Raw genomic sequence first — 72089 nt, 5'->3', positions numbered from 1 at the left:
CTATGCAAATACCGTAGTCGAGACATCAAACGTCGACAATGTAGATTCTCCAATTCTCTGCATACTCCCTGATGAAGTGATATCTTGCTGCAATATGTTTGCTATGATCATGGAACACAGGGTTCTTGCTAGGCTATGGTAGATTCACTACACCAGGTCATGTCATCTCTGACAGGCCCATACTGTCACCTTTGATGGGTTTGGCCCTCATTAGAGATTAGTAGTCAGTGATAACTTCACCTCATCTCTGACGGGTGGTGGCCAATCATAGGTGAGGTTGACCTCTATGACCAAGTGGGCTGTAAAGGTTGCGTTGATCTGGCATAGTGATTTGTTGTTGATCAAGAGCTTAAATTGGTTGGGAAGCTCGCTCTTCAGCTCCACCAGCAGGTGTGCCAGCCATATCCCCTAGCACACTGCTATTGTTGTCGTCACATACTCCGTCTCACATGAAGAGAGAGAGAAAGAGAGAGACAGAGAGAGAGAGAGAGAGATGATCGTTTGATTGTACGGTTGCCAATTCACCAGGTTGGCACCAAGGTTGAAGAGGACTCTGCTTGTGCTCTTGTGGATGTCGACATCCTCTACCATGTCCAAGTCTTTGTAGCCGATCAGAAATGATGGCATCGACCCCCTTTTGTAGCTGTAGCAAAAAGGGATCATACCAACCGAATCCGCTCCACTACTGCTAGATGTTTGACCGTCAATGATGACTCCATAAAGTGAATTACATACCCAACTGCAAAGTTGTGGTCGGGCCACATGTGCACCAAGTAGTGTAGGCTACCCACAATGCTACGATACTAGGTGGCATCTATCGGCGTTGTTGTGCTTGTCTTGTTAAGCATGAGGCAAGGCTCCATCAGAGTGGGAGCTCAGCTTGAACTCGCCCATTCCAGCTTTGTCTAGTAGGCGCGGTGCTGTAAGATCAAGGAGGCTGACTGGGGGGGGGGTGAATAAGCGTTTTAAAACTTTTGGCTAAAACAGAGTTTTGTGTATGGAAGCATAAATCAACACGGTTTTGCACAATTCAAAACCTAAATCAACTAGTCACAAGTAAGTGCACAAAGAAGCTAGACTATGTTGAGGTTTGCAAGCTAGGGTGATAATAGCACAAATAAACTCTAGTATGTAAACTTGCTCAAAGTAAATTTGCACAGAGTAAAGGAGACAAGTGACAAAGGATTTTTCTACCCGATGTTCGGAAGCTTGCCAACTTCCTACATTACCGTTGAGGCGAGTCCAACTTCATCGCTCAAACCATGAAGCCACCGCAAGCCCCATTCGTCAAAGGGTGGGCAAGATGGGAGCCGGCCCACAAAGTGGTCTCCCAAGCCTCTATCACTATGGTTATTCTGCCTCCATTCCAGAGATGGCGAACACCGAGCCACTCACAATCAAAATCGGGCCTCCTCCACAACCTTCTTGGAGAGGTCACCGGACAACTCCTCCAAACCGTCTAGGAGGTGTCAACCTCCAAGAGTAACAAGTCTAGGATGCTTGCTGAGGATGATCAAGTGCCACACTAGCTCTAACAATGAAGCAATGCACTTGGATTGGCTTAACTCACTCTCCAACACCTCACTAGATAAACTAAGTGCACAAGGGTGCGAGAGCTCTTGCAAGGCTTCAAGATAATGTAATGGAGTGCCAAAACCTTACCCTTGCTGCTGGGGAGTGGGTATATATACCCCCAACCACCAAAACTAGCTGTTGCAGGGTAAAACACTTTTAGGACATGCTTGCCAGTCTGACCGTGCTAATAAACCTGGTCAGACCGGCCCTCGGTCCAACGGTCAAAAAACTAGCCGTTGGGGGGCTTTCTGACCGCTAGCTAATTTTCAGCACAACCCACCGACAGTAAAACGAAACGACGATATCTCTTAACTCGGGTCTCGGAATTTGACGTTCTTGGACTCTATGGAAAGATAATTCAAAGGGCTATCCAACCCATGAATAATACATCCAAGAAACACAACTTTTGTTAAGGATAAAGGGCTCACACTCCAAAGGATATCCACCGGACGTACCTACAAAATGTCACTCACTCCTATTGGACATGCCCACATCTCTCTTTGTTTGGGACTTGAGAAAACTCATCACACTTGGCTAGACAGTCCCACCAAATGCACCCACATGCATATGAACTAATATGGCACAAGATCATCCACGTGCTCGCTTCATAGACCCCTCTTGATAGTACGACGCATATCTAGCAAATCTGGTCTACACCAAATACCAAGATCGGGGAAAGACTAAGAAAACATTCTTAGTTGCATTATACCTTTGCCTTGCGCCATCTAACTTGTGGTCAATGGTTGAGCCAAGATCAACACTTGTGACCATTCGGTTGAACCATGTTTAAGCCGAGGTCTTTGACCATCCTTTGTCAAGACTTTCTTCACATCACAATCTTGACTTCATTCTTATCAACATGGCGAAGTTTTTGGCTTGGTGACCATCAACCCATGGTGTCATCCATTAGCCTCATCACGGTGTGACCTATTCCTTTGCACAATTCACAAGAGAACATTAGTCCCAACAAATCGGTTGTCATCCTCCACTTGGTAACCAACCGATTGCATTTGAAAGATATGGATATGTTTGTTGAGAATTCATTAGCATCACAAGTGTCATATACTTGTATGCAAGCTCAAATGCAAAGATCCAATATAAATAATAGGTGAACAACATGGATCTAGAACATGCACAATAAATATATAGGATTTGCTCCCCCTAAATATATGCATACAAATACATATACAATAGAGGAAAGTGTATGCATAAGTAATGAAGAACCAATGGGGTTTATCCTATACATTTGGAGAAGGCATGTAGCAATGATAAAGATAAACAAAAACAAATACCTTCATGATCTCCATGTTCTCAATGTAAAGAAGACTAAATAAGATAAGACTCAAGTAAACATTTAGTCTCACACTTATATAACAATAACATGGAAATCATATATATGAACCTATCAAAAAGTAGGAGATAATAAATGGTACATATCACTTTATCTCCATGAATGTCATCCTTGTCATGATTAAGGTCCATCACCAAAGAATGCATATCTACCGCATCTCATTATTGGGAATTAACCTAGTTGACAACTTATGTAAAAGAGAAGTTAATCCCATAACCATCACTTTATCATCTATCACCAAAGCAATAATTACACAAATTGTTTAATCCAAGATCTTTCAATCTTCTCTCTTTTGTGACAGATAATAACCCGATATAAAGGACAGATAATAACCCGATATAAACAATACAGAGAGATGAGATAAAAGATAATTTCAAATCAAGATAGAAATCTTATAATAAACAAAATATAGAATAAGCTCTCCCTCAAGATGTGCATACATATGGATATAAAGGAACGCATATGCACATAATCAATCAAGATCAATGAGGGAGCTCACGCTATATTTTGGATCCACAAGAGAGAACAAGTTAGAATATATGAAGTTTAATACATACCTCTTATCATTTTTATTTTCATATTCAAATGAGATTAGTCAAAGAAAAGCTCATAAAAAAGTTAGTCTCATATAATTAGATTTATCATTAATCACCAAAATCAAAATAAGGCACCTAAACTTACATGTGCGTATGTGGACTAGTTTTGTAAGATGCCAGTGGTGCTTTGACAAACCTTGATCCTAAGGTAGAAGATGAGTGGCCTAGGTCACTCATCTTGAAGATGACCTCCATCTCTTCTTTTAACTGCTTGATCTTGAGTCCCATGCTACCAGTGATGATGAGGTCATCGACTCTCAAAACTGACCTAGGTTGTGTGCGGTCTGTCGCCACACTCGCACCTCTTACTTCAGTGCGATTTCATGTAGCATGCTTTGTCTAGGTTGCCGAGTTATAAGCCAACTTAGATGAGAGGCCAAAGCTCAGTTGGCCTAGGCTCGAGTGGAGTAACTAGGTGTCAAACTGCCGACTAATAGTTCTAGGCTGGAAAGGAATGGATAAAGTAAGAAAGGACTGGTGTATTTTTGGCAATTTCACAATTTTATTGAACATTTTTGCATAAAGTGTTTCGAGTTATCCTAAACATTGTTAGTCCAATTTGTCTTTGAGAAATAACAAAAGCTATTAAAAGAAACAGACTTGACTATATGAATGTCCAAAGCTATTGAAAGAACCAACATCTACCTGAAATCATCCATGGTAATTAGTTAGGGCATGCTTTAGTTTGAGAGTTCGCAAGTAAAGAAATATACTTGGTTTAGTCCTTGTGTTCTATTATCAATTCCTGTGCGTTCTTTTTTAGATAATGGATAGAAATACGGCCTCTATATCCATAAAGGATATACACAACCATATGTTACAGGAATACTTAGATCCCAAGACTCATAATTGAGAAACAACAAGTACAAAAACGGAAAAGACTAGAAGACTAGCTTCAATCTTTTGCTGCCTAACGAGCCCTGCTACATCAAAACCATATTGAGATGATCTTGAAATGTAGTCCAAACTCCTACAGCCAGCATCCATGTTCCATACACCTTTGATTTGGGGGGCGTTCGGTTTCCTCGATTAAATTGGGTCGGTTTCTTCGGTTTTCTCATAGATCGGTTTCTCTAAATCACAAGCCGAGAAAAGATAAGAAAGAATAAAACCGACGAAAAGAAACAGAAGAAAATCGGTTTCGGTTCGACTTCAGAATATCTCTATCTTTGAAGAAACGGACAAGACCACAAGTTCTGCTCAAACTTAATTGGATTGCCGATTAGTTACCAAGATGGTAGGTTGATCTTTTGACTTGGTCTGGACAAGCGACCCTAGTTCAGTTTGTCCTGACCTAGATGCTTGTCTATCTTATTATGGTTATTCATCTTCCAACTTGACCTATAAAGGTCATCAATAAAAATCGTCGTGGCCTTCTTTGGAGGGGATAGAAAAGACACCAAAGGTGATCATTGTCTTGTTGCTTAGGAAAAGGTGCAACGACCCCATGACCTTGGTGGTCTTGGCGTTTCAGATCCCAAAATGCTTGGGTGGGCACTCAAGATGCGGTGGTTGTGGTTGCAAAAGATTTTGGGCTTTTCTAGTCAATTCAAGTGCATGACTGTGTAAGAACTTTTATATGGCGGTTGAAACTGAGATTGGTTATAGGCTTGTGCAGCCTGTTTTGGAAAGATAGTGTTGGCAACTTTTTTGACAAGTTGACAAGCACGATCGCAGCACCTTAAGTCTTGCGGTGATCCTAGAATTGCCAACTACCTCGATCTAGCAAAGAGCTAAACATAGATGGGTTTTGATAACTAAACCGGCTAGCAGAGCCGATTTCTAGATACCTACCCGTCTCGTGGGCAAAACGGAAGGTTTTCAGAACAAACCTATAAAGAGATGTCGCACTCTCGCAGCGGCGGCGGACGGTTTACGGCGCAAACAGACAAAGATGGACAAACTAAGAGAAAACTAAAAGCAGTATGAAAAAACGATTCGATTGATTGATTGTAGATTTTTTTTTACAATGAACCGGCTATGTCCCTTATATAGGGGTTGGTCTTACCCTCTACAGGCCCTTCTCCACGTCCAACTCGGGGTAGAAACTAAAGGAAACCCGAAACATTCCTTCCAGAGCCAGGAAACCTCGAAACCCGACGAAACATAGTCGGACTCGGACCTCCCGGTCAGACCGGCCACACACCGCCGGTCTGACCGGCCCTCAACCGGCGGTCTGACGGCCCAACACACGGCGGTCAGACCGGCCCACTCGGAGGAAACCAGTAGACTTCCAAATTTTGGCAATCTTTCCTAGTTTAATCCTAGGTGCCAAATTTGGGTGTAAACACATGCCCCCCTTCCTTTTTGATGAACAACGTGAATCTAAAAGCATAGAACATGTTTTGGTTTTAGGACGATAATCCAATTACCGGCCATAGCACCTCCTAAGCGTCTTGCCAAACGCTCGGGAAGTATTTCTTCAAGTATTTCCCATTAATTACTTGCTGAAAACGCTCCCCTTGAAGTGTATCCAAAAAGTATGCGTTCCCTCGAACAATGCCGCACACTCGATAAGGACCTTCCCAACTAGCAGACTACTTACCGAACTCCTTGGATCGAGTACCCAAAGGCAAAATTATCTTCCAAACTAAGTCTCCAACTTGAAACAACTTTGCTTTCACCCTTTTGTTGTACGCCTTGGCCACCCTCTTCTTCTTGTCGATGACTTCATCAAGGTTGTCTCCCATCAACGTCTTGTAATCTTCACTTGACAAATCATCTTGCTTGATATAACGAAGAGAACCAAGATTTACCTCCACCAGTAAAACGGCTTCTTGACCATAAACCAACTCAAAAGGAGTGACTTTAGTGGCACCATGTTTAGATATCCTATGCGCCCACAATGCTTCGGAAAGCACCTCATGCCACCTCTTTGGGTGTTCCTCAATCTTCTTTTTCACTAACTTCAACAATGTCTTATTACTCGACTCGGCTTGTCCATTAGCTTGAGCATAGTAAGGAGAAGAACTCAACAATTTAATACCATAAGATTCGGTAAAACTCTTCACTTCCTTAGACATGAAAGAAGCATCTTGGTCCGTAGTTAATGTTTGTGGAATACCGAATCTATGAATAATATGCTTCAAAATAAAGTCAATTACCTCCGTATGAGTCATATTCTTCAAAGGCACGGCTTTGGCCCACTTGGTGAAGTAATCCGTAGCAACTAGTACGAACCTATGCCCCTTTGATGACGAAGGATAAATTTGACCAATGAAATCCAAAGCCCATCCTCGGAACGGCCATGGTTTGATTATGGGGTTCAACACGGCGGCGGGCGCCAATTGAGCATTGCCGAACCATTGACAAGCCTCGCATCCTCTATAATATTTGAAGCAATCATCAACCATATTCGGCCAATAGAACCCCGCTCTCCTAAGTAACCAATTCATCTTGTGAGCCGATTGATGAGTTTCACAAATTCCTTCATGCACTTCTCCCATAGCTACTTTAGATTGATCTTCATCTAAACACTTCAACAAGACACAATCTATATTTCGGTGATATAAATCCTCATCAAGCAATGTCTATTTGAACGCTTGCCGCCGAATTTTCCGATCAACCTTAAGCGTGGGATCTTTTAAATATCGAATCAAAGGAATTCTCCAATCTTCTTTTGCTTCCTGGGCACAAATGTCCGAATTCACAATTAATTCGGCCTCTAAATTGATTGAAACGTGCCCCCAGCGCTCTGCCGGTCACCGTTCAGACCGGCCGTGTAATGCCGGTTAGACCGCCCCTGGTTTCCAGTTTTGCCAATTTCGCACAAAGATTTAAAATCAAGCACCGGCTCTTCTAATATAAGAAATAATCCCTCTTCACATTATAGCCAGATGCTTGTTGTGCCAAGTCATTTGCTCGAGAATTATCACGCCTAGCAACATGTCTAATAGCAAAATTATCAAAATTGGCAATAATATCCAAACATGAATCGAGGTACCTATTTAGTGATATGTCTAAGCATTTGTAGACTCCGGCGACTTGTTGCACCACCAATTCCGAATCACCAAAAGCCTCCACGTACTTAGCTCTAACCATCTCCATAACTTGTAAGCCGAACAATAAAGCATTGTAATCGGCTTGATTATTTGTACAATAATACTCCAAACGAACCGATGCTTCATAACACATGCCATTAGGTGAAAAGAAAACTACCCCTATGCCTTGACCTTCTTTGCAAGAAGAACCATCAAAATAAATCTTCCAAGGTATAACTTCAACTAAGCAAACCTCTCCCTCATAAGCAATATCTACATGATGGTCCACTATAAAATCACATACAATTTGGCCTTTCATATATTTCAATGGTTCATAAGCCAAATCATATTCTATCAAAGCATATGCCCACTTGCCAATTCTCCCACTTAGAATTTGCCTTTGCAACATGTGTCTAATAATATCGGCTTGACAAGCAACTATGCATGTACTAGATAACAAGTAATGTCTCAATTTGGTACAAGCATAGTATAAGCATAGACAAAGTCTCTCTATAAAGACATACCTCGTTTCGGCATCCAAAAGATGGCGGCTCAAATATGTAATGATATATTCCTTGCCATCTTCCTCTTGCGTCAAAACGGCACCAATGACTTTGTCTTCGGAGGCAATGTATAACCGAAAAGGCTTTCCGGCTTTAGGCGCTCGCACAACGGGTGGAGTAGACAAATATCTCTTCAACTCATCAAACGCCTCTTGTTGTTTTGCCCCCCAGGTAAAATCGGCTTCCTTTTTCAAGTGAAGTATAGGAACAAAAGCATCGATTTTACCCGCTAGGTTAGAAATAAACCTTCTCAAATAATTCACCTTACCTAGCAACTTCTGAACCTCCTTCTTGCATGTCGGCGCTTTGAAATCACGAATCTTTTCTATCTTCTTAGGATCAATCTCAACTCCTCTCTCATGCACCATGAATCCTAAGAACTTCTCCGCCGACACACCAAAAGCACATTTAAGTAGGTTCATCTTCAAACCATACTGGCGCATCCTCTCAAAAGCTAACCTCAAATCGGCTATGTGTCCTTCCATACCATCCGATTTGACAACAATATCATCAATGTAGATCTCTAAGACAATACCTAACAAATCATGAAAGATCAAATTCATTGCCCTTTGATATGTTGCACCGGTATTTTTCAACCCAAAAGTCATGACAACCCACTCAAACAAACCAACAAATCCCGGGCATCTAAAAGCCGTCTTGTACATATCCTCTTCCGCCATAAAGATTTGATTGTAGCCGCCATTACCATCTAAAAAGCTAATCACCTTATAACCCGAGGCATCATTAATCATCATGTCGGCTATAGGCATAGGATACTCATCTTTGGGAGTTGCTTTATTTAAATCTCTAAAATCTATGCAAACTCTAATCTTACCACTCCTCTTCTTCTCCACCGGGACTATGCTAGAAACCCACTCCGCATAACGACATGGCCTAATAAACCCCGCCTTCAACAACCGATCAATCTCCTCTTTGACTCGGTCATATAGCAAAGGATTAAAACGACGAGGTGGTTGCTTATAAGGCCTAAAACCCGGTTTAATTGGAAGCCGATGCTCAACAAGCTCACGGCTCAGACCCGGCATCTCATGATATTCCCATGCAAAGCAATCAACATACTCCTTAAGTAGCTCGATTATCTTAACCTTATAATCGGCTCTCATATTTTTGTTTACAAAAGTCGGCCTTGGTTTAGTTCCATCACCTATGTCTACTTCTTCCAAAGGATCGGCCGATGTAAACCCTTTCCCAAGCTTCTCTACTTCATCAAAATCTTCAACGGTTTCACCAATATCGTTCTTTGTAGACCGATATTCTTGCACCCTCTTTTGTAACCACTCTAAATTAGCCTCCTTACTCATTATACAAATTTATATGGCTTAGCCGTGCTACACTAGCCGGCTTTACAGAGATAGGTACAAATTTGCCATCGGAGATACTAATAAAATCATAGCTAGAAAGATCCCTCCTCGATAAGCATTGGATATTCCCATGACGCCACTCAAAAGTAGCATCGGCCATTGCAACCTCGGCCGATGTATCCGCTTGAACAATTTCAACATCATTGCCGTCCCATTGAATTAAACATTGATGGAAGGTAGAAGGCACACAACAATTGGCATGAATCCAACAACGACCCAAAATAACATTGTAGTTACCTTCCACATCGATGATGAAAAAAGCGGTTGGTAGCGTCTTGTTTCCCACGGTGAGCTCCACCGAAAAGATACCCTTTGCCTCCGTTGGTTCACCATTGAAGCCATTGAGAATCATGTTAGTCTTCTTCAACTCATCATCCTCACGCCCCAATTTCTTAAATAATGAATACGGCATCAAGTTCATGGCGGCACCTCCATCCACTAACATCGTAGAGACTGGCTTCCCATCAATATGGCCTTTGAGATAGAGAGGCTTCATGTGATGGTTTGACTCATCAGGCTTCTCAAAAACCGCGTCTTTAGGACCTAATGAGAATTGAGCAACCTCGGCTTCATCCATAGCACAAAACTCCATAGGCAACATACATAGCATGTTGATATCCATGTCTTCTTTTGGAGATGATTCACCTTTATCAACCGATTGTTCCTCCTCCTCTACAATAACCGATTTTCCTTCTCTACGGACTTATGCCTCCATACCAGTGGTGGTCGCAACTCATTAAACCTCTTATCCCTTTGCTCTTCTGCCTTTTTTTCTCTCATCTCTTGAGCCCGAAGAAGATGCAACCTTCTTTTTTGAGTAGCCGTCAAATCCTTAGGCATCCATATAGGATTTGGCTCTGTCCCAGGAGGTAAATAATGTCCTCTATTAACCTTTCTTAAAGACGATGAAGCCCTCACATCGCCCTTTGCAAACCTCCCATCAAACCGGCGCTGGAGCCCGGTCAGACCGGACGTAGACCACCTGTCAGACCAGCCAGATGCGCCGGTCAGACCGACATTTGGCGCACGGTCAGACCGGCCTGAGGCATCGGTCGGACCGCTGTCGGGTCGGCGGTCAGACCGGCCTGATGGCCTGGTCAGACCGGCCGTATGGCTACGGTCAGACCGGCCAGAAGGCCTGGTCAGACCGGCCGACTGCGATGAGCTGATACCGGCTTCGGATTTTTTGCTTGAAGACTCTCCAACTTCATCTCCAGAAGGTATTGGCACATCATGAGACCCCACTTTGATGGTAATTACTTCCGAAGTCCTTGCCTCCACCTTGATGTGCTTTCCTACCCTCTTTTCTTCATTAGCCCGATTCTTACCATAAAACCAGCCGTTGTTTGGTGAAAACAAACGCTCATGAATTGGCCTCCTCGGTCCTCCCCACCCTTGGTTGAATTGCATTGGAGGCATATGGTTGTACATTGGCGGGCGGTGTCGCCCCCCATGGTATGTAATAAGGATAAGGATAACCCGGCGGCGGCATTGGATAAGAACCCCATGACATGTCTTGTGGATGATGATATGGAGGTGAATGCGACCGTCTTGGTGAATGACCAAATTGCTCCCTAGGAGGTGATCTTGGTCTTTTTCCTTTGTTGTGAGCCGTCTCACCACCTTGCTTCTCATATTTCTCCAAAAGCATATCAAAAGTTACTTTGGTCTTCCTAGGGGCTTTAGAAGTTGAAGCTTCACTCTTATTCTCCTTCCAAACGCCAACCTCCGGCTTCTTTGGCACTATCATCTTAGGTCTTGGTTCGCCAATGACTACTCCTTTTCCTTTAGTAGATTCGGCTTGCTCCGGCCGAATCAACACCTTCTTATTATTGAAATTAATCGTATTCACCAGAAAAGGATCATGATCAAGCTTCATCTTTGAGCCATCGGTGAACTTCAATCGTCCTTCATCTGTGGCCGATTGAACCTGTCGTCGAAACACGTTGCAATTATTAGTAGAATGAGAATGAGAATCATGCCATTTACAATAAGCTCGACGTTTCAATTCTTCTTGAGATGGTATGACATGGCCTTTAGGTAATCTAATTTGTTTCTCTTGTAAAAGATAATCAAAAATCTTGTCACACTTGGCCACATCAAAACTATATTTAACCTCACTTTGCCGATCTTTGTGAGGAGTCGGCATTAGGTTGGAGCAAACAAAAGGCTTGTTTTTGTTAGTCCATGACCATTCAGCAACATATATATCATGATCACCCTCCTCCTCACTATCACTAGCCTCGGGGTAATCAATTACATTAACATTAGGTTTTTTGTCATATGATCTAACAAGTTTTTTATTATCCTTAACCCGGCTTTCTTGAGCCAGAGCCCTTTGCATAAGTTGACTAACATCAAGAAATTGTTGACCATCCAGTCTTTCTCTAAGAGGAGCAAATAAACCATTAAAAGCAAGACCAGCCAAATCTCTATCAGCTATATTCAAGCTATAACATCGGTTTCTAACATCCCTAAATCTCTTAATATAATCAATGACAGGCTCATTATACTTTTTCTTAACTAATGTTAAATCACATAACCTAAGCTCAGTTTCTCCTGTATAGAAATAGTCATGAAATTTTTCTTCTAATTGAGCCCAAGTATGAATAGAATTTGCCGGTAAGAAAGTAAACCATGTAAAAGCATTACTAGACAAAGATAAAGAAAACAAGTGCAATTTAAAAGTATCACTATTAGCCTCACCACATTGCGCCAAAAATTGACCTACATGCTCCCATGTGGTCTTACCATCTTCACCACTAAACTTGGTAAATTCGGGAACTCTATAATTACGGGGAAACGACACATTATCATAATAATCAGGATACGGCTTTTTGTAAACCCTAGCACGATTCCTAGTTTCAATCCCGAATCTATTCCTAATAATCTCACCAATTATATCCTCCATATTATTAGGCCCATGTTGATTTGGCGGTGGATTTGGTGGCCTAATAGGTTGTGTTTGTGGCACAATATGATTATATTGGCCTTGTCTAGTATCGGGAGGATACCCCCTAGCAACGTCATTATAAGCATTAGGAACATGTGGGGGAACTTGGAGATTATTTGCAGCAGTAGATACAGGAGGATCAAATGTTCTAAGATGATACAAATAACTAGCATTAGTCATCGGATCTATCCCCTGTATCGGTATTATCGCGCCGGTCTGACCGGCCCAGGGCTCGGTCTGTCCGGCATCCAGAGGCGCGGTCGGACCGGCCTGAGTACCGGTCTGACCGCCGGGGTAATACCCGGTCTGACCGGCCGTTTGGCCGGTCAGACTGACGGCTAGGTCGCGGTCTGACCGGCCGTCAGGCCCGGTCAGACCGGCCGTGTGCGCCGCTCCATCGGTTTTACTACCCGTTTGATCTATAGAAGGTTGGTTAGCAGTGGTGGAGGCCTTATCCTTTGACATGTAATCGGCCATGAGAGGGCCGAATTTAACTCTTAAAAACTCATCAAATTTACCCTCAAAAGTTGCATCTAACTTATCTTTAAAAGCAATCATAGATGAATCTATTGTAGATGCTACTTGTTGTTGGATAGATTGTGTTACCTCATCATTGCTTACCAGATCGGGGGCGAGCTTAGGACGTGGCCCGGGCTTGATGATCACGCCTTGACGAGTCCTAGTGCTTGCCCTCATCAACGCCTCCCGTGTGAGTTCGTTGATGTACTCCTCCATAGCTTTGCGTTCTTCTCCTTCGAAATCATCCAATGTGACCGGTATCGTATTGGATGGCTCCACCGCCGTCTTGGATGGCGGCTTCGTCATGGCGAAGTCGAAGTTGAGTTGACAATGAACGGATCTCCTCCCCAGCGGAGTCGCCAAAAATCGTGTTGGCAACTTTTTTGACAAGTTGACAAGCACGATCGTAGCTCCTTAAGTCTTGCGGTGATCCTAGAGTCGCCAACCACCTCGATCTAGCAAAGAGCTAAACCTAGATGGGTTTTGATAACTAAACCGGCTAGCAGAGCCGATTTCTAGATAACTACCCGTCTCGTGGGCAAAACGGAAGGTTTTCAGGACAAACCTACAAAGAGATGTCGCACTCTCGCAGCGGCGGTGGACGGTTTACGGCGCAAACCGACAAAGATGGACAAACTAAGAGAAAACTAAAAGCAATATGAAAAAACGATTCGATTGATTGATTGTAGATTTTTTTTTTACAATGAACCGGCCATGTCCCTTATATAGGGGTTGGTCTTGCCCTCTACAGGCCCTCCTCCACGTCCAACTCGGGGTATAAACTAAAGAAAACCCGAAACATGCCTTCTCGAGCAAGGAAACCTCGAAACCCGATGAAACACAGTCGGACTCGGACCTGCCGGTCAGTCCGGCCACACACCGCCGGTCTGACCGGCCCTCAACTGGCGGTCTGACCGCCCAACACACGGCTGTCAGACCGGCCCACTAGGAGGAAACTAGTAGACTTCAAATTTTGGCAATCTTTCCTATTTTAATCCTAGGTGCCAAATTTGGGTGTAAACAAATAGATTGTTACATGGGCAACATATCGTGGACTTGGCACCCCATATTTTTGCCATGGTCCCCTATTAGAGGGGCCACAAAAAGAATGTTCTAGGAAGCGCTAATGAATCATAGTTGGATCTAGGACATTTAGGGGGTTCTCTCTATTAAAGTCATAGCTGATTTTCTCAATCTATGGATTTGCTTTCTGAGGTAGTTCTACAGCCCCTCGAAGACATTCACACTGGTGGTTCTCAACTTCAGCATAATATTCAACTAAACCTGTGTATGATTCCTTCTTCCAAGGTGTCACTTTGTTCAGGTTGTGGTAATGCACTTGGAAGACTTGGGTGCCTGGAAAGTGTCACTTTTCATGTAGCTTTTGTGCATAATTGCTGTTGGACACAGATGCCATTCTGTTTAGGCTGTGGGAACACATTTCAAAGACCTAAGTGCCTAGAAAGTGCCACTTTTCATGTAGCATTTTGTGCATAATCGCTACTGGACACATGTGCCATTCTATTCAGGCTGTGGGAATGCATTTTGAAGACTTGGGTGCCTAGAAAGTGCCACTTTCATGTATCATTTTGTGCATAATCGCTACTGGAGAACATATCGTCTTGCCCGACGAGGTCTGCCACACCCGAACCTTTGCCTTCACTGCAACCAAGAGGATGAAGCAATCGATCATTTGCTCATAGGTTTGGCCTAAATTATTTGCCCCCCTTGAATGATGATCAATATTTTGAGTAATGGGGAAACAGACCAATGAGGCAATTAATGGCTTGGTGCAACATGGCTTCAATTCTATAGTTTTTCTTGGTGCTTGGATGCTTTTTAAGCATCGAAACCATTGTGTTTTTTTATAGTGTTGCCCCTAACTTTGGCAAATGTTCTTTTGGTCGCTAAAGAAGGAAGGATGTGGTGTCTGGTTAGGGTTCAAGGGCTATCCCTTTTTCTTGCTCAAGAGTTAGGCAGATAGTCTCAAGTTGTGGTCGGGGTTAGGGTCGTGGTCGTTTGTTTTGTTTATGGTAGTGCTAAATTTGTGGCATGTAAGGTTACTAGAACCTAGTGCTACTCGCGGTTTTTCCTTCCCTTTCTTCTTTTTAATACAATGATACACAGAAAGGCATGATGAAGTTTCTTTGAGTTTTTGTTGACAATATATCTGGGTCTTACTAGAAACTCAGCGCGCCGTTGGCGCGCTCATGTTATAGCATGTGCATATTGGTTTTTTTATGTTATTAAGAAATAGAAATCCTATATATTTTATAACTAGTTTTATTTTTGTTAGATTTTGAAAATCTTTTGAATTTTATATATTTCCGTTAATATTTAGGGTTCTTTTGTTGTGTAAAATTAAAATTGAATTTTTTATTAAATGATAAAATAGGTGATTGTATTTTTAAAGGTGTTATAGGTTTTGTTTGCAAATATATAGAAATCTTGCTATAAACAAGTTGCTTTGCACTCTGTTAAAAATAGTTTTAAAGCCCATCGATCCTTCTAGGTTGGAAATCCTCATTTTTTTTATGGAAAACCCCATTGTTAATTTGCACTTCTCTCCCCTTTGTATACGATAGACCATTGGGGCTCCTTTCTTTTTTGTTTCTTTTTTTTGGACGGATTTTTTTTCTTGATGAATCTTTTTCTTTCTCCACAAAGCCGAGCGTGGGAATCTGAAGATGGTTTGGCAAAATGATCATGTCTTGGCGTCGTTTTTTCCCTCAAATAATATAGACTTATTTGCTAAGGGAAAGGCACCACGTGGCCCGATCAAAGCTTGCAAGCAATGTTGGCATTAGAATATAAGATAGGTGCACCAGTTGACGCGTCTGCTACTGGTGGTTTTATAAACCGTGAAATATCCATTTTATGTGAACCTGTAGTATTTGTTTCTTTCTATGCTACAAACTCAATCAATTGCCAAGTAATATATCTTGATTGTTAATTTCAGGTATTATACCATCCATCATTACCTATCTGGCTATCTTATGTATCTCTATCGTCAAAGTGAACCGAATAAAGTTGGTCGGTTAAATTCTAAGCTACTGAAAAAACAAATTTATCATGTAGGCATGTCAAACAATCAACTGGCAAATGTTTTTCCTCATTTACTGATTAGGACACACACTGAACATGTCACGAAGGTCACATAGGAGATACTCTTATCTTGCAGTCACAAGAGTTATATGGTCTCAACCCCGATATCCCGTATTTAATCTCCAACACGCTTATAATCCCTTCAAATCTTATGTTTTTTTTTACAGAAGGCACCATGCTTTGAAATTAGGTCGGGAGGACTTCAAATGGAATTCTTAAATACTATTATATTGTGATATAAGTGAATTTGCTGCTTCTTATTGGTAGAGTGGGAAATCCATATGCATTTCAGAAGAAGGCTAAGCGTGTGATGATAGGGAATCAACAGTTGAAAGCTTGCTTATTTATGTTCAGAAATTTCACATGCTTCTCCTTCCCTGATGTATAAAATTACTGCTATAGCCAAGCCAAAAAAGAAAAAAAGCCTTGCGCAGTCAAAATTTTTATTGGGGCTTACGGGCATGTATGGCTGCTTGCAGCCTTGGACCATTGGGCTACACGCCGAGACCAAGGAGCAGATGCCGCGAAAATTATGGCACGTGGCTAACCTTGAAATTTCACGCGCAAGGTTTACATCCTCGAACCGCGCCGCGCCACGTGGCAGGGCCGTTCACCTTTTGTTATACACTAAACTGCAGTGTGGCGGTAGGGTCTAGCCATTTTGCTCTTGTTAGTTTGTGGAGTATTGCACTAGTGTTATAAGATTGTCTCTTCTAGATAATGATTATTGTAAGAATGGTACAGCTTAAGACTTTTGCTCCACAAGGGCTTTGCCCTTTTGATTGAAGAAAATATCACCCACAGTATCCCAGCCAAAAGAAGTTACAACACAAATTCCCGATCACATGAATGTTAAAGCAATACAAATAATCAGACCGAACTATTTATATGTATATATATTGAAATTAAACTGGAAACCAATGAAAGAATCCAATAAATCCTACAACTATTCACATACATAACTTCAAAGGCATTTAATGAGTGTATCTCTAGTCATAAATTTTCACATCTATCTCAAGTCAATCAAAGAACCAAAATAATATACATAGGCATAATGTTCAGATCAGAATTAAATTCCCAAGATACACAACAAATCAACCTATATCAGTCTATATCTACTCATAAATGTGCAGAAATAAATTCGAAAGATATACACAAATCATATCCATTAATTATTGAAGATAAATATGTTGGTAAAGAACTATAAATAGGACAAGAACCAAGTTCATCAGACACAAAGCTTCCCCTTGCATACAACCTTTGACACATTCGTCATGGATATGCACACTCTCCTATTGTCTTTCCTCTTTGTTTCCATCCTTCATATTCACACAACTAGTTCCACCGGTACTGAAAATTTCGATGCATCTAGGCTAGACACATATATAGTGCGTGTGCGTCCACCACCAAACTTCTCAATTGACATGAGCAACATCAAGCTTGAGAAGTGGTACAGATCATTTCTCCCACCAAGGATGACTTCATCAAATACTCGTCAGGCGTTCATCTACACCTACAAGACAACCATTTTCGGCTTTGCGGTGAACATCACCGAAGCTGAAAAAGATTATGTCATGAAGAATAACGGCGTCCTTAAGGTATACAAAGACAGCCTCCTCCCTCTCTTGACAACGCACACACCAGATTTCCTAGGGCTGCGTCTCAGGGAAGGATCCTGGAAAAAAACTAGCATGGGTGAGGGTGTGATCATAGGTGTCCTTGACACAGGGATAGATTTCACTCATACCTCATTTGATGATGATGGCATGCAGGAGCCACCCACTAAATGGCGCGGCTCCTGCAAGTCATCTCTGATGAAATGCAACAAGAAACTCATTGGGGGTAGCTCATTCATTCGGGGTCAGAAATCAGCACCTCCAACGGATGATAGTGGCCATGGGACACATACCGCAAGCACGGCAGCTGGCGGTTTTGTAGATGGTGCAAGCGTGTTTGGCAATGGAAATGGCACAGCAGCTGGCATGGCTCCTCGTGCACACCTTGCTATCTACAAGGTGTGCAGCGATAAAGGTTGCCGTGTATCTGACATACTTGCTGGCATGGAGGCGGCTATTGCTGATGGTGTTGACATCATGTCTATGTCTCTTGGTGGTCCAGCGAAACCATTTTACAATGATATAATAGCCACTGCATCTTTTTCTGCCATGAGGAAAGGGATCTTTGTAAGTCTTGCTGCAGGAAATTCTGGTCCATCTTCCAGCACTCTAAGCAACGAGGCACCATGGGTTCTGACTGTTGGTGCCAGCACGATAGATAGACAAATGGAAGCCCTTGTCAAGCTAGGTGATGGAGACTTATTTGTTGGCGAATCTGCTTATCAACCACATAATCTTGATCCCTTAGAGTTAGTGTACCCACAGACTTCCGGTCAAAATTATTGCTTCTTTCTGAAAGATGTTGCAGGAAAGATTGTTGCCTGTGAGCACACAACCTCATCAGACATTATTGGACGCTTCGTCAAGGATGCTGGTGCATCTGGGTTGATCTTGCTAGGTCAGGAGGATAGTGGCCACATAACATTTGCTGACCCAAATGTCCTACCGGTGTCCTATGTGGATTTCCCAGATGCAACAGTAATCAGACAGTACATTAATTCAAGTAACAGTCCAACTGCCTCAATCATCTTCAATGGTACCTCATTGGGGAAAACTCAAGCTCCTGTAGTTGCATTTTTCTCATCTCGTGGCCCTAGTACTGCGAGCCCAGGTATTCTTAAACCTGACATCATTGGTCCTGGAGTAAACGTCATTGCTGCCTGGCCGTTCATGGAAGGGCAAGACGCAAACAATGATAAACACAGGACATTCAACTGCTTATCTGGAACATCAATGTCAACTCCTCACCTTAGTGGCATTGCTGCTCTCATCAAGGGAACACACCCAGATTGGTCATCCGCAGCGATCAAGTCCGCAATCATGACAACAGCTTATGTTGTTGATAACCAGAAGAAGGCAATCCTGGATGAAAGATACAATATTGCAGGGCATTTCGCAGTTGGTGCTGGACATGTTAGTCCTTCTGAAGCCATTGACCCCGGTCTGATCTATGACATTGATGATGCACAATACATTTCATATCTCTGTGGCCTGGGTTACACAGATGTTCAAGTTGAGATAATTGCAAATCAGAAAGATGCCTGCAAAGGAAGCAAAATAACTGAAGCTGAACTTAACTATCCATCAGTAGCAGTAAGGGCAAGTGCTGGCAAGCTTGTGGTGAACCGGACTGTTACTAATGTGGGAGAAGCAAATTCAAGCTACACCGTGGAAATTGATATGCCTAGGGAGGTGATGACAAGTGTGTCACCAACAAAGCTAGAATTCACCAAGATGAAGGAGAAGAAAACATTTTCATTAAGCTTAAGTTGGGATATTAGCAAAACTAACCATGCCGAGGGAAGCTTCAAGTGGGTATCTGAGAAGCATGTTGTGAGGAGCCCCATTGCAATTTTTTAGTGTTACTTTGTAAACACAGGGTGTTCCTATGATATGAGTGTGCTACTATTCATATGAATGAAATAATAAATTTCCAGACAATACCATTATACTCTTGTGTTACAGGTATTGTAAAGATTCAAGACATAACTATGGGCCATGGAAATGTCATTCAATAACAGAAACCTAATGTAGTTATCTTATTAAGAATTTATGGCAGCAGTTATCAAGACAACCTTATCTTACTCTGGTTTCATGTTATTCAAATGTGTGTTGTCTTATTTCGTGAAAGATCATTGGTTCAGAAATTATTTGGTTTCCAAAAGGCAACAGCTGTGTTTTTAGAGACATGTAGAAGGTTCGGAAGGAACCTGACAAAAAATTCGGCAAACAAAGTTTCTGATTGGTTACAACATATTTGATTGTTTTGGGGGTTTTAACCTCTTGTAATTTTTGGGTTTTCTTCTCTGTAAATAATATTCTTTTCTATTTATAAAAGGTACACTACTGGGCAAATGCCTGGTAGTATTCATTTAAAAAAAGAAATACCGGAGATTCGAACATGTATGTGGGCCATTGATACAAGGTCAAGAAATTCTATAATTGACTGCTATGTTGTTTCAACTTTCTCAAATATCCTTGGTTTATTAACACGACATATACCTTTGACCTGAAAAATTATATCACTTTGTATTAGTCCATTCTTAGTTGTTACAAGAATTAATGGTGACTAGTGTAATGCTTTTTATCAAATTAAGTTGTCGGAAGAGGATGCATGGAAGCGTGGAAAAAGAGCAGATACAACTAGAATGAGTTGAACACAGTAGTCAGTGCGTCAGTGGCTTATCTGATTTTCACTAGTAAAAGAATATCAAGCATAAACCATATTTGTCCAAAATATTCAAAGAAAATTATACAAATGTTCACCATGATTGTTCTTTTTTTTTCCTTGTTCTATTAGTAGAGGTATATTGCATTTGAAAAGGACACTCTGCTAGTTTGATCAAAAGAGGTAGTAAGGAAGTTCTAAAAATTACAATATTTGTGGTGATGTAAGAACTACTGGGCCTATCTTCTTCCTTTTCCAGCTCGCTTGCTCTGTATGGAAAGTCAAATGTGTTAAGTTTACTGAGACACCAAAAAAAGTGAAGCTTTGCTCACTCTTTTGATCTATATCTTTCAGAAAATGAGAATAATTTGATTCTTATAAGATATCCACCATAATGTGGACCTTATGGAAAACAAGAAACACTGCATGTTATAGAAATATTTTTTTCTAAATAACTCTTCGACATTAATCTTTATCGCCTGGTAGGTAGTTGCTGAAAAGCCAGAGCTGCAGAACAAGGAACGCGACAGGGTCAGGGGATGTTGCAGTAGATACCTTCAGATACTACTTGAAAATGGTTTTATACTTTTATTTGCCACAATATAAATTGCTCAGTTAGTATCAAAATCATGGCAACAGTTATATATTGCCACAATTTTGAAATGTTTATTATGGCAACAGTTCTATGGCATATGAATGATGATTTTTGTATTCTCCAGCGTGCATGGTTGCAAGGACAACAAAGTTCAACTGCCGGACAAGCTGCTACTAAGCAGGATACTTGGGACTGTAAATTAAAATATCGATATTAACTTGGGACTGTTTCTTTCATACTAGCGTATAGTGGTTTGCAGATCAATGCAAAATAGGAGTCAGGAACTTCAGTTTTCCTTGAGAAAACATAATTATTTATTTATTTATGATCTAGTGAGATAATGTATTGAGCTTAGGCCTGACCACGGTCAAAGATGGTTGAAGCAAAACACCTCTCCAGAGAATTAATCGGTCATCATCACTGGATTCGAGCATCCGATTGATTTGTTAGCAAAATTTGATGTTGAACTAAAAAAGAACGGAGCAAAAGGGCTGCTATGACTATGAGCGTCCTATTTGAGATGCTACGCCTGTGATTTGTTGTTACCGTCCATCTCAGAATTATAGTACTAATGGAATTGTGGCATTCTCAGCAGAAGAGATAGTTGCTACACAAAGGAACCAAAAGCATTCTAGAGAGACTAAGCAAAGATTATTACTTTCTTATATCTCCTAATAATACAAAATTGTAGCATAACAAGAAATAAATTGTATATCTATTTAAAAGACTCTAGTTGTGTGGTGGCAGCACCCTACTCTATTACTTTTACAGTTTTTATATTTTCTAATATTATGGAATAGTCAAACATTTGGTTTCAACAAATAAATATCCGATAAGCAAATAAGCAAACAAGTGATACAAGATATTTGATAAAAAATATATATTTTTTGATACAACATATTATGTTGTTTTTTCTTCTGCCCATAACAAAGCTTGGGCATTTTGCTAGTGATACAATAATAAGCTACTAATACTCCTAACTGAGAACTGCTATAACGAAATAAGTAAATTGGATGGCCCAGAAAGCACGGTCAGAACGCATCTGCCTTTTTATGATTTTTGGAGTGCCAAATATGAAACAAATATCGAGCGGAGAAATTAATTGAAGCAATACCTCGATCAGATCGGTGGCATGGAGCCTGCAGCCGGGTGGTGATTGAGAGATCACTGGTGATGAGTGATGAGGAAGGGAAGTACGGAAAAATATCGGACGCCGGGAAAAAAGGATGTGCGGTCGAGACTGGAGTCGAGACTGAGGGGGAAGTGCCACGCCGCGGCCGGCTGTGGGGACGAGGCGGCGCTAGGCTGCTGAGTGGCGGCGACCATGGAGGACCCGAGGAAGATGAAGATGGCCCACTTGGAGGTTCTGAACTTTTGATAGCCCAAAGCCCATAGGTGGCCCAGTTCCATCCCCATTCCTGATTGGAATAAGTCCACTTGGACTCCCTTAATTAGTGGCCAAATCTAATTCGTACCCCCTCAACCACAATACCAGATATGTTGGCCCCCAGAGTACGTGGCGCTTTGACTCGATCTAACCGGCTAACTCAGTATGTGGGACCCACATAAATCAGTGTCACATTTTTTTATTCCTTCTCCTTTATTCTCATTCTTTCTCCCCTCTCCTTTCTGCTACCACGGTGGCTGCGGCGGCTTCGAGAGGAGACAGAGGTGCGGCCGCGAAGGTGGCAGAGAAGCTAGCGCCCAGCGTGGCACAAGGCTGAGCGGCGGCTGTGCGACCCCAATGTGGCCTCACCGAACTCTCGCCACCGCTTGGGACCTCTACCTACTCTACTCGGATTTCTCAGCCTCACTCATCCTCGGGGGAATCTTCCTCAGCTGCGGCAGCAACCTCCAGTTGCAGCTTTGCACAAGTGGCTCTCTTCGTGGAGGCAGCAACGGCGGCAGTTGCGTCAGTATCATGAGAGGACTGCGGCCTCCCGACACCCCTTATGCCGCCCTTGGTCGTTGGAAGCTTCGAGCTCCTCGCGCGCATGGCAGCGGAGATGGGGGGAGAGAGGGCTAGCTTGGGATGACAAGGTGAGCGCCTTCTCGACCTCTCGTGCAGTTGCGACCTCCATCCCCAGTCCATTGACCTCTTATGCCATGGCGACCTCCCGAAGCCCCTTGGCTCGCTGCTGGGAGCTTCAAGCTCGCATGCGCAGTGGAGGAGATGGGGGAAAGATGGTCAGCTTAGGGATGGTGTGATGAGTGCCTCATCGAGCTCCTATGTCATTGCGGCCTCCATCCCCGGTGTGTCGATCTCCCACAGCGTGGCAGCCTCTCGGAGCTATGGGGACGATGGTGGATGGGTGGCCATGCTTGAAGGGACTACTTGGCCACGTGCGACTCTGCGACATTGCTGTCGTCGATGGCCTCCAATCTGACTGCGCGCGCCAGTCTTGGTGGCGATATGGAGGTACCCTGCCGACTTGTCGGCTGCCTCGCACTGCTAGGCTAGAAAGAGGTGAAATGGAGAGAAGAAAGGGGAAGGAATAACAAAAATGTGACACTGACATCTGGGTCCCACATGCTAAGTTAGCCGGTTGGATCAAATCAAAGCGCCATGTCAGCGAAACCGCCATCCAAAACCGTTGAAGAAGTCAAATTGCACTGGTTTTGATAGTTGTGGGGCCAACATATCTTGTATTGTGGTTGAGGGGTACCAATTAGACCCGAGGCACATATGAGGGAGTCAAAGTGGACTTATTCCTTCCTCATTCTAAGCCTTGTCGGTTGCCCATATTCTTTAATAAACCAAAACAATTTATTATCGAATAAAACTTAATTTATAGGTAAAGCTTTTATATATTTATTCATAGAGATTTGCTGCAATAAAATTACGTTGAAACTATCTTTAAATCAACTTCAAAATTAAATTTAAAAATTCAAATTTTAGCTTTTACTCTAGCTTAATAGACCAACCGATGGGGCTCTCTATAGATGGCCAAATAAGCCGCCCGGCCTGGCACGGCCAAGGCATGACGGGGCTTGGGCCAAGATCAGTCGGGTCGGCGCGGCCCGACCTACACGTTGGGCCAGGCCGTGTGCGTCCACGGGTTGCAAAAACGGCCCAAGCATGGCCCAATAAGACTCGGGTCATGTCGGGCCGGCCCAAAGGAACGACATCCTATAGTGCTTCTTCATAAACTAAGTATATTTTTCCTCCCTCATCTCTTTGGACAATGTCTTATATGGCTGGAATAAGTCTATTTCTGTCACGCCCAGAAATTCCCGAATAGAATTCCAAGCAGAATGTGCATTAAAATCCCCATCCAGGACTGGCCGGGGTACACAAACGACAAAGTTGACATACAGATCCATGTCTTACAAACATTATAAAAGTCTTACAAAAATGCAGCGGAAAATTAAAAGATAACTGGAGCTAAGCCTTGATTTGGACCGCAGCGGAATCACCACTCCACAGGCATCCTCGACGGCACGGACGAAGCCTACTCCTTGGAGAAGCCACCATCTGACGCATACTCAAACTCTGGGGGTTTGGGGAAAATAGAGCAAGACTAAGTACTACCCACTGTACTCAGCAAGTCATACCGGGATAGGGGTATGATGCAGGGTAATATCAAAGGATAGCTAGAGTGGTTCATTTGCATAAAGCGAGCATTTATAAACAGTAGTTGAAAGCAGTAAAAACGATTGTAATAATTAATCAATATTAACCATCCACTGTCCAACGCTACACCACGTTGCAACAGGCCCAACCATCCACCTGAACTAATCAGTTCCATCAGACTAAACTAGGGTGAGACTAATCACGGTGAATCTGGTTGACCACCCAAAACCGTGGGCACAGCTATTCGAATAGTTTTACTCTGATCAGAGGTGTATAACTGTACCCACAAGACACAGCCCCACGACACGTTTCCGTGAGCCGACATGCCACCACGACATACCGGAAAGAGGCCGTGACAGGACCCTTCGCATAACCCCCTCTAACCAAGCACACCACACCTCAGGTTTCACCCCCACTCCTCGCAAGGCAGCGGGCAGTCCCCTCTCGTGCCTAGGTGAATCCGGAAGCCGCATAGGCCGTCGCAGGGCCTATCCAAACTCCATCACGCACACCGTTGCCTGGATGCGTCAGCTAGAGGAAAGCTACACTACAAGCCCAGCCGTTGCCCACGCTGGCTTGTGGTAAGTACGAGGAATTCTTCCAGGGTTTCCCGCGAACCGGTCCTTAATTGCCATGGATGCGACTAGCAAAACCATGCACCCACAGCCCACCATTTAACATATTTTAAAGAAGCAACACCAGGACGGTGGCTCTAATCCAACATCAACACTAGAACCTGAAGTCTAGACATTAATATAATTTTCCCCATTGTGTGCTAGTTGAACTAAGCATGGCTAAGCAACCCCTAGTCCAATATCTAGTCATGTTATATCCCAAGCTAACAAAGGAACATGGTACAAAATAGCATGGCTATAACAGTAGGTAAACATCCCATGGTAATATTATAAAACAATGCAGTATTTGAAGGAAAACAATGGAGCATTTGCAATATAGGATCAACATGTTCAAGTGACAAGCATGACTTGCCTTGCTCTGCTGCTGGAGGAACCTCGGCGACTATTTCAAAGTACACCGGAGCGTCGGGAGAGCCGGAATCTAAGCGACATACAAAGCAAACAATGCAAACAAGCTATAAGACTACTGAAACAGAGAACAAAACCATTTTTAATGGATTCTATGCATTTTTCTTGATTTTCTGAGACTTGAATGGGCTTAAACGGAGCTCGGATGAATTAGATATGAATTTTAGAAGATTCACTGTGTTTTTACTATAAACCGAAAAATCCTTAATTGATTTATTGCGCAATAAATAAATCCCGAGAGAGAGAGGGGTGGCGCCGACATGCGGGCCCCACATGGGCAGTGGCACGGGTGGCGGTCCGCGGTGGACCGGGTCCACGGACCGGGAAAGGGGCGGCGCTCCACGTGGCGCTGACGTGGCGCCAACGCGGCGGCCACGCGGCAGCCACGCGAGCGGCCGAACGGACGGCCCCGATCTACCGCCCGGTAGATCGGACGGCGGATGCGGCTCGCGGCCGGCGCGCGCGGGCACGGCTCAAGCCGGCCCGGCGGCTATGGCGCGCGGCAGCGCGGCGCGCACGCAGCGGCGACGTGAGGCGGCAACCGGCGGTGACCGGCCGGCGGCGGAGGGCGGCGGCGTCGCGGCGACGCGAGCGGCTAAGCGGCGCGGGAGAGAGGGAGAAAGGGGAGGAGGGGCCTCACCGACGACGATCGACGACGGTGAGCGACGGAGGGCGATGGCGACGGTGGGACGAGCTCCGGAACCACCTAGTGAACAAGATGAGAGGGATTAGAGGGAGAGAGGAAAATAGGAGAGGGCGAGGACGCTGGCCGAGGACGGCGGCCATGGAGGTGCTCACCGGCGCACGATGCAGAGTGGGTTCCGGCGGCGGATTCCGATGGAGGAGGGGTGGACGGGACGGCCCGCACGACGGCGAACGCGACGGCGTCGACGGCGCGGCTCGGCACGGCGTCTAGCGGCGGCTAGCGGCGACCGGAGCGGCGGCGGCGGCGCCGGAGAGGAGGGCGACGGCGCTAGGGCGTTAGAGAGCACGGGAGGACTCGGCGAGATGGGGAAAAAGAGAGAGGGGGTAGTGGTGGTGCTTAAATAGAGGAGGAGGGGTCCGGACGTGGCTGGGAGAGGCGGGAATCGCCGGCCGACGTGGGGGAGTGGGGGAGGAGAGAGAGGCGGGATTCGAAAATCGAATCCCGGCCGTCTCGAGCGCGGGCGCGGGCGGGAGAGAGAGGGAGTGGGTGCGGGAGACGCGGGCGCACGTGCGGGCGTGGCCGACGTGGCCCGGAAGACGCGGGAGCGAGGCGCGACGGAGGTGGCGGGGCACAGCGGCGCCGGCTGGAGGAGGGAGACGGGCCCGACAGGTGGGCCCCACCTGTCGGCGACCCCGGGAGAGAGGAGGGAGGCGGCCGGCTCAGCTGGGCCTCGGCCTTCGGCCGGCCCAGCGGGAAGGGGAGGGAGGAGAGAATGGGCCGGCGGCCCATTCGAAAGAGAAAAGGGAAAAAGAAAAAGAAAAAGAAGGAAATGAATTTTCCTAGGATTAAATATTGCTTGTGCTCAATTTTAATTGGTTAAAATTATTTCTAGAGCTCTGAAAATTCCACTAAAAATCTTGTTAGTGTATTTCGACATGTAGAACTCAAGAAAAATTCCACATGCCAAATCCGATTATTATTTGCATTAATTTATTAGTGTTTACTCTTGCTTTACACCGGTATTTTCTTGACACCATTTATAACTTCAATTTAGGCTTGGGAAAGAACTTCAGGGTGTGACAATTTCGCATCCTTCTTTTCATTGGGTGGTGCCTTATATGGCTAAATTGTGTCTATTTTGAGTCCAACTATTTTTCATCCCTACTCATTGGACCTTGCCGTGCCAGGCCAGCCCACCGTGAAAGGCATTGGCCCAACTGTCAGGTCAGGCCGGCACAGGCTTGACACCAGTCGTGTTGTGCCGTGCTTGGGCGGGGCTGTTGGGCCTCAGGCTTTATGGCCATCTATAGGGCTCTCTACCTATCTATTTTTCTTACTTTATCTTAAACACGATAAATACTCATATACACATATGTATACTTATTGTCACGCCCGGAATTTCTATCCAAAATTCCAAACGCTTACATGTGTGTTAAACACTCGTCCAGGAATCAGCCGAGCCACACAATAACAAATTGATAATAGAGTACAAATAAATAACTATTTAATATTCGTAAATAATAAATTATTACAGAGGTAGATAGTTTCTCTCAGAAAAAAACATTCTACGCAGCGGAAAATAAAACTAAAGCAAATTACGGAACACTATGGCGACTCCACTCCACAGGCATCTTAATCAGAACAAGCTTATTCCTCCAGATCATCACCTTCACTGAGATACTCCTCTTCTGATGAATGAATATTGCAAGAATGAGCATATGACATACTCAACAAGCCACACAGCAAATATGCAAGTGCACAGGATAACAAAGGATGGCATAATATAGCTCATTTGCATAAACAGCATTTAATAAATATTTAAGAGAATAGTAAAACAGTTGTATAATTAATCAATATTAAATAAACACCATATAACACACCCGTGTTGCATAGGCCCAACATCATTTGAACAACCAACCCCGGTTGAACAAACCAAAACTCCAAACCAGGAATATACCATTCCAAACCAGGAGTCAAATTAATTAACACAATTACCATTAATGAATAATATGAGACTAATCACGAAAAACATTGCTCAACTCACCCATAACCGCGGGTACGGCTATTCGAATAGATTAAACTCTGATCAGAGGTGTACCACTGTACCCACAGGACACAATCCCACAACATGTTACCATGCGCCTTAGTACCACCACGGTACCTCGGAAAGAACTGTGACAATACCCCTCGCACAACACAACTCACCACAGTGCACCGTTCCTGGATCATAATCTCCCCCTCAAAACCAGAGGCAATGGACTCCCCAGCGACCCCCATGGACTTCTCGCCGCTTCACAGTCTGGCACACTATAATGAATCATGCTATACAAAAGATAAAGCCGTTGCCCACGCTGGCTTGTTGTTGGTACGGTAAATGTTTCACAACAGTAGCTCGCGAACCGGTCCTTAATTGTCATGAGCACAACCATCAAAACCATATGCTCACAACCCACCTTAACCAGGTTTTAATTATCAATTAACATCACACGATTAACCATCGTGAGCGACCATTAAATATAACCATAATTAATAACAATAATATAATATAGTTTATAATTAACCCCTTTAGTTAGCTAAAGTTTCTAAGCATGGCTAAGCAAACATACATATAGCATTTAGCTGAACCAATCCAATATATAAGGTTCATGCTAATCAAATTATAACCCATAGGAAAATAAAGTCATCTTCGGCCATCAATTAATTGGGAAAGGTTCACCACCCGATGACATTCGAAAATAATGCATAAGTTGAAATAAATCATTAGCTTTAAACGGGTTCAACATGCTCAAAGGGTCGTTTGGGATCTGTGTGACTTGCCTTGAGCTTCCGCAAACGCTTCGGAACCTTCCTCAACGGAAACACTTTCCTCCGGAACGTCGGAAACTAAAGCAAAAAGACTAAAATTAACAAAACAGTACAAAAACAAGCATAAACAATACATGTGGATATTTTTAACATGTAGGAATCAATTTTATAAAAATTTAGCAACTTGAACCACCTGAAACGGATCTACGGTTATTTAGTTATGATTTTCCGAAGATTTAATCTATTAGAAAATCGAGAAAAAAAAACCCGATGATGTCATGATGACATCATCAATGGCCGGCTCGGGTTGGCGACCTCGCCGGAGATTGGATGGTCGGCTGCGGTTTTGGAGCACATGTACATGTAGAGGACGACAAGACGAACCCAACGGTACTCACCAACACGGCTAACGACAACCGACGACGGCCGGCGACGAGGTGGGTGGCGGCGGCGGCCGGGTCACGCGGCGGCGGCAGGCTACGGCGGCCGGCGGCGAAGAGGGTGGTGCGGCCGAGCTTCCCCATGGCTTGGCGAAGCCCACGACGGCGACGGCGGACGCGGCTGCGCGGCGGCGCCGGAGATGGCCGGCGACGACGGCAAGCAAAACGGCGGCGGCGACGAAGCTACGGAGCACGGGAAAGCTTGGGGGTTGGGGCAAACGAAAGAGGAGGTCTAGGGGGTCCTATATATAGCCTTGGATTGAAGAGATCGGACTCCTCCCGCAAGAAATCGACTCGGGAAATCAAAAACTCGGTTTTGGAGATAAACTAAAAAACGAGTTCGATTCAGATAAAATACTCAACGATTTGCTCCGATTTTTGGGGTAAAGATAGAGGAGGATGAGAGGATCAAAACCCCTCAAAAATCCGGAATAAAAGAGGAGAGGTTGGGGCGGATTTGGAGGCAGGAGGCGGCGTGGTCGGGCGGCTCGGCCGGCTGGAGCTTGAGGGAGATCCCGACAGGTGGGGCCCACCTATCGGTCTCCACAGGAGAGGGGGGCGGCACGGCGCCGGCTGGGCCGAACGGGCCGACTTGGCCGCGCGGGTTGAGGAGGAATGTTGGGCCGGATTCGGCCCAACGGCTTAGGGAGGGGTTTTTGAACTTTTTTCAATAAAAATAAATGGTGAAATGTTGTTTCAATTATTAAAAATACTTCCCTTGCTCAAATAATTCCCAGAAAAATCTAGAAAATAGAGGAGCAAGTGTAGTATTTAATAAAATTTTATCTAGCTCATTTTTATGTTGAAAATTTTCCTATATTATTAGGGTTTAGCTTGTAGGCTTTTAATTTAATTTCTAAAAATGACTTAAACAATGTATTTTTAAATCAGACGATTTTTAGGGCGTGACACTTATCCCTTCCAAATCACCTCCAAACCTCCCAACAACATCTCTATCTTTTATCCTATTATTCAAACACAAACATGGGATAAAGTCGCAGGGACCCGCTAACAGTTTTTAAATGGAAAAATAAAATTAGTTGTTCTAGTTCAGGTAAAAGATTTTATAAACTGAAAATGAAAACAAATATTTTTTTCTAAATACATCACCACCCACTATATCTATCAGTTTCACATTATTAGATGTTTTGATATCTTTATCTCTTATCTAAAAAATTCACTAAGATCCATATGAATTTTGACACTATCTCAAGTTTCCTATCACATCTCTAACTCTTATCCTATTAACTAAATACAAACATGGGATATAGTCATAGGGACCCGCTGCGAGTTTTTAAAAGGAAAAATCAATTAGTTGTTCTAATTCAGCTAAACAATTTTATAAGTTAAAATGAAAAGAAATCTTTTTTATTCTAAATACATCACCACCTACTCTATCTAAATGTTTCACGTTATTTGATGTTTTGATATCGTTGTCCTTTATCTAAATTCAATAAGATCCACATGAATTTGGACAGTATCTCAAGTTTCCAATCACATAGATACCTCTTATCCTATTATCCAAATACAAACAAGGGAATATAGTCGTAGGGACCCGTTGACAGTTTTTAAAAGAAAAAAAATCAATTAGTTGTTCTAATTCCGCTAAAAGATTTTATAAGCTGAAAATGAAAATAAATCTTTTTTTTTGTCTAAATACATCCCACCTACTCTATATCTATCTGTTTTATGTTATAAGATATTTTATATATTTATCCTTTATCTATATTAACTAACATCCATATAAATTTGGATATTGTCCTAAGTTCCCAACCACATCTCAATCTCTTATTTTACTACCCAAACACAAAAAAGGATAATGTCGTAGGAACCCGCTGCTAGTTTTTAAAAGAAAAAAAATTAGTTGTCCTAATTCAGGTAAAAGAATTCATTAGCTAAAAATTAAAATAATTCTTTTTTTCTAAATACATCACCACCTACTCTATCTATCTGTTTCATTTTACAAGTTGTTTTAATATTTTCATCTTTATCTAAATTTACTAAAATCCATATGAATTTGGACATCTATATAAGCACATATACAGGGATCTTTGTATGAATGTATACGAAACCCAAATCATCGTAATTCTAATGAAATTAGGCGCCTTTGCTTCAAATAAAATTCATAGGAATTTTAAAGGATTTAATTTCTATAGGAATTTTTCCTATATAGCCCTTTAAATAAAAGGAATGAATTCTATGAAATTCATATAGAATGTCTCTTCCTATGCAAGTTTTGGAGGAAATTTAACATAAGGTAGAACCTCATGGAAAGAATCCTTTGAGTCTTTATCTCTCCTCAAATTTCTATGTTTTTTTTGCGGCCCAATCAAATAGTCATTCATATGTTTTCCCCATGTTTTGGGATCATCTGTTTTACACTTGTATTCCAATTAGAATTCTATGTTTTACTTATTCTTTCTTTTTTTTCATTCCTGTGATCAAAGTGGCCCTCAAAGTTCAATTGATCTCAGTTGATCTAGCAAACGAAAGGAGTTTTCAAGATGCTGAAGAAAGTATCCTCTCTGTCCCATCATGAAAAATGCCAGACATTCATAGTTTTGAACTCCTAGTTAATGAATTATGCATATAACCACAACTACTATATGGAGTATGTACTTTTCATACCACTGCGTTGCAACGGAGCGGGATCTAGTGGACGTGGTCAAATCACATACCACTGCGTTACATACGTATTTTTCTCTCGTTCTTTGCAATGGTTTCAATTTTTTTAGCATTTTAATCCTATATATACTTATATAGTTCATCCCCACTAAGATTGTATTTAAAACCCTAGGTTCTCAACCCCTCTCTCTCGTATTCCGCGTGCACGCTTTTCAAACTGCTAAACGTCGCACTTTTTTTTTAAAGTTTTTATACGAAAGTTGCTTAAAAACATATTGATCTATTTTTTTTAAAAAAAATAGCTAATACTTACTTAAACACGCGCTAATGAACCGCTCTGTTTTCCGTGTACAGGGCATATGTGTTCCCAACCTCTGTACACGAACACAGACTAAGTGTAGTTAATGATATGGGACTGTCTATAGATCATTTGACAGAAAACCCCCTCACAAATCTTGCAAATTTTGGACCACCCGATTGCTTTAAGATTCGTGCAGGCAACCAAACCCTGAAAATCCTCTCCCCTCTCTCTCCCGATTCCTCTCCTCTCCCGATTCCTCACGCGCCGCCGCTCCTCAGCGCCTCCGCCACCGCCACCGCCGCCCCAGCGCGCCGCCGCCCGGCCTCGCCGGCTGGCCGAATGGTGTCAACGGCGCCGGCGAGGCCCCCCGGCCGGCCCCTTCCCCCTCCCCTTCCCCCTCCCTCTCCCTCCTCTCCTTTGCCTCAAGCCGGCAGCGACGAACTGTCCGTCGTCTTCCCCGTCACCGGCGGCGGGGCGCCACCACCGGCCGCCTCCTCCCCACTCTTTTCGCTTTGCCCCCGCCGCCTACACCGGCCCGCCGCAGTCCTCCAGCCCCGCGGCTTCGGCGGCGCCACCGCCGCCTCGCCGCCCGCCCGATCCGCCGCCCACCGCCGGGCTGCCGCCTCCCACAGCTATCCCTCTAAAGCCGGCGAACTCCCCCCTCTTCCCCCTCCCCCTCCCCGCCCCCCCACCCCGGGACCCTAATTCGTCGACCCTCTACCGGAATTTGGGTTCGCCGGCGCCGGAGAAGAAAAGGTGGTCGCCGGAGTTAGAGAAGAAGAGCACGAATCGTGAAGCACATCTAGTGATCCAAAATTTGCAAGATTTGAGGTAGGATTTTCTGTCGACAGAGCTTTAGCAATTCCGTTTTTTTAACAATAAGAAACGTTTACATCCAGGCTTCCGCCATAATGCACACACAATCAATGGAATTAACTATTACAAAGGACATGAATCCATACATACAATATAAGAATCTGAATTAACGTCCAGATGATTCATGAATGCAAACATTTACAGTACAGGAAAGGATTATGTCAGCAGAACTGCAGAAGATGAACTATCTGCAACACAAGCTCTCGATCATTCAGCACAGATGAAGTACTATACCGACCGGAACGGCCGCAAGCCTCTCAATAAAATTTTGGCAAACTCACACGTCGAACCACCGGTGCTGGAGGGCTTGCGCCGCCGTCATCCTCTTCTCCGGGCTGCACCGGAGAAGACCGCTCAACACCTGGTACCCGGCCTTGGATAACTCCGGCCGACGGCCGGGGCCACCGCCCCTCCCGGGTAAGGCGAACATCTGGCGCAGACGGCTGCGCCGCCGTCTAATCTTGGTTAAAATTTTCGGGATCATACAGTCCTCGTAGCCACTCCATCCGCTGATGTCGTCCATGCCAAGAACGTCCGCGATGCGGACGAGCAACTCCTCATCGGTCGTCCCGACGAGCAGGCGCTCGCCGGCGAGGAGCTCCGCCATGATGCAGCCGAGACCCCACGAGTCGACCGTCTCGTCGTAGGTCGTCGACCCGAGGATGACCTCCGGCGGGCGGTACGCCAGCGCGGCGATGGGGTTCGAGTACGGCGGCGCGGACTCCTCCTTGTCCTTGGTCATGGTGCGCGCGAACCCGAGGTCGCAGATCTTGAGGTTGCCGCTGCCGTCGACGAGCACGTTGTCCGGCTTCAGGTCGCGGTGCATGAGCCCCACCTCGTGCATCCCCCTGACGCCGGAGATGAGCTGCCGCATTAGCAGCCGCACGTCGCCCTCGGCGTACCGCCTCGCGGCGGCGTCGTCGCCGCGCTGACGGATGGTGAGGTCCAGTGAGGGGCCCACGAGCTCCATGACGATGTAGTCCTCCTGCCCGGTGGCAGCGCCGGCGCCGCGGCCATGGTCGATAAGCTGCACGATGTGCGGGTGTCCTCGGCACGCCTCGAGGGCGCGGACCTCGCCGGCGAGCACGAGCCCGTCGGGATCGTCGTCCTTCCTCCGGAGGCACTTCACCGCGACGACCTTACCGGTACTGATCTCCACCGCGCGGTACACATTGCCGTAGGTGCCGGAACCTATCCTGGACATCCGCTGGTACCGGCCGCCGATGGGATCGCCGAGGGGCGCCTCCGCCGACGCTGGTGGGGATGGTGCAGAATGCGGTGGCAAGGCGGCGGCCGGAGGATGTGGTGGTGCCCAGTAGCGGTACTGTCGGTGTGCCGAGGCGGTAGGCTTTCGTCGCGCTGGCCGTTTGACGATCGCCATGGCAAGACGCTTGAGTGCGCGCGCCCCTTTCTTCCAAAAGTTTGTCATGTACGTAACATATATGTAATGTGTGGAGGGTGCCGTACTGTTTATATGGAGGTGGGCGGGAGTGCGTGGGAAGTTTGAATAATCCGACACGGATTTGGTTGTTTGGGTTCGACGACGACGATACGGGCATCAAGTCTAATTACCTACTCGGATTAGTAGTAATTAATCAGTTCAGCTCGTAAGTTTAATTTTCAACATCAAATTAAGATGTTTTATGTCACTTGCAGTTATTACGGAGTACTTTTTCATTATCGTTTTGTCATAGACATGGAGACGGATTAGGATTAATAATCAACTGGATTAACTTCAGGAAATCCCGAATTAAATAGCGAGGGATACGCTTTCGTAAGGCGAAAACTTACTTTGTGATTGGTAAACTGTTTTAAACACTCGGGTGGACGTCCACCCGTTTCTTGCATGTCATCGAAATAGTTATGAAATTTTTTTCAAAAAATTGACATGATAGGTTATTATGTAATATATCATCTCACAAATATGCAAGTTCAAATTCAACTTTACAGGTTGTAACAAAAATAACAAATTTGATTGTGAATATATGTATGCTAGTTAGAGTTTAATTTGTTATTTTTTGTTACAACTTATAGAAATCGAATTTGAACTTGCATGTCTGTGAGATAATATATTACATATTAACCTATCTTATATTTATTTTGAAATTTTTTCATAATCATTTAGGTGGCATCCAAAAAATGGGTGGACATCCACCCGAGATTAGATTCCATCTCCCTTTGTGATTTACATTTTTTTACAAACTGTGGGGTGAACATGTCATTGCCTCGCTGTTTTATACTATATAGCATGAACCTAGCTAGGTCTTGTAGCCAATCATATTTAGGTCCTTGAATCCTTGCCACGTCGACCGAACAAAAATGGAGAGAGCGGTCGTCTCGCGCGAGGCTCGGAGCCTTGGATGAGTCCTCCAAGAGAATCACCAACAAAAATGTGTATAACCTACACAAAAATTATGTTATTGGGATTTTAAAAGAAAATAGGAAGTGAAAAAAACTTCTCTCGCACAGAGTCGCGGGAAAGAGAGATTGGGGTCGGTAGGTGTGGCGTCATTCTTCCTCAAATGGAGAGAGCGAAGGATGCGGGGATAGGATATTTGTTGGAGGCATTTTTTCATCAGAATTCCAAAAAAAATTAGGATTAAGAATAGTATAAGGGCACTGTTGGTGGTGCTTTAAGGATTTTGATGGTTGTTACAAACAAATTTCTGCCGTCAATATAACTAAAAGGGGTCGGCAGGTGTGGCGTCGCTCTTCCTCAAATGAAGAGAGCGAAGGATGCGGGGATAGGATATTTGTTGGAGGTATTTTTTCATCAGAATTCCAAAAAAAATAGGATAAGGAATAGTATAAGGGCACTGTTGGTGATGCTCTAAGGATGGATATTGACGGTCGCTACGGACAATTTTCGACCGTCAATATAACTAAAATAATGGAGAATTAGCCATGCTTGCAATGCATATTTATTTCAGAATAATATAGTACCAATTGTAATTGGAGAATAATATATTGCAGAAATTTATCAAAAAAAATAACGAGAAAGTGAAGAAACCTCACTCCAAATCAAGCAAATGGATAAGGAGGGCCCACATGTCAGGTGTAACCGTCCGGAAACCGCTTTAACTGCCAAAACCACCATAGGGACCCACCTGTCAGCCACCCTGCCGAAGCTGGAAGCCTGCTGGGCCGGCCCAGGTTCGGCCGAACCCTGGCGGTGCCTAGTCAACTCAGCCCTCCACGTGGATGCTCCAGATGCTCTCTCAATGATGGTTGCAGGGGCAAAATGGACATTACACATGGCTACAACCGTCATAATTGTCCTATAAAAGGAGGAGCTCATTCACTCTCTCAACGCACTCAAGCAAGCTCAAGTTTCCTCTCATACTTTATTTTAATAGTTTTAGTGCTAAGTGGAAGTAGTATAGAATAGTTCTCAGAGTCCTCGGAGCTTCCGGAGGAGTTTCGGTATGGCTCTAGTAGCTTTTCTATTTTCTTCTGTAATACTTTCCGAATTAATGAAATACTCTTCTTTATATGTTCTCGGTACTTTCGGTACTTTACTTAGTATGAGTAATGCTCTTACTTTACATATGCGTCAGTATAAGTGCGTGGGCAGCCTACCACAATGGTGTGGGTTTAATATCCGATTTATCGGTTGCTCTATATCATCTGCGGAGGTGTAGAGTAGTAATTATTAATGTAAGCATGGTGCTTAAATTAGTAAATATCATTATCTAGGAATATATGTTGTGGGATAGTAGAGGTGGGCTACTGATGGTGACAACTCAGTACATGTATTCCTCCACGTTAGTATATATTGCTAAGACAAATTCCTGAGGAGGGTACTCCTCCGTATTTAGCCCGGTTGGATGGTCATGATAGGTTTTCGTAAGAAACTCGGCAACCCGGGGTGGTCTCTTGAAACACCAGAAGGGCACTATTAGGGGGTATTGGCCACATAATTGTATACTAGCAAATGCAGAATAAAGTTGAGTGTATATTAAAAGTATTGGAAATTAATTCTTTCTATCTCGTCTTCTACTTACTTAGAATTATTTATCTGAGGAAATCTATAAGCTTCGCTTCATGTCACTCTACCCTTATATTAAATTAACCCCAGCCTAGACTTTGATAAAGGCAAGTAATATATATATGTGTATATATTAGTGTGATTCTCTCTTTCACAATCTTCCATCGGTATTAAATAAATACGATACCTTGGCATACTTCTGGGTAAAATGCTACAATGGTATATCCGTGTGCTTGCGGATTACTTCTGTAACCATAAATATACTAGGACTATTTCTGCACCATTGCTGGGAATGAATATTTCTGGTAATGTCGTCAAGAAATACCAACAAAGGACCTAGGCCCCTTTGGTGGTTGAATTTACTAATTGATATCCTCACAAAATGCACATGCCATGCCACTTTCCCAAATTTTCATACCCATTTTTCATCCGAGCCCACATGTAAGCATCATCCTCCATTTGAACAAATGAGATGTGGGACCAGGTGATGGATGAGGTTGACTTGTGGGCCCGGATGGTAAATGGACATGAAAATCGGGGAAAATGGCTTTTGGGGCATGTGCATTCTGGGAAGATGGCAAATATGAAATTCTCCCCCTGTTTGGTTGCAAGTTCCATAAAGTGCCATCGTACAAGCGACTTTAACCCAGAAATGCCATCACCGTTAGGGTTTCATCCATCCTACACCGTTAAATGTATTATTCTCATCCTATTGCCCTTAACTGAGGGATGCTAACGAAACCCTAATGACGATGGTATTTTTGAGATAGAGTCGCTTGTATAATGATATTTTATGGAACTTGTATTTGTTGATGGTATTTCTTGGAATTGGATGCTTGTCAATGATATTTCTTGGTTTTTTTTTCTTTATTAGTAATTAGCATATATTGCCTAAGCCTTCTAAACCTAGCTAATGATCAGTGCTTGAGTGAATTTTTATTTGACTTATGACTATGAGACTGCTTTGGTCGAATTGTGGATTATTATCTAGTTGATTTTTAAATGTTTAGAATTCAATTTTGTAGTGTTTGTATGATCCTAGACCACATAGCTTTACTTTAGGATGTTTACAATTTACAAGTTTTAAGTTATGGCAATAAAGGAATAATTTTGAGTTCCTACGATCTACAAATTTAGCATCCAAGCAAATAGGGGCACAATAATCTATAAACTGAGTCATATCAATCAAAATTCCAAAATTATGAATTTTTAGGAGAATTAATGGGTTTTATTGGAAATTTTAAATCCATCCAAATATTATAGTAACCTCCAAAAATTATTAAATCTAAGAAACCATGGAGGAAAAGTGCCAAGATGTGTGGCTAACTGACTCAATTATAATAATTGGAACTTAATTAAATTACATTATGAAAAACTTGCATACACCATGAAGTGTGCTTAGGCGCGTTAAAATGTTTATGGTGTATGTGCGTAAAACAATATACCTCTGCACAGTGTATGAATTGTGATATGTCACTCCCTATTTTGGGTAGAAACTGCGAATGCGACAGGAAAGAAACCTATCAAAGATTCTGTGGTGCCTTGTATGTAGCAGATTTCATAATTATTTAATCTGATCTTTTTATAACACTGTTTATAACACATGCATGATATCTTTGTGGACCATGGGTCTTTGGTGGTTTAGTTTTATTCAAGTAGATTATGTGGATATATACGTTGGATTGCTATAGTTGGACTTGTTGAGTACCTTTCGTGGTAGTATTAACCTAACACTTAGGTGAAGATGAGTTTCTACACAATTAATTGATCAAGAGTTTCATATTTCTACATCAACTAGAAGTTGAAGAGGATAAAGAAGTAGAAGAGCAACAACAAGGTATTGTTAATGATTATTTTGACAAAAGTGGGCTCCGATACAAAATTTTATGTTATGCTACTCTGGTGTGCCCATTTCTTAATAAGTTGGTTTTTGCTGAGTAATAAGCCGTAAATCAGTATTCTACCTTCGAAGTGGAATATGAGTGTCGCTACACATTGCATGATTTTTTTAAAAAAATCTAGCTAAAATTATCTTTAAGAATAAACCTAGATTTTTTTTTTCAATGTGTCTATTTAGCTTTGGGTTCAAAGCGTTCAACTCTACATTATAGCTACAATTTTAGGGTGGGTCTGTCACTGAGATTGGCCTTTCTGTCATGTTGGACTGGGTAGAAGCAAAAAAGAAACACACCCACACTATTACAAAACCCTTCGTAGGTATCGGCTCATAGGTGTCGGTTCATTTAAAACCGGCAATAATGGACCTTTTCCATGTCCATGTGTTGAAACAATATAAAACTAACACCAAGCATAGTGCACCGGTTCTAGAGGAAAAATAGACATCAATACTTACTATAGGTACATCAAAATTGACCGAGCCGAGCGGTGGCCCATCGAGCCGATCAAGCATCCACCCATAAAAACCTTGTCCCCATCCACTCGCACGTCCTTAACCTCTCCCCAACCCTCTCTTTCTCGCACTTTTCTCCCCCTTCTCTGGTTCTCGATCACTTCTCCCCTCCCGTTCCCCCCACCATCTATCCTCCTCCTCTTCTCCGAATGCGAGCCGTGGCCACGATAGGCAGGCGGCTGCGACACCCTCCCCTCTTCCAGATCCGGCGGAAGGGGAGGCAGCAGGTGACGGGTGGCGGTGGTGCCGTCCCCTCCACCCGATCCGGAGGGAGGGGAGACAACAACACTTCCCCTCCGCCAGATCCGTCGGGAGGGGAGGCAGCAGGCGGCGGGCAGCGGCGGCGTCGTCCCCTCTGCTCGATCCAGCGGGAGGGGAGGCGGCGGCGCCCTGCCCTCCGCCCGATCTTGTGGGAGGGGAGACGGGCTTCCCATGAGGAGGCAGTGGCAAGGGCGCGGAAGGTGGAGAGCGCTTGGCAGAGAAGCTCGTTGGCCAGCAGCCTGCACCAGATTTGTGGATGTTTTTGTTGTTGAGTATGGTCAATCGGTGGCGATCTATTTTGATTTGAGGATTTCAATTAAGATTTGGGGCAATGGCAGCAACTCGATGCGTCGACTCGAGTCGAGACGATTTTTCTTTTTTGCTCACATGCTTCTCAAAGGTGCTAGTTGCGAAATCGACACTAATTACTCGGAGTCATCTATGCCATCTTCATGATACCGGTTAGGAAAACCGACACCTATAGGCATTCTCCAACTGCACTTATAATGTGAGCCAGAAACGGTAAGCGGACCTGATCATGGCCTGCTCGCGAATTAACCTTTTCGGTTGGATGCCTCCAATAATATCAATATTAATGAGACATTTATGTCTCTAACCGACGTGGCTATTTTTATAGGCGGCAACGGGCTATGCAATTGTACAAGCGGCTAGTACGAGGGATTGAAGGAAGTTCAGTTTACAAGTTCATTACAACACTATGCAACTAAGCAAGAAAACGTGCCCAATAAATTAATTACTCCAACAGTTCAAGAGTAGAAACGCATAGAACTATCTACAACACAGAGTCCGATCATTGAACCCTCCGCCCTGGGCTACCGGCAACTCTGTCTCTGCAACAAAATTTTGGCGAACTCACACGGTGAACCAACGATGCTGGAGAGCTTGCGCCGCCGTCATCCTCTTCTCCGGGTTACACGTCAGAAGCCCACTCAACACCTCGAACCCAGCCTCCGACAGCTCCGGCAGACCAGCGCGGCCATAGGCCTTCCCCGGAATGGAGAAGAACCGGTGCAGACGGCTGCGCCGCCGTGCCCTCTTTACCGGCTCCGGCACACCGGCGCCAACAGCCACCCTGAGAAAGGAGAAAATCCGGAGCACACGGCTGTGCCTCCGACGTCCGCTCCGCAACGTCTTCGGGATCATACTGTCGTCGTAGCCCCTCCAGCCGGCGATGTCGTCAACGCCAAGAACTTGGATGATGCGGATGAGCATGTCCTCATGGGACATTCCGCGGAACAGCAGCTGGCCTCCGAGGAGCTGCGCCATGATGCAGCCGAGCGCCCACATGTCGATCGTCTCGTCGTAGATCGACGACCTGAGCAAGAGCTCCGGCGCCTTGTACGGCAGCGAGCCGACCGGGTTCGAGTACGGCGGTATGGATTCCTCCATGGCGAAAGCCATCCCGAGGTCGCAGAGCTTCAGCACGCCTCGGCCGTCGACGAGCACGTTGCTCGGCTTGAGGTCCCGGTGCATGAGGCCGAGCACGTGCATCCTCCCGACGGCGGAGAGCAGCTGCCGCATCAGGTGCCGCACCTCGCTCTCGGGGTACCGCCTCGCGCCGGCATCAGTGCCGCGCTGACAGATGGTATCGAGCAGCGAGGGCCCCACGAGCTCCATGACGATGTAGGCATCCGCCCCGGTGCCGACGACGGGACCGTCGTGGCGGGGGCGGCGGCCATGGTCGATCAGCTGCACGATGTGCGGGTGACCCCGGCACGCCTCGAGGGCGCGGACCTCGTCGGTGACGTCCGATTCGAGCACGATCCCGTAGGGGTCGTTGAACGCCCTAAAGAGGCACTTCACCGCGACGATCTCGCCGGTGCGGTTGTCCACCGCCCGGTACACGCGGCCGAAAGAACCGGAACCTATGACGGCGAGCCGCTGGTACCGGCCGCCGATGGGATCGCCGAAAGACTGCGGTTTGGCGGCCCCGTCGCTGTCGCTGGATGTGCCCGTGTCGTCGTCGTCGTCGTCGTCCGCTGGGGCAACGGCGACTGGGCGCGGTCGCGCTGCCCTTTTTACGATCGCCATGGCCAGAAGCTCGAGTGAGCGCGCGCCTTTCTTCAAAACGTTTGCCATGTAATACGTGCGGTCTGCCGTTGTATGCATTACACTTATAAGGAGGTCAGCGGAGTGCGCGGGAAGTTGATTAATCCAACTCGGATTTGGTGGTGGCGTACAATGATTTGGGCATCAAGTGTAACCTATTCGGATTAGTGAACTTATTTGGATTATTGATGATTTAGTTTATACCTGTAAGTTTTCGAACATCAAAGATGTGTTGTCAACCGTCAAGAGACACGGACTGGATAAACAAAAAAGGGTTAACTACAGAAAACCACATGTTTGCAGATTTGAAATAAAAACTTGTTTTTCAGAAGATTTTTTTCATATCATCTTTTACTTGTAATTTTATTTTAAAACCACATGTTTGTAAATTTTAAAAACAAATACTAACAAAACATGTGTTTTTTAAAAGATTTTTACTGAAATTGTTTTCTAAAAGAAATTTAGGAGAGAGCAAGTAGCCAAGTACATGGAAAGGGAAAAACCCATAAAAAGATGTAAATTTATACTAGTTATTAAGCTAAATATTACTCCCTCCGGGTTTTGGCCACATTGTGCCATTCCCAATAAGTGGTTTCACTGGAATGCCACTCCGCCGAATTGATTCGCTAAAAAACCATCCCCAAGCGTTGCCAACCCGCTGCAGTGCCATATTCACCATTTCATTGGATTTTCACGTTTTTTCCCAGATGAGCTGACTGAAATGCCCTTGCGGTCGGTTTAACCGAGTCGAGATGGTGCGGTGCAGCCCATTGATCCTCCCGTCCTCGCCGCGTCGCAGTTCTTGCCGACGGAGGCCGCCGCTCTGCTGAAGCGCCGTCACCGTCGCCAGCGAGTTCTTCTCAAGCCATCGTTGTCGCTGTGGTGGTTTCCTTTCCACCTCCGCGCGTATGGCCGAAGCCCGCCGTTCCCAACTCGGAGGAAATCCTAACCCTAGGCCATGCAGCGAAGATTTGGAGTGGCAAGTGAAGAAGGTAGCTCCTCCTTACCTGGTCTCATTGGGGAAACTCAGTTTCCTATAGGTCCTAGTGGCCTCCCCCTTGTCCGTTGCCCTCGTTGTTGCCCTCGTTGTGGTAGTACAGTAGTGGAGTGCATATCTTGGACGTAGGGGGACGCGTTTTCTTCAAATGCGAGGATAACGAAAAATATTTTAGAATGAGATTAAAAGAATATTTTAGATTATATGCATGTTGTCATATGAATAATCCAATTATTTTAGATAAAGCAAACATCGTAAGGTTGCCATCATCAAGGTTGGGCCATTACATTTAAGATGTTGCAATTTTTTGATTTTCTGATTGTCATCGACATGGTTATACATGAAAAATATATATTATCATTACATATTTTCACCCGTTGCAACGCACGGGTATGTTTGCTAGTAATATAAAATTTATACTATAAAGTACTTCCTCCGTTTAACAATGTAAGTCATTTTAGCATTTCCCACATTTATATTGATACTAATGAATCTAGATTATAAATATAAATATGGGAAATGCTAGAATGACTTACATTGTGAAACGGATGGAGTATATGAATATGTGTATATATACGTATACGTATAGAAATACTAGAGGGGGTGTGTCTGGTCGCGCGCCCGCGCGAGGCGGGACTTGGCGCGGATCAGGGCCCCCACCCCCACCTCGACTACGAGATCGATCGTGTCAGTCCAGCTAAACCGAAACTGGATGCAGAATCTGATACAGAGGTAGTCTCCCACACACGATCGGAGCGAAATATAAACACCCCTGTCACGTCCACGCACGTGGGCAAATAACCACCTTCCCGTATATATATACTCGGCCACCCCAATGCATCGTGCCGTCTGCACTACGTCCGTACTCGGCGTCGATCCAGCGATGGCGGCGGCGGCGGATTCCGGCTACAGGCGGCTACTGCCCTGCGCCTGCGCCGGCGCCGCAACGGAGGAGCCGGAGGAGGAGGAGCAGCAGTTGCCGAACGTGTCGCCGTCATCGCGGCCGACTTGCAAGGCGCGGCTGTTCGAGCTGTACGGGATGAACGTCGTCGGCGTCGAGTCCATGACGGGGCGGTTCGAGCTCACCGGGCTGACCGGCGTCGGCGTCTTCGGCGCGGTGTACAAGGCGTGGGACAACTGCTGCGGCACCGTCGTCGCCGTCAAGCGGCTCAGCGGCCGCGGTCGCCGCGGCCGCCACGGCGGCGGCGGAGACGAACCCTACAGCCTCGTCCACACGGGCGTTCGGGATCTCGCGCGGGAGGCGATGAGCCTCTACGCGTGCCGCGGGAAGCGCGGCGTGGCGCACCTGCGGCCCAACGGCGCGTACGCCGAGGTCAGCGGCTCCTGCGATTCCTTCCTCGTGATGGACTACGCCGGCGGGTTCAATCTGAAGGATCTCATGAAGCGCCGCCGCAAGGAGCCCGGCGGCGGGAGGCCGTTCTCCGAGAACGAGGTGCGCCGGATCATGCGGCGGCTGCTGGTCGGGGTGAACGCCATCGTCGAGGCCGGCCTCCTTCACCGTGACATACGGCCGGAGAACGTGGTCGTCGACGACGGCACCGAGGATCTCAAACAGAAGCCGACGGCGGCGGCGACCACTGGGAAGAAGAAGGCGCAAAGCAAGAAGAGGAAGATGAAGTACACGATCTGCGACCTTGGGATGTCCGTGCCGGCGGTGGACTCGCCGGGCTACTCGCCGGACGGCGTCCTCACGTCGATCTACAACGCGCCGGAGATCCTCCTCGGGTCACGCCAGTACGACAGCCGCGTCGACACGTGGGGGCTCGGCTGCATCATGGCCGAGCTGCTCGACGGGCCCGGCGAGCCGCTGTTCGACGGCGAGACCAACCTGGCCATCATGGGCAGCGTGCTCCGGGTCATCGGCGCCGAGGGCGTCAAGTCGTGGCCGGGGCTCAAGCGGCTCGCCGACGAGCCGCAGGCGCTGGTGCGGCGTTTCCGGGACTCCAGCCGCCTCCGGGAAAAGTTCCCCGGCGCCAGGGAGGCCCGCGTGGCGAGGCGGCCGGCGCTGTCGCAGGCCGGCTTCGACGTCCTCAGCGGGCTGCTCGAGGGTAACCCGGAGAAGAGGCTCACGGCGATAGCCGCGCTCCACATGCCGTGGTTCGAGGGCTCCGGCGGCCTCCGCCGGGTGATCGGCAGCTGCGCCGGCACGTCCTTCTAGTTCTAATAGATTAGATTTAGTAAGGTTTAGAGTAGTTATCTACTTATCTTACCTGCCGTCTAAAAAAACTTGTTTTAGTTCGTATGAGTAATCTGATTAATTTATAATTATGTACAACTCGAAAAATAGTTTTTTTTATAATTGTGGAGATTATGGATATCCCATATCTATACGGCGATGATATTTGGATTGAATATAGGATACCGAGTATAGATAGAATATCTTATGTGTATCCTGGGTTTGTTTCCTAACTTGTATATCAAGGAAACACCTTGAGACTTAGTCGGTCACGACTGTATTCAGTTAGGGACATAGATTATCTTTTGTAATCCGGACTCCTTCCTATATATAAGGGGGGTCCGGGTGCCTTTAGGGGCAGATGTTGATTTTCTCTAAATCATACAATCAATAATACACTCGGCGGATTCATCCCCGGACAGGAGTAGGGTATTACTTCTTTTATAAGAAGGCCTGAACCTGTATAAATCCTTTGTCTCCAAACCCATACACTTTTCCAGCTTGATAGCCACCCCCTTTTATTATTGCCGAAATCTAGTTTCGACAGTTGGCGCGCCAGGTAGGGGCCGCGTCAAGCTTTTCGCCGATCAGTGCAATGGGTTCCACCTCCGGCATCGACGACCTCGTCTTCCCGCCCAGGCAGACGTTTCGGTTCGGCAGCCTCGACTTCGTCACCAACAACTTCGGCAAGATTTCTCTCCTCGACTCGGAATCAGACCAGTCGGGAGAGAACCGGATTTCGGTCCCGTTTGGATTCCCGAACGCGGCTGAAAGCTACTTCAAGACCATCTCAACCGAGTCGGCTTCAAACCACCCGGCCGAGATCGCATCTTCTCTAACGACACCAGATCAAGATGATGGGGCTTACCCACCAGTCCTGATGAAGCTCCCCGACGATTTAGCGGCCGTCTCCACCACGACAGCGGCTTCATCCCGTAGGCCTAGGCGGAAGTCGGCTTCAACACCGATTTCGCCTAGCTTCAGGGAAGTCGGCGTCATCCTCCAACCACTCGGCACGGTTTCGACGGATCAGCTGGATGACTACAACAGCTCTCCCACCGTCGACTCACATCCTACTGATATCGTGGAGTACGACGAATTTAGTTCTCGCTACAACGACTTCGACGACTTCGACGGAAGCCTAGATGACAACTACACCCCTCTCTACTTTGGCGTTTTCATGGCCAATAATGAGACGGAGGAGCAACGCCAAGCCCGGGAGACCGAAGAACGTCGCCGACTGGAGGAGGAGCATCAAGCACAAGAACAAGAACGGCTACGGCGTGAGCAGCAGGACCGTGAGCAGACCGCGAAGGAGGCTGAGGATCGACGTCAGCGAGCTTTGGAAGCAGGGCGCCGAGCGCGTGATCTCATCGGCCAGCAAGATGTCGAAGGGACACCGGTTTTCCGCACCCCTCAACAGAATGCGGTTGCCGCGATCACCCTTCTCGACATCCTCCTCAACCAAAACGAGCTCAATCGATCCGACCACGTCGTCAACATCTTGAACCAGACGAAGACCATGATTGCGGCTTCGGTCCCAGTTAACTCCGAAAGCGTCCACACACCGACTGGCAGCCGAGTTCCCCACTTCCGATCTCATGACTACCGTCATCCAAGCCTCAGCATCACCGGCGCAGGATCCAACCGCAGGAGCAGGGGTCACGACGAGCGGTCTGTTCACTCACCTCCCGACCTTCATAGGGAGCGCCGAGTGGAACGGCCTCGCTCACCACCTCGTCGCCGCCCCATCGATCTTCGCGACACAATCATACAGCGCCGAGCAGCTCGAGGCTACCATCACTCGCCGGACCGCCACGACGACGACCTTGACGGAGTAGCAGCCTTCACCGACGACCTGCGTCGAGTGGATTGGCCAGCCGGCTTCAAACCGACTGGAATAGAGAAGTATGACGGCACCACTAACCCCGAATCGTGGCTTACCGTCTACGGTCTCGCAATCCGCGCAGCAGGAGGAGACAACAAGGCCATGGCGAACTATTTACCAGTGGCTTTAGCGGATTCCGCCCGATCTTGGCTCCATGGATTGCCCCGTGGTACAATTGGATCTTGGGCCGAACTACGCGACCACTTCATCGCCAACTTCCAAGGCACCTTCGAGCGTCCCGGCACACAATATGATCTCTACAACGTCATTCAGAAGTCCGGAGAATCCCTTCGAGATTACATCCGGCGATTTTCTGAACAACGTAACAAGATCTCCGACATTACCGACGACGTCATCATCGCCGCGTTCACCAAAGGGATTCGCCACGAAGAACTAGTCGGCAAGTTTGGGCGTAAGCCTCCCAGGACAGTCAAGCTCATGTTTGAAAAAGCCAACGAGTATGCCAAAGCTGAAGACGCCGTCACCGCATCAAAGCAGTCGGGTCCCAGTTGGAAGCAAAACAAGGGTACGCCGGCTACGGGAGGAGGTGGAAGTAACAATCATAAGGACCGCAAGCGTAAGCCTGCGGAACTTGTTGCAACCGCCAGTCACTCTTCCCGACAGCGTTCGCGCGTCAACACGTTCGATAAGATCATGAACTCCCAATGCCCGCACCATCCTAACTCCAACCACATGGCCAAAGATTGTTTCGTCTATAAGCAATTCGCGGATCAATACACCAAGACTGCACGGAAGAACTCCGACGAAGAACAAAGCACGTCGAGGAAGAAGGACGACGGCGACGCCCCGGCAGGATTTCAAGACCACCGCAAGGAGCTCAACCATATCTTCGGCGGCCCCTTGGCTTATGAGTCTAAACGGAAGCAAAAGTTGACTGAACGGGAGATCAATGCTGTTCAGCCCGACACGCCCCAATATCTTCGATGGTCAGAGATTGCAATCAAGTTTGACCGCTCGGATCATCCTGACCGAGTGGTCCACCCGGGGCGGTACCCCCTGGTACTAGACCCAGTGGTCCGTAATGTCAAGCTTCGCAGAACCCTCATCGACGGTGGCAGTGCACTCAATATCCTCTTCGCCAAGACCTTGGATGATATGCAGATTCCTCGCTCCGAGCTAAAACCAAGCAATGCGCCTTTTCATGGAGTAATTCCAGGACTATCCGCAACTCCACTCGGCCAGATCACCCTCCCGGTCACTTTTGGTACTCGGGAAAACTTTCGCACAGAGAACATCAGCTTCGAAGTCGCCGATTTCGAGACAGCATACCATGCCATACTTGGACGCCCGGCGTTAGCCAAGTTCATGGCCGTCCCGCACTACACTTACATGATGATGAAGATGCTTGGTCCCCGAGGAGTCCTATCCCTACGGAGTGACATCAAGCAAGCCGTCACATGCGACAAGGAGAGTTGCGACATGGCTCAAACCCGCGAGATGGCGTCCGCCCGAGAGGATATCCGACTGGCTGCAGCCACGGCGAGCGAAGGAGAAGTGCCCGCTACCAAGATTTCAAAGAGTGGGGAAAGCGAAGCCAAGACTAAGAAGATTCCCCTAGATCCCTCTGATCCTACTAAAACTGCTGTAATAGGCGCCGAGTTAGATTGTAAATAGGAAAGCGCGCTCATCACCTTTCTTTAGAACAATAAAGATATCTTTGCGTGGAAACCATCTGATATGCCCGGTATTCCTAGAGAGGTGATTGAGCACTCCTTACACGTCAAAGAAGATGCCAAGCCTATCAAACAACGACTCCGCCGATTCGCACAAGACAGGAAGGACGCGATCAAGGAGGAATTAACCAAGCTGTTAGCAGCAGGCTTCATCAAAGAAGTCCTTCATCCCGACTGGCTGGCAAACCCAGTTCTAGTTCGGAAGAAAACAGGGCAATGGCGCATGTGTGTTGATTATACCGACCTCAACAAGTCTTGTCCCAAAGATCCTTTTGGGTTGCCTCGCATTGACCAGGTAGTTGACTCAACCGCCGGCTGTGAGCTTCTCAGTTTTCTGGATTGCTACTCGGGGTATCATCAGATCCGACTGAAGGAATCCGACTGCTTGAAGACTTCATTCATCACGCCCTTTGGAGCTTATTGCTATGTCACCATGCCGTTCGGACTAAAAAACGCAGGAGCAACTTATCAACGTATGATCCAAAGATGCTTCTCAACGCAGATCGGCCGCAACGTTGAAGCCTATGTGGATGATGTAGTCGTCAAGACCAAGCAAAAGGATGATTTGATCTCGGATCTAGAAGAAACCTTCGTGAGCATCCGTGCTTTCAGGATGAAATTGAACCCTGAAAAGTGCACCTTCGGAGTACCGTCAGGGAAGCTGCTTGGCTTTATGGTGTCTCATAGGGGCATCCAAGCCAACCCGGAGAAAGTTACTGCTATCCTCAACATGAAACCGCCAAGTACCCAGAAAGATGTTCAGAAGCTGACTGGATGCATGGCGGCGCTCAGCCGATTTGTTTCAAGACTTGGCGAGCGGGGGATGCCCTTCTTTAAGCTGCTGAAGAAAACAGATAACTTCCAGTGGGGACCCGAAGCACAGAAGGCCTTCGAAGATTTCAAGAAACTTCTCACCGAGCCACCAGTCTTAGCCTCACCACACCCGCAGGAGCCGTTGTTGCTGTACGTATCAGCTACCTCCCAGGTTGTGAGCACAGTCTTGGTCGTTGAGCGCGAGGAAGAAGGCCATGTCCAAAAAGTCCAGCGACCGATTTATTTTGTCAGCGAGGTCCTAGCCGATTCCAAAACGAGGTACCCTCAGGTTCAGAAGCTGTTATATGGTATTCTAATTACTACCAGGAAGCTATCTCACTACTTTCAAGGTCACTCGGTAACGGTGGTCACATCATTTCCACTCGGTGATATACTGCACAACCGCGAAGCAAACGGACGTATTGCTAAGTGGGCTTTGGAGTTGATGTCTTTGGACATATCATTTAAGCCCCGAATTTCAATCAAGTCCCAAGCGTTAGCTGATTTTGTCGCCGAATGGACCGAGTGCCAGGAGGATACCCCCGCGGAGAACATGGAGCACTGGACCATGCATTTTGACGGATCCAAACGACTTTCGGGCACTGGAGCAGGAGTGGTTTTGATTTCCCCAACTGGAGAATGATTGAGCTATGTGCTTTGGATACATTTTTCGGCGTCCCACAACGTTGCCGAGTATGAGGCCCTCCTTCATGGACTACGGATTGCAATTTCCTTAGGGATAAAGCGTCTGATTGTTCGAGGCGATTCACAGTTGGTTGTCAATCAAGTTATGAAAGAGTGGTCCTGTATTGACGACAATATGATGGCATATCGACAAGAGGTGCGCAAATTGGAAGACAAGTTCGAAGGACTCGAGCTCAGTCACGTTCTTCGACACAACAATGAAGCCGCCGACAGACTTGCCAATTTTGGATCCAAGCGCGAGGCGGCGCCCTCAGATGTTTTCGTCGAACACCTTTATACACCGACCGTACCTCATAAAGATACTACTCAAGATGCGGACACTCATGACGTAGCTATGGTTGAAGCCGACTGGCGAGAGCCCTTCATACGATTTTTAACTTCTCAAGAGCTCCCTCAAGATAAAAATGAAGCCGAGCGGATTTCAAGGCGGAGCAAACTTTATGTTATGCATGAATCTGAGTTATACAAGAAAAGCCCTTCAGGAATTCTGCAACGCTGCGTATCTTTAGAGGAAGGGAGACAATTGCTGAAAGACATACATTCTGGGATATGCGGAAACCATGCTGCTGCACGCACCATTGTCGGCAAAGCTTACCGGCAGGGTTTTTTCTGGCCTACTGCAGTGTCCGACGCCGACAAAATTGTGCGCACATGTGAAGGTTGCCAATTTTTCGCCAGACAAATTCATCTACCAGCTCAAGAGTTGCAAACTATCCCGCTGTCTTGGCCGTTTGCGGTTTGGGGGCTCGACATGGTTGGCCCGTTTAAAAAGGCAGTTGGCGGTTACACGCATCTCTTTGTGGCCATTGACAAATTCTCCAAGTGGATTGAGGCCAAACCGGTTGTCACAATCACAGCAGATAATGCTCAAGACTTCTTCATCAACATTGTGCATAGATTTGGAGTGCCCAATCGGATAATCACTGATAATGGCACACAATTCACTGGCGGAGTTTTTAAAGACTTTTGTGAGGACTTCGGAATTAAGATTTGCTACGCCTTAGTGGCACACCCCATGAGCAATGGACAGGTGGAGCGAGCTAATGGCATGATACTTCAAGGGATTAAAGCGCGTGTCTTTGACCGGCTAAAACCCTATGCCGGCAAATGGGTGCAACAACTGCCATCGGTACTTTGGTCTTTGCGAACTACACCCAGTCGGGCCACAGGCCAGTCACCTTTTTTCCTTGTCTATGGGGCAGAAGCAATGTTGCCGAGTGAAGTCGAATTTGAGTCTTTGCGCTTTCGTAATTTTCGTGAAGAACGCTACGAGGAAGACCGAGTAGATGACTTGCACCAATTGGAAGAAGCCCGCGAAGCAGCTTTGATTCGGTCGGCTCGATATTTACAAGGGTTGCGGCGCTATCATAATCGCAATGTTCGGTCTCGTGCCTTTTTAGTCGGTGACCTGGTTTTGAGGAAAATTCAAACTACACGAGATCGGCACAAGTTATCTCCTCTATGGGAAGGGCCATTTATTATCTTTGAAGTCACCCGGCCAGGTTCTTATCGACTCAAGCGCGAAGACGGTACTCTTGTCGACAACTCTTGGAACATTGACCATCTTCGTCGTTTCTACGCTTAAGTTTATCATTGCACTTCCCTATCTTGACTGTCAACATCAAGTTTTCTTCTTGCCGTTGTCAGTCGGGGGCTATCATCATAATAATGGAGTGTGATTTTTTATCAATTTAATTTGCTTACTTGGTCTATCATTACCTTGTTTGATTTTTTCTACTTAGTCTGCGAGGACTGGAAGTTTTTAATAGCTTCTTTGGGTTTTAGGCTCAACAAAGCTTGATAAAAGCTTTTAAGAAATCAAAGACTTGGTTAGAACTATCAAGCACAGCATAAATACACCAGTATTGTACAAATTAAGCCTCCATTTGCTACATTTACACTCAGTCAGAATCAGTCCTTTCATCATCAGAGTTATTATTGCTCGGCTGAAGGTCGTTGTTGCGGAATTGCTCTACAACATCACTTGCAATCTTGTCAGCTGCATTTTGAGCATTACTGATAAGATCAAGAGCAGCTTCTTCGCTTGTCCCGTCTGCAAAGCCATCAATGGCGTCAATTTCAATCCTCGGGTACAAGGATTTGGTCATCGCCAATGCCATACTAGCTCCCATACTTCCAGCTTTCTTGATATTCTTGAAGTATACATCCGGTGCTACTCTCAGCTTGTCAAAGATTTCGGTTGCGTCAAGTGCACTCGGACCACTGTCATTAAGGAACATAGCTTGGACAAGTGGTGTAGCGACATTGGCGACTTCGTCTCTTGCTCCTTCAAGCTTCTTGATCTTACCAACCAGGACATCAAACTGAGCTTGAGATTTGATTTTACGGTCTACAAAACACATTTATAATAAGAATTTGCTGCATTAAAGAGAGGAAAGTTCAAATTGTTAGCTGGCAGTACCTTCAACCTCCTTCAAGGCTGAGTCCCTTTGCACAGCTAGTTCTATTTTGTCTCTTTTCAAGGCTTCAATCTGTTTCTCCATTTGTGCCATCCTGGTAGCTTGTGCTGTTTGAAATCCAAATATTTGAGGATACAGTTATGACAGCATAAATCAATGGAATAGATCTGGAAGGTTACCTTTTGATGAACCACTTAGCTCGAAGTTTGAATCCTGGAGCTGGGCAATTCGGTCCCTTAACTCCTTCTCTGTCTTTTTAGCATACTCCTTGGCCTCATGCAGCTGGTCCCTAACTGCTTCAAGAGCTCCCAAATGAGGAACCAGCTTTTCCAAAGTTGTAGTCTTGGCCTCATTGCGAAGATGGATTCTCTGCATGATGGATCATGATTCAGTTCTGCTAAAAGAGAGAACAAAGTTATTAAAGGCAGTCACCCGGAAGATTTACATTCACAATGCGAGTGGCTTCTCCAAGTACTTTCTTCAGCTGGCATACTTCCTCATTTTCTTTTTGACGATTTATAACGATGCCGGCAACTTGCGAGTTCTCGTCCCACCATTTGAGCAAGATAGGAGGACGGGAGTCATTAGCCGCCTTTATGCGAGGAATTGCTTCTTCGTCATCGCCTAGTGTTCCTGATGTATTTCCAAGACATTGGACGAGTAAGCTGAAGTTATTTAAATCGGCATCACTTGAGAAGATGTGTTACCTGAGGATGTTCCTGGCTGAACATGAGGTGGTCCTTGTTCTGTATTTAGAGACCCAATCATTGAGTCTTTACCAGCCTCTGGTCCTTGGGAAGTTGTCGTTTGCGCTTCAACTTCAGGGATTTCTTCATCGGGACCTACATCCGACTGGTTTCCAGTCGGGGGCTCTTGTGTTGTTGCAGTTTCAGCTGTTCCCGACTGGTCTCCAGTTGGCGGCTGGTCACTCGGATCGGCTCTATCATCCGAAGCATGGGCGCCAGTCGGCTGGCTTTCGGCAGTCGGCCGGCTTTCGGCAGTCGGTTGGTTTTCGGCAGACGGCTCAGCGTCTTTGGATAAATTTGGCTCTGTCACAGCCGGATCAGGATCTTTTCCAGTTGGATCTATGTCGGACGGTTTCCTGCAAAGTGTCCTTTCGATATTCAGTATAATTTCTATGAGAGAAGCATATCAAAGGGAGACGGTACCGAGAAGTTTATACCTGGAAGATGTTCTAATCTTTGGCATTTGACGGCCAGCCAGTTTTTTCCTGGGCATGGTATGCTTTGGGAGTTTGTTGGGCGTGCCCTTGTCCCCAGATTTGTTGCTGTCATCGCCCTCGTCGTCATTAAGCACCAGCTTTCTCTTACGAGGACCTGTCTGACCAGCTGGTTTGGAGGTTTGAGGTTGTGGGTCTGACCTGTTTGTCGGCCCTCCGCTTCCCTGAATGGTGTGCTGGCGAGGAGATCGGCGCTGAGCAATTGGGGGATCAGATTTCATCAATACGTATTCCTGAATGAGATGCCTCCATGGTTAGTTAACTCAACATGAAGACAAGATACTATTTTGGTCATAAGTTGAAGATTTCAGATACATACCTGCGGAGGCGGATTGAATGCATTATACGGCACAACTGGCAGCTGGTGTGAGTAGCTGACGACAATGGCATTTGAGAAGATTTTATACATTCTCTCCTTCATGATTTTGAAATCCAGAGAGTCTGGTTCTTCGCGATTAGGATCATGTTTGCCGTCAAACTCAAAAGCTGTACGGGATCTTTCTTTAATTGGCGCCAGTCGGCATTTGATGAAGTGCCGAGTGATCTGCTCTCCTTGCAAGCCTTGTTCTTTGAGTTTTAACATGCGATCCAACAATTCCAAGGCTTGGGCAGCTTCATCTCCGATTGGAAGAGAGTTCCAAGTGTCTTGGTACACCGGGGGAAGACAAGAGTATTCGGGAAGAGCAGGCTCAAGATTCTGAACATAAAACCAGTTCGCATGCCATCCTTTGTTTGAAGTCTTGAAGGGCATTGAGAAGTATTTCTGGCTCAGAGTTCCCCTCAGCTGAAATCTGGCCCCTCCGACTACACATGGCTTACTCTTGTTTGGTTGGGGTTTGAGAAAGAAGATTCGGCGGAACAGGGCGAAGTGAGGTTTAATTCCTAAGAAGGCTTCACACACATGGATGAAATTGGCAATGTGGACTATAGAATTCGGGTTTAGGTGATGCAAGCTGATTCCATAGAAGCTTAATATCCCGCGGAAAAATCTCGAGGTCGGAAGAGCGAAGCCGCCATAGAAGAAATGCGAGAAGACTACGATCTCATGTGTATCAGGGGTCGGAAAAGCCTCACCGCACGCTGGCCGCCATCCGATGATCTCCTTGGCTGGGAGAACGCCGTGCGCCACCATCTCCTTCAGGTTCTCTTCCGTTACGTCGGACGGCGCCCATTGGCCTTCGAAGCTTTCCTTCTCTTCCGCCATCGATTCTATCCGAATGCGCTGATTTGATTCGAGGGATGGCTAGGGAGAAATGAGGGATTAAGGCGGTGGATCACGGGAAGGATTTTGATGCATTTTTCGAAGGTGGATTTGAGTGGAGTGGTGAACCCTAGTTCGCCGGCGCAGTTCTGCACTGTAGCAAGGAGTGGGGAAAATGGCGAGAGTTCCGGCGGGGAAGACGAAGCGTCGCTTGGATCTCGGGATTTCTTGTTAAGGGTATCGGAGGTGCGAATGGGCCTAGGCCTGAACAGTACTTCGGCCCAATACTTTTAACAGCGTGGCCCATTGTGTTCCTTAGGGACTTAGGCATATTTTGCTTTGGCAATATTATGCGCACAATAGTGTTGCCCAATGCTGATAAAATCCTTTTTATGCGGTCATATAATTCTTTGGAATTATTGCAATGCAAATTAAAAGGTGCCCGACAGAAAGGTGTTATACTGCTTTTTGTTAGTTTTATTAGGCTACAAAAGCTGTCTGGGTTAATTTGGAATGACTTGTTTTTATCATAGTCACTTCCTTGGTATGTTATATACCTATTTTCATTATGGTAAATAGTCATAGCCTAGGCTATTAGACTTATTCATTACCATAATTTTTATAATACTTGGTGGGTAATCTTTAGAGTTTTAAATTCGGATGCCTGTCCAGTGCGTTCATTCGTGAACCTTTTTAGAGTGTAAACCACTCGGACTCTTTTCATTATGGCTAAAAAGCGGTCGGCTAGCATGCCTATTTAGGCGCTGTGTGTGCTTTTGTCATATGATGCACGATCGTGCTATTATTTGGTCTCTCAACTATATGTTTAGTTCGTTAACTAATCACATAGTTGGGGGCTACACCTAATTAGGTGCATCTATTCGATGCACCATATTTTTATCTTTTCGCCCTTTACAGTCTTTGTCTTCGCTACTCGGCAGGCCTTGGCACGAAAAGTTTGAAGCACTCGGATTATTATTTTTGAGAAGGCTACGACGATTGACTGCAAAGGTCTCGGGGGCTACTGTGGAGATTATGGATATCCCATATCTATACGGCGATGATATTTGGATTGAATATAGGATACCGAGTATAGATAGAATATCTTATGTGTATCCTGGGTTTGTTTCCTAACTTGTATATCAAGGAAACACCTTGAGACTTAGTCGGTCACGACTGTATTCAGTTAGGGACATAGATTATCTTTTGTAATCCGGACTCCTTCCTATATATAAGGGGGGTCCGGGTGCCTTTAGGGGCAGATGTTGATTTTCTCTAAATCATACAATCAATAATACACTCGGCGGATTCATCCCCGGACAGGAGTAGGGTATTACTTCTTTTATAAGAAGGCCTGAACCTGTATAAATCCTTTGTCTCCAAACCCATACACTTTTCCAGCTTGATAGCCACCCCCTTTTATTATTGCCGAAATCTAGTTTCGACAATAATCCACTTGCAATTATTTCCAACCTTCCATTGAGATTGTTCTGAAAGATTGCAAATATTGTCTGTTTTTTTTCCCTTCAATAGCTTTACTATCTCTTATCTCATACTTGCACTAGTTAGTGAGGCTGTTTATAAATCTTCTGAATTTGACCAAGTTCATAAAAAAATTTAGTGTCTACAACACCTAATCAGTATTTATTTAATATATATTTTGATAATACGCTTTGTTTTGTGTTTAAAATTTTGTTTTACTAGCAAATATGCCCGTGTGGTGCACCGGGTGAATATCAAACAAATATCAATGGGTAAGATTGCTTGTGTACTTATAACACATGTGCAAAACAAATATTGAATTTGTATATACCTCGCAAATATCTCTAAATTTTATACATATGAATTTGTTGTGTAAATCGTGTGAATTCCATATTATCGTATTGATCTGGAGCATTACTGATGAGCCCATCTATGGTGATAATTTTGGAGGGTGTAGCTCAACGAATTTGCATTGGCTATGTATCTTAGTGTTGATATGTCACTACTACAACCATCGGCGACCTGACGCGGGATCCAAGCCTATCGACCTCGCCAACGTGGCAGCGGTGCAGGCAACCGAGATGAGCGCCACGGGGCTATTTGCTTGTCCAGGGTCATCCCTAGTGGTGTGGATGCCGCGGCGCAGCAGGCCGTCGAGGCGAACATGAGGCACCGCCCCGATGCCGACGGGGAGAAAATTAACAAGTCTACGACACTTAAGGACGTGGTGGGCGGCGCTACGGAGGTGCTCCCGGCGAACAAGGTGACCCCCAGGGAGGACGCCGACAAGGTGGCAACCGCCGCGGCGCAGAACGATCAGAGCCGATTAGAAATCCAATCCCGCATCGTCTGGATGCGTTTTTCTTTTCCACGAGGAAAGCAATCACCGATGGTAGGGACAAAGAGTGTGCGAGAATAGAGGACAGGCCGCTGCTAGATTGGATTTACGGACGAAACATAGATGTGACGAACATAAAATTATCAATTTTTTAAATAGTTAAGATAAAAAAAATAGTCTTTACATTTACGTTCCTTCATCGTGCCCACATCCGTCTGGGAGTTCAGGTTCGTCCGGAGCAGGCCAAGAGTCCAGGTTTGTTCACAAAGACCCAATCTACAGCCAGGAATCCATGTCCTTCCATGTCGTTTTCTACTCCGTTTTTTTTTTCTTTCATTGAAACCTACCGCTATATATTTCTAGTCGTTCCCAGTATTCACGCACATAAAAATATATAGATTTCTCTCGCAAGGCAAAATACATAAATACGAGTGATATTTGTTGACTTGCCTGATTATTAGCCCGTTAATTTCGATCGAAGAAACTAATAGTAGCTTCTTTTTTTTTTTTTTGCTGATGTGCCTGCATGTCTGATGATGATTTCGCATATACTCCAGCCCATTGATTTGTCTGGCGTTATTTAACAAATGTCGCATCCTCTCCGTGTCAAAAAAAAAAAATCGCATCCTCTTCGCAACAGCCGAGAGATGGAGAGAGAGAGCCGGTGCGCAAGTGGATAAGGCGGGTCACGCATCCTTATCCACCGTCCCCCTCCTCTCACCCGTCCTTCTCTCTCCCTCTCGTCCCCACTCTCGCTTCTCTCGTCTCCGTCCCTCTCTCTCCCTCTTGGTCACTCCCTCTCCTCCCCTCGCCCCCGCTTCTCTTGTTTCTCCCATGCCGGCAGCAAAGGAGTCGGCGGCGATGGCGTCAGCCGTTCCCGCGGGTCCGATCCGGCGGTGGCGGTGGCATCAGCGGCTCACGTTGGCGAATCCGGTGGAGGTGGCGGCAGCGGTGTTTCCAGCGGGCGGATCCGTCGGCAGCGGTGTTTCCAGCGGACGGATCCGTCGGAGACTTTTTCGGCGAACGGATCCGGCGGTTCTCTACCCCTTCTCATCAGCCCCGCGCCCAAGCTTCTCCTGCGACGGCGGCGGTGGCATCGGCGATCTGTCGGGCAGATCCGGCGGAGGTGGTGGCAGCGGCGTTTCCGGTGGTCGGATGTAGTGGTCCTCTACCCCCTCCCCATCCACCCCAAGCTTCTCCCTTGGATTGGGCGGCGGCGGCGGCTTCTCCCTTTGATCCGGCGGCGACGACGACGTCGGCGGCACCCGCGGGCGGATCCGGCCGAGGGGATATGCCTTCCGCCGCCGACGTCCCCTTGGTTGGATCGGCCGATGTTGTTGATTGTGTATGTGTTGTTTGTATTGTTTTTTCATGTGTTGATGATGTTGTTGTTGTGATTATTTTGGGGTTTTCATGTGATGATGTTGTTGTTGCTCCCGCTCACCCCTCCATCTCTGATCATCTCTTGATATTTTGGATGATTCCGATTTGTATTTAAATTGAGGTTGAGATTTTGTTTTTTGGTAGGATTGGATTGTAATGATGTGGGATTTGGAGAGGAGGTGCACGATGAATCGGATGAGGAAAAAATAGTCCGTAATGACGGACGAAAACGCAATGAAGGATGCATGTGACGATCGGAAAAATACAATTCTTTATATTAGTTAAGATTTTTACTTAAAAAGATACCCGTGCGTTGCAATAGGTGGATGCTCTTTTAATCTTATCATTGTTAGACGGTTTAGCTAGGGTGAAATTTACTATGTGAATTCGTTTGGTTATTTTGTTTTTATATAATCACGAGCTGCAAATAGGAATCCAATTTTTATCTCAAGTTAGTATGCAAGTTTTTTAATAAAAAAAATTCTTATACGACTCCTTTTGTATTTCCAAAAACAAACGAACTTAAAATCCAACTTAAACACAAACACGAATATATATTTCCAAAAACAAACGAAATTAAAACCGACTGAAACACTGATATGACGTACCAAAATACTGGCAAAAACATCTTCAATTTTTATAATTGTTGAGAAGAGATAAAAACTTGATCAAACTTAATACAAGTTTGGTAAAGAAAAGGTCAATAATATGAAATGTATCATAGTTATGGATACCACATACCTAATAGTAGTTGACTATGCTCGGCAGGGCCCACCACATACCATGTCTTATATGGAATCGCATCTCGTATATAGAAGGAGTTCCGGATAAGGAAGAACGAATAGAGTTCTATATGGAATCACATCTCGTATATAGGAGTTCCGGATAAGGAAAGACGAATAGATTTCTAGAGTTCCGGATTTGGAAGGACGAATAGAGTTCTATATGTAATCACACCTCGTATATAGAAGGAGTTCTGGATAAGGAATGACGAATAGAGTTCTATATGGAAACGACAAGTACTACTCGGATTATATCCATATTGATCTCCCTAGTTCTAGTTGGATAAGGGGGCATATATGGGTATAAATACAAGACCCCTGTGAGGAGGAGCCCTATGAGGAGGGGGGATAGACCAACAAGCCACAAGACATGCAAATTGACACACAAGCCAACACATATGCCAAGATAAGCCGCCGAATATTAATATCAGAGATAAGCCTAGACAAACCCAATATAGTGTATGCGAAGGCCAACAAGAGGGATCTAGCGCTATCTCTAATCTCGCCGAGTGTGGATTCAAGGAGGAAGATACCCTGTCGTCGACTACGAGTTGGTTATCCATGCTATCAAGTCGATGACAGCTAGATAGGTTATCCCAAATATTGTACTGGTGTGATTATGATGAATAAGAGCAACACCGGCTTCGGCCAACAGGAGTATGGCTATTACGTGTCAGATAAGGGGCCCGAACCTGTATAAAAATCCCCGTCTCTATCTCTTTTACCTTAACTCGCATATACTCTGGTACAAACGATCCCCATACCATTCAAATACCCTAGTCGTGACCTCAAACGTCGACAAAATGAAGGTAGTATAGCTTACCAAATAATTAGTAGCTGCCATGGAGAATTGGAGATAAATAAAATCAGTTTCAATCTACACAACCAATTGCTTTTATAATTCCCGGCAAATATGCATGCACGATTATATACACCTAAAGTTGGACGAGAAACTATTGTGATCGCTTGAGGGATGTCCCATCATTTTTTGTTTAAAAATTGAACATTTTTTAAAGCTTAAACCTTTGACAAAACTTATACGTTATATATAAAAATACCACTTCACAAAATTTTAGGTTCAAATTAACCCAACTCTCAAATTAAGATATAGAAAAAGACAAATGCAACACATAAATAGTAGCGTATTATTCACACATGAATTTGTCATTTTTCTCTCTCATTGTACACTCACAGAAATTGTAATATGTATTAATCATTGTTATTTTTTTTACAAGGGTAAGTTCATATATTTGGATTAGAAAAAAAAGGTATAGAGGGATATATCTCTTGAGAGATTAGAATCCATTTCAAGGGATTAAAATCCATTTTCGAAGTTGGACGATGTAAGTGTACACACTATTTCTGTGACTACTAACTGCCTGACATTTTTATTCCTAGCTCGTGACAACCATGTAAATATATTTTTTAAGACTAAAACCCATATATAGTTAAGTTACTGATAGACTTAGAATTCGCTTTGCATTGTACTGAACATGAAACTGCATTAACAATCAAATTTCTATGGTAAGCTAGCTTCTTGAATATGTACGGAATTGCAGCTATAGGAATTGAAATTCTAGAATAGTCCTAGCTAGTTCGAAATTGTTTGTGAATTGCCAGGAAGAGCCTCCGGCCGCAATAAATTGAAGCACACAGGAATTCGTTTTATTTTAAATCTTGGAAGGAATAAAATTTTAAACTTAAATTATATAATATTTAGCTTAATAACTAGTATAGATTTACACTCTAATCCTCAACTTGCTCTTCGATCTAAGTTTATTTTAAAACTCACATTTTTTTAATTCATTTTATTTTTAAACTTGAAATGAATAAAATTTTAAACTTAAATTATATACTCTCTGACTTTTTTCATAGTCAAACTTTGTTGAGTTCAACCAAGTTTATAGAAAAATCATCAACATCTCAAATATCAAATCAGTTAATGTCTGTTTTATGTTGAAAATATATTTTGATAATATATTTATTTTATGTTGAAAATACTGCTAATATTTTTCTGTAAACTTGATGAAACTTAAAATGTTTGATTAGGTAAAAACTCAAATGGCTTATAATATGAAACGGAGGAGAAATTGGATATTGTGCCATTCCCAATAAGTGGTTTCGCTGGAATGCCACTCTGCCGAATCGATTCGCTAAAAAACCATCCCCAAGCGGTGCCCAATGTTTTCTTTGCCACATTCGCCATTTAATCTCTTTTGCAGCTGTTTTCACATTTGGGCTGACGAAAATGCCCTTGGGTATGTTTCTTCTATCTGAGGTGAGAGAAAAAGCGGCACCAGATCGAGCCGCTATTAGGTCTGAGAGAGAAAGGGGATCCCCAGATCCAGTCGCTCCTTCGTCTTGGTCGTTGTCGCCGGCGGTGCCGTCGCCATCCAATGGTGCTAGCGCGTGGGAGGTAGGAGCACAATGGCATCGATGGATTGCACCTGGCACGAGTTAGTGACCGGGTAAGTTGTTCTACCGATTTGTGGCTTGCTTTTGTGATTGTGATTGGTTCGAATCAGTTAGAGGTGCGAATCAGTTCGAGAGTTCTCTAACATTCGTCCACATTTGATTTCTTCAGGCTCGTGGAGGAGCCTGCGCTTAGCTTAAGTGTGTTAGAACCCGGTGTTGGTGTTGGTGGTGGTGGTGGTGGTGGTGTTTTCTTCGTTTCTCCTGCTGGAGTCGTGGAACAAGTTGGGGAATGTCACAGCGTGATTTTTGTTTTAGGATTTATAAATTATTTAATAATTTATTAATAGAATTTATATTAAATGTTCATTAATTTACAAGTGAAGTTAAATGTGGGAAATAAAATTTCCTAAATTTAAAGCATGGATGGATTTAATTTTTATTAAATTCTCCATGATTAATTACACTCTCTGAAATTTTCTCGGATTTTTCGGAGCTCAATTCCTAAATGATACAAAGAACAATTCAGTAATTAGTTAATCAATTAATGATCTAATTATAATTATGTTAAGTGCTTTTCTTGTTTAAAAATCCTTAAATTATAAATTGTTGTTTAAAAGGAATTATTAGAAATGATCTTAAAAGCCTAGAAGAGAAGATCTAATTTTAATTTGTTAAATCTCAATATAAAATTGGGCTAGATAAAATTTTGTTAAATACTTCTCTTGATTCTTTAGTTCGTAGATTTTTCTGGGATTTATTTGAGCTAAGGAAGTATTTTTAATAAATGGAATTGCATTTCATGAATAAATAAAATAGAAAAGGTTTTAAAATCTCCCTTTTGGTTTTGGGCCGAAAGTCGGCCCAAGTCTCTCTCTCCCTCTCCTCGGCCTGCTTGCGTCCGGCCCGTTCGGCCTAGTCCGCCGTCCCTTCCTCCTCTCTCTCTCGGTGTCGCTGACAGGTGGGGCCCACCTGTCAGGTCATCTTCCACCTCCAGCCGCCCCAGCCTTGCCGCGCAGCCGCCGATCCCCTTCCAAAATCTGGCCGCCTCTTTCCTTCTCTGGCCAAATCAATTGAGGGGAAATAATCTCCTCGATCTCCTCTACCTTTTCTCTTTAGGAAACCCGGGCTAATTCGTTTGGAAATCGTTGGATTCAATGCCGATTTGGGTTAGCTTCTCTTTCCAAAGCCTAAAACTTTCCTTCTCGCCGCCGGTCGCCGTGGGCCTCTGTCGCCGCCTCCTAGCCCCTATAAAAGGTTCCCCGGGACCTCCTCTTTCCGCCGCCACCTTCGCCTTAGGCCGCCGTCGCGTGTAGCGCCGCCTCCGCGTAGCCCTAGCCACCGCCGTCACCGCCGACTCGAAGACCGCCACCGCTTCAACCTCGCCGCCGTCGTCATCCGTCATCGTTTGCCATCGTCCTAGTGCTCGGTAAGTTCGCCGCGTCGCCCTCTACCCGTTGGTGCCCTCCGTTTGTGCCGCCTCGCCGCCGTTCGCCGTCGAGCATGGTGTGCCGAGCCGCCGCCGGCGATGACGTCATCGTCGACGTCAGCGCCACGTCCGCGGTAGACCCGTGGTGGACCGGATCGATCTCGGCCGTCCGTTCGGCTTAGATTAGATCTTGGCCGTTGGTTTCGTAGACCGTCTCTGTGAACCCGGTTTACCGTGGACGGACTTCGATGACGCAATAAATCCCTTTTTCCTTTCAAAAATAATTCTTTATTGCGTCATAATTCAATTAAAATCCATATAAATGCTTTAATCCGGTTTAATCTTTTAAAATTCATAACTAATTCATTGTAACTCGATTAATGTGGTTCAAGTTGCAAAAGTTGTATAAAATAAAGATCTACATATTAAAATATCCATAAATTGAATTAAATTTATTTAATCCTTTTTAAATGGGCTTTAATTAGATTAAATCTTGTAAAATTCATAATTAATTCATATGAAGTCAGAATGAGGCCGTTCAAGTCTCATAATTCATCTAAAATTATGATCTACATGTTTGTTTACTTTATGTGTACTTTTTATTTGGAGTTTCTTAGTATTTTTTCTTGTTTTCCGTGTTAGCTTGTCGTTTCCGTTGTTTCTAAGGTTCGTGAGAGCGTCGGAAGTGGTTTAGAAGATTAATTGAATACCGATTATTGCAAGGCAAGTCACACAGATCCCAAACACAATTCCTTTGAGCATGTTGATCCTACATTTAAATTCTCTATTTATTTCAACTGTGCATTTATTTTCGAATGTCACCGGGTGGTGTGAACCTATTCCTTTGTTATGACCACTTTGCATTGATTACCCTATTTCTTGATTACCGTGGGTTATAATTTGACTAGTTGGATTTATATATTGGTTCAACTAGATATGTTAGACATAATTGCTTAGCCATGCTTAGAAACATTAGCACACAATTGGGATAACTAATGTTTCACTATTACTTAATGATGGATATTTAATGATAGCTCACGATGGTCAATCGTGATTGGTTAATTAATTAATGTGTCAACTAAAACTTGATAACGGTGGGTTGTGAGCACATGGTTTTGATGGTCGTGCTCATGACAATTAAGGACCGGTTCACGAGTTTCGGTTGTGAAACATTAATCGTGCCAACCACAAGCTAGAATGGGCAACGGCTGACACTTTGTATAACAAGGCTCATTGCGGAGCACCAGACTGAGAAGTGGCGGAGATAAGCCCACGGGGGTCGCTGGGGAGTCCATGCCTCTGGTTTTTGAGGGGGTGACTACGATCCAGGAACAGTGCACTGCTTTGGGTTGAGTTATGCGAGGGGTCTTGTCACAACTACACAAATGGTGACATGTTCAGCATGGGCACATGATGATATGGTGACATATTGTGGAGTTGTGTCTTGTGGGTACAGTGGTACACCTCTGGCCAGAGTAAAACTATTCGAATAGCCGTGCCCGCGGTTATGGGCGGGTCGAACAATTTCTTTCGTGATTAGTCCCACACTACTCATTAATAATAATGTGATAATTGATGGTAATTAATTTAGCTCCTGGTTTGGAATGGTATATTCCTGGTTTGGAGATAGATCTGTACAGCCGGGTATGGTTGTTCAGGGTGGTTGGGCCTGTGCAGCATGGGTGTGCTGTTCAGTGTTGATTAATATTGATGATTAGGTACTCTACTGTTTTACAATTCTCAAATGTTTGATGAATGCTGCTTTTGCAAATGAGCCCTATATTATGCCATTCTTTGGTATCCTTGTGCACTTGCATATTTGCTGTGTGGCTTGCTGAGTATGTCATATGCTCACCTTGCAATAATCAATCAAACCTCAGTTGAAGACAAGTTGCGAAGGAGAAGACGTTTGGCTTATACCCCAGTTGAGCTGCCTGTGGGAGTGGAGCCGGAGCTTCGCTAGACTGTAATTCCGCTGCAGTTTTCTTTTCTTTTGTAAGTATGTAACGTTATTATATTGATGAATCTGTATATTAAATTGTCAGTTTGTGTACCTCGGCTGATTCCTGAACGAGGATTTAATGCACAAATAAGTTTGGAAATTACTAGTGAATTTCTGGGCGTGACAGGGAACCAGCTGGGTCTCCTGTTCTTGATGTCCCATATGTTGCTACCAACGTTGTGGATTGGGATAGCCTAGACATTCTGGCCCGAAATGACGAGGAAGGGTGGTTAGATATTGTTGGGGATGACAAATTCTATGAGTTGCTAGGTTTAAGGGCTGAAGATGAGCAAGCCGAGATGGCTAGACAAGCTGGTGGCAATGGGGGTCAGGCTGCTGGTGGTGATGGGGCTGAAGCTGCTGGTGATGGTGTGGGTGATGCTGCTCAAGACATTACTGGGGCAGCAATTCCTGTGTTTGATGAACTTCCATGGGAGTTGCTGATGCCCTATGACCTTGACAAGCCATGCATGAAGGCTGGCACCATGTACCCAAACATGAAGGAGTTTAGGTTGGCTGTGAGGCAATATGCCATAAATGAGGAATTTGAGTTGCATTTGATCAAAACAGATCCTGAACGATATATAGGATGTTGTAAGGTTGATGGCTGCCCTTGGCATATTGTTGGGCATAAGCAGCCTAATCAGAAGACAGTGATGGTATTGTTTTTTTTTCTTTTCAGTTATAGAGTAGATGTTGTGTCACACAATGCATGAATGCTGATAGTTTCTTCCATTTGATTTGCAGGTGATAGTGCTAACTGACCATCATACATGTACTTCTAGCAGCAGAAGAAGAACAACTACACCAACTAGTAAATGGGTGGCTGCAAAGGCAATTCCAATTCTTAGGAAGAATCCAGGTATGGGTCCTAAAGCCTTGCATACTAGGCTAGTAGAAGATCAAAAGTGCACAATCAACTATGACACAATATGTAAGGGTAGACTCAAGGCTTTGGATCAGCTGTATGGAACATGGGAGGAAAGTTTTCACATGCTGTATAGATGGAGGGCAAAGGTACTTAGAAAACCTGGTAGTGTTATAAAGATTGACACTGTGGAAGTAGATGGGAGAGTTTTTTTTTAAAAGGTTTTCTGTGCATTAAGGCCTTGTATTGATGGTTTTTTAGAGGGATGTAGGCCATACATTAGTATAGACAGCACTGCTTTGAATAGCAGATGGAATGGTCACTTAGCATCTGCTACAGCTGTAGATGGACATAATTGGATGTATCCTCTTGCTATTGGGTTTATAGATTCAGAGACATAGGATAACTGGGAGTGGTTCATGAGTCAGCTTCATGCTGCCATAGGAGATGTTTAACCCTCTAGCTGTATGCACTGATGCATGTAAGGGGTTGGAGAAGGCTGTGCATACTGTTTTCAAACATGCTGAGCAGAGGGAGTTCTTTAGGCATTTGATGAAGAATTTTATGAAGAGGTTTGGAGGAGATGTACACTCACATATGTACCCAGCTGCTAGGGCATATAGGAAAGAGATTTGGCAAATGTACATGAAGGAGGTTATTGGTTCTTGCAGTGAAGTTCTCCCTTGGCTTGAAACCTATCATCCATTGAAGTGGATGAGGAGTGGTTTCAACCCAGAGATTAAGTGTGATTACATAACTAACAACATTGTAGAGGTTTTCAACAACTGGATTAAGGACTATAAAGCACTACCAATTTGTGACCTTGCAGACAAGTATAGGGTGCTATATGGTTCTTTGGAATAAGAGGAGGAGGATTGGAGAGAAATTAACTGGCAAGATCCTGCCTACAGTTACACAGCAACTGAAGGCTATGACTAGGGGTTTAGGTCACCTTTCAGTAGTGAAAGCTGATTCCTTAACTGCAGAGGTTGTTGATAACAACAATAGTAATGGCAAGCATGTTGTGAAGGCATACAATAAATATTGCTCTTGTGGGGAATGGTAGCACACTAGAAAACCATGTCAGCATGCATTGGCATTGATAACAGCACAACAGAGCAGAGATGTCAACATTGAGGACTTTGTCAATCCTTATTACTCAGTCCAGATGTTCAAGAATGCCTACAAGAGAGTTATAGAGCCACTTGGTGACAAGTCTTACTGGCCATAGGTTGAGATGCCATGGGTGCTAGGTGCACCTTTACCTAAGAAGATAGCAGGAAGAAACATGATGCTTAGGATCAAAAGTTGTCTCGAAAGTGGCAAATCTAAATCCAAAGCTGGTACATCTAACACTGAGCCAGGAAAGAGGGTGCTGGTAAGGGGCAATAGAAGGTGCAAGGGCTGTGGAGAATTGGGACATGCTCAAACTAGCTACAAGTGTTCACTTAATGGAACAAAAACAAGGCTAGTTCACTAACTCAAAAGTCATTGCATTAAGTATTTTTTATAACATGTTAAAATAATTTGCCTTGTAACTTGCAGGAAGAGGAAGCCAAGGAGAAACACTACAAAATATTGTACTAGTTCTCATATTCCTAGTCCCAAAAGTCCTTGTGTGCAACAAATAATTGAAGAGAGCCCAGGAAGAGTCACAAGAAGGTACCTTCATTGTATTTTATTAAGTACCAATATTTCCATATTGCTGAGTAACAAAAATGTAACTTTATTAATGCTTGGAGCCGGCTAGCAATGCTCATGATGGGAGGACAAGCAGCCACAGCTTCTCAGCCACAAGCAGCCACAACTTCTCAGCCAGAAGCAGCCACAACTTCAAGTACCCAGCCTACTAACAGCTACTCTCAGCCCATCAGGTCTCTAAGGAGGAAGCTGACGCCAAAGAAGAAGCTTCAAATTTGACTATGTTGGGAATCAGCTGCAAGTTATCATTTTGCTATCACTATCTTATGTCTAAACCTGTAATGTCTGAATCTTAGTCTGTAATATCTGAATGTTAGTCTGTAATGTATGAATCTGAACCTATCTGAATTTGGACCTAAACCTGTGTCCTTTTGTGATATGGCTGGATTTGGATCTGTGTCTGAATTTATTTATTGTTGCTTGTTGCCAAATCTAACTTGTTGTCTTGCTGAAATCTGCCAAATCTGAATGGGTTGCTTGTTGATTGCTGCCAAATCTGACCTGTGTCTGAATTTGTTGCTTGTTGCTTGCTACCAAACCTGAACCTGTCATTTTTGTGTTGTCTCATGTCTGAACCTGAACCTGAATATATGAGCAATGCATAAAAAAAATGCTGACACAATTTTCTAACAGTGTTTCCAAATTAATTCAGTGTATGTCAATTAACACAAAGGTGGAGAAATTAGATATTGTGCCATTCCCAAAAACTGGAAACATTGGTTAAAACACAGTTTTGCCATTGCAGCTGGAGTCACTTGATACTGCCTGCTACCATTTAACCCTAATAACTGGATACATTGCAGCTGGATTACATCACTTCAGTGCCATCACAAACACACATACAAGCACAAAAACTAGTGCGCTCAGTTCATGAACACTAATATTTGCATCAACCTAGCTAGCTTTTCAATTTTTGCATCAGTAACCGAATTTGGCCTCTTCTCAGCAATATCTGCATCCATAGGCATTGCAACATCATTTACGGCCTCATCAGGATAATTAAGCTCCATTGCTTCCACCATCTTCTTATAGCTCTCAACCCACTTAAAGAATGTACAACATTTTGGCACCTATAAAATTGCATCTAGACCAATTTAAAACCAAAAATGAAAACAAATCAAATGCACAAAATAAATCAAAGACTCAGAAATTTTTCGTTATCCTCGCATTTGAAGAAAATGCATATAATCTAAAATATTCTTTTAATCATACACTGCCTCGTATGGTCAAGTCCACACAAAATAGAGTCATTGTGTACACTTCTCCAAATAACAATTAAAATATGTTTATTTTCTAATATTATTTCCATATAATGTGTTATCAAGAATAATAGCTACACTTCACAAAAATAGTCTGATAATTGCCTACAAACATGTGTAGGGTCTCCAATACAGGAGAATAGATGACGAAACACAAGTCGTGTAGGAGATAGAAAAAAATCGATGGATCCTATCTGACCAAGTGTCCATCAATTTAGCTTTTTTTCTAAGAGTTTTTTCCTCGTATGCTTTTTTTTTTGCTTTTTTTACATACGATGGAAATATTTTTCTCGCGTGTTTTTTTACGGACTACGAAACTTTTCTTCTAGCGCGTTTTCTTTTTCGCTTTTTTCTGACAATTTTTCCTCACGCGTTTTTTAAACCGTTTTTATTTTCTCGCGTATTTTTTTCTTTTTTAATATACAGTAGAAATTTCTTTTTTTTTAAAATAGATAGATTAGAGATAAAGAAGAGATATAAACGGACTATCAAAACGACGAATAGAAATTAGATTTTTTTTCTGCCGCGCTTTTTCTGCCCTTTTTATTTTTTTTTACGAACGGTTTTTTTCGCTACTTACTTTCTTGTAGTGTCGGACCTTTCTAAATATAATAGGATTTGATTTTTTTTACCACGTCACATATAATTCCTTTTTCTTTAGAATCAGATAGTTTTTTTATTTTTTTGCCCTTTTTTTATAGCGTCAACGGAGTCGCATTCGTTTCGAATTTTTTTCCTTTTTTTGCCCCGCTTTTTTTTTTGCATCGGACAGATTTCTTTTTTTTTTTCGCCCCGTTTTTGTAACAGACCCGAATTCTAGGATTAAGGAATTTCAATTAAAACTAGTTGAAAGGAAAGTTCTTCATTTTTGTGAACCAAAAATTTTCATTTTTTTAAACCTAGGTGAACTTGATTTAACTCTTGCATGAATAAAATTTGAGGGCAAATTAAAAGTTTTCATTTATAACCTAGGACAAAAATGTAAACTTATGTGTAAGCATGCATACTCTCATAGGACATGTTTTCACTTGAGTCCTTCATATGCATTTGGATTTTCGATTTGCATTTCATAATAGGTCTCATGAATAATAACTAAGATCTAGATAAACAACGAAACCATTAGGGCCTAGTGCTAGCTAGAGGAAGTTAAAATATAAACCATACACCTTAAAATATATCAACATAGCTAATGTCAAGCCTCACTAAACTAATTTGGCTACTCATCTGAAATCATGTCATGAATATGGAAGTCTGTAAATAAATTAACTTATATAGAAAATATTCCACCTTAATTACCATTATAAGCATCCTCTTAATTTAATACTAAAGTAAACTTATACATAAATAGGTAAGAAGCTTATGACATGTGTAAGGTAAACTATAATTCTAACATATCAACATCACCTCAGATTAATAAGAGTCCAAATATAACTTTTATAAACATTTACATGCATTTAGGAAAGGGAAACACATATAAAACATAAGTCTTGCGAATTATCTAAAATAATTCGTGCAAGATAAAATCATGGAAAAATTCATGTAGGCTCTACTTAACATATACAACTCACTGTAATTTTTGTATAATTTAATAACTAAATTTGATACCTCAAATAAATCAGTCAAACCAGTCAAATAATAGACTAATTATAATTCCTAATCGGCTAAAACAATACTTTGTCTAAAAGTGCATTTAACTGCATGGAAGTGCATAGGAGAAATAATTTATTCAAATACTAGGTCAATTATTATAAATAAATATAATTTTCCAGAATTTATCTTCTATTTTTAGGTCTCCTAAAAATCCAAACTAGTTTCCAAATAGCCCCCTCTTCTCCTAATTTCTGTGAGTAATCTATCCATAATTTTTAAGTGCAACCAAAGAAAATGAAATCTAGGTATAATCATCTACCTCCAGTAAGTGTTAATCTGGTCCACACATTAAGTTATCATAAATTAAGTTATGAAACTATAAAGTTAGAGGAGGAAAATAATTCCGGAAATTCATCCAAAAACCAAACTCACCCATGTTTCTACCCACACCTCTCTCTACCACCTAGTTTACCACGACCTGGGCCCGCTTGGCAACCACTTGGGCTTGCCCTCTCCCTGTCCAACTCCTTTAACCGACCAGCAGGCGTGAGAGAGGGAGGAGAGGCGTTCTGGGCGCGGGCGACGCGTGTACTCGACGTGTCGCCGTCCTCAAAACGCCGAGCTCGCTTTCAACTCTTCCCAGCTGCATCGCCTCCTCTCCATTACAGAAGTATAGACCAAATCGAGAGAGACGGATCGCCTTGCCTCCGCCGCCCTCATCCTTGCCGTCGGCTATAAAGACGACGGCCGTTGCCGTCGCTATTGTGCCGCGGTCGTCGCCTTTCCACTTGCATTCCATTCTCAACTCTCTAAGCCGATTTCATTCCTCTAAGTTTCATCCCATTTGGTGCAGCGGATCGTCGGGAACGTGGACCTCGCCATCGTTGCTCCGGAGCGCGCACCGAGTGCCGCCGTCGGGTTCTCGTCGTCGTTCCGACTGCTGTAGACCAAGACAAGCCGAGCCCTCGCGCCAACATCTTCTCCTTGAAGTCCTCCTCAAAACCCCTCAAGAAATCCCAGGCAATGGCGCAGCAAGTGCGGAGATCGGCCACCGTCTTCTTCACCTCCGGTCGCCGTCGCCATTGTCGATTCCACCTCCTCCGGTGAGCCATTATTCGATTACTCGCGCGCACACCATCTCTCTGGCCTCAATAACCTCATGGACACACATGCATGATAGTTCTTGGAGCCGATTGAGCCGTCGCCCATCACTCCGCCACTCGGCGGCGGCAAGAACCTCCGGGGT

General features: G+C 44.6%; 4 protein-coding genes, 1 long non-coding RNA gene and 1 pseudogene across 6 annotated transcripts in view; 4 read left to right on the top strand and 2 right to left on the bottom strand.

Annotated features, from left to right (window-relative positions):
• Positions 1-17240: 17240 nt before the first annotated feature.
• Positions 17241-19589, top strand: LOC4352103 (subtilisin-like protease 4). The gene has a single exon (XM_015763857.3). The coding sequence runs from the start codon at positions 17299-17301 to the stop codon at positions 19498-19500; it is 2202 nt and encodes a 733-aa protein (XP_015619343.1). The 5' UTR covers positions 17241-17298; the 3' UTR covers positions 19501-19589.
• Positions 19590-33490: 13901 nt separating this feature from the next.
• LOC107275642 (putative cyclin-dependent kinase F-2) lies at positions 33491-34594 on the bottom strand. The gene has a single exon (XM_015763730.3). It carries the CDS (start codon positions 34592-34594, stop codon positions 33491-33493), a length of 1104 nt encoding a protein of 367 aa, XP_015619216.3.
• A 6151-nt stretch (positions 34595-40745) lies between these two features.
• Positions 40746-41924, bottom strand: LOC107277299 (putative cyclin-dependent kinase F-2). Its single transcript, XM_015763728.3, has one exon. The coding sequence runs from the start codon at positions 41922-41924 to the stop codon at positions 40746-40748; it is 1179 nt and encodes a 392-aa protein (XP_015619214.3).
• Positions 41925-43822: 1898 nt separating this feature from the next.
• On the top strand, positions 43823-45118 carry LOC112937317 (putative cyclin-dependent kinase F-2). Its single transcript, XM_066306052.1, has one exon. It carries the CDS (start codon positions 43823-43825, stop codon positions 45116-45118), a length of 1296 nt encoding a protein of 431 aa, XP_066162149.1.
• Positions 45119-57243: 12125 nt separating this feature from the next.
• On the top strand, positions 57244-68146 carry LOC136354547 (uncharacterized; annotated as a pseudogene).
• A 3336-nt stretch (positions 68147-71482) lies between these two features.
• LOC107279729 (uncharacterized) overlaps positions 71483-72089 on the top strand; it is a 4752-nt gene continuing 4145 nt past the window's right edge. For both annotated transcript variants that reach the window (XR_010738259.1, XR_010738261.1), the window contains exons 1-2: positions 71483-71946; positions 72024-72089. The exon at positions 72024-72089 is cut by the window's right edge and continues 42 nt beyond it. This is a non-coding gene — a long non-coding RNA (uncharacterized lncRNA). The remainder of the gene's footprint in view (positions 71947-72023) is intronic.

This window comes from Oryza sativa, chromosome 12 (genome assembly GCF_034140825.1).
Source record: "Oryza sativa Japonica Group chromosome 12, ASM3414082v1".
Lineage (NCBI taxonomy): Eukaryota > Viridiplantae > Streptophyta > Magnoliopsida > Poales > Poaceae > Oryza > Oryza sativa.
This window is presented reverse-complemented; position numbering and strand designations above follow the sequence as displayed.

Bases quoted from the DNA above. Each gene is read 5' to 3' on its own strand.
- LOC112937317 (XM_066306052.1), top strand. From the start codon at position 43,823: ATGGCGGCGGCGGCGGATTCCGGCTACAGGCGGCTACTGCCCTGCGCC.
- LOC4352103 (XM_015763857.3), top strand. From the start codon at position 17,299: ATGGATATGCACACTCTCCTATTGTCTTTCCTCTTTGTTTCCATCCTT.
- LOC107277299 (XM_015763728.3), bottom strand. From the start codon at position 41,924: ATGGCGATCGTAAAAAGGGCAGCGCGACCGCGCCCAGTCGCCGTTGCC.
- LOC107275642 (XM_015763730.3), bottom strand. From the start codon at position 34,594: ATGGCGATCGTCAAACGGCCAGCGCGACGAAAGCCTACCGCCTCGGCA.